Source organism: Epinephelus fuscoguttatus, linkage group LG19 (genome assembly GCF_011397635.1).
Source record: "Epinephelus fuscoguttatus linkage group LG19, E.fuscoguttatus.final_Chr_v1".
Classification (NCBI taxonomy): domain Eukaryota; kingdom Metazoa; phylum Chordata; class Actinopteri; order Perciformes; family Serranidae; genus Epinephelus; species Epinephelus fuscoguttatus.
In genome coordinates this window covers 6,912,174-6,973,121 of record NC_064770.1, presented here as the reverse complement: position 1 = coordinate 6,973,121, position 60,948 = coordinate 6,912,174, and the positions used below count along the sequence as shown (strand labels likewise).

General features: G+C 39.1%; 1 protein-coding gene across 1 annotated transcript; it reads left to right on the top strand.

The window, feature by feature from the left end:
- The first annotated feature begins 906 nt into the window (after window positions 1-906).
- On the top strand, window positions 907-30,430 carry LOC125879396 (NACHT, LRR and PYD domains-containing protein 12-like). Its single transcript, XM_049561250.1, has 11 exons — window positions 907-2,429; window positions 6,951-7,241; window positions 7,410-7,514; window positions 8,129-9,980; window positions 12,917-13,090; window positions 15,475-15,654; window positions 16,064-16,216; window positions 19,311-19,484; window positions 19,594-19,767; window positions 21,349-21,395; window positions 26,888-30,430. Exons 2-11 carry the CDS (start codon window positions 6,962-6,964, stop codon window positions 27,415-27,417), a joined length of 3,669 nt encoding a protein of 1,222 aa, XP_049417207.1. The 5' UTR covers window positions 907-2,429; window positions 6,951-6,961; the 3' UTR covers window positions 27,418-30,430.
- The last annotated feature ends 30,518 nt before the right edge of the window (window positions 30,431-60,948 follow it).

Below are 60,948 nucleotides of genomic sequence, written 5' to 3'. Positions count from 1 at the left end.
GTTTCAAATCTGTTTTTTGAGTTTCAGACTTTTGACCCTGATGTGGCGTGGGGGGCGTGGCATCAACTGAGAGGGGTGTGGAATCATGAGTGACAGTGCCTTCAGGGAACGTAGGAACTAAAAAAAATTCTGACTCAGCACTTATATACACCATATTCATGTGACTGGCAGTGTAAAAATTGATGCCAGTGACAAACTTCCATTTAGAAATCTGTTTTAGACAGTACTGAGCACCAACTGCGGTATAAGAGCGATAAATTATGCCAGATTTTGCAGATCAACAGCCACATTTTTAGTGCTGATATGTCCGATTTCCACATAGCACTGTGAACGCAGCATAGTGTCCACTTTGCGATGATGGTGTCCAGTCGGTCGGGTCAATCTGCTGGAGCCCAAACATCCAGCACACAGGTGAGAAATGAACTGAAAAAAATAAGACCTCAAATGTTAAAATATATATGGAAGTGAAAAGTGAAAATAAATTATTCATTCAAAAGAATTACCGAAGTGAATCAAAATTATATTTAACCTGAAAAAACGTTTCATATACTTATTTTTTATTTTGAATACATTGTTGTATTTTTCAAAATTCAAGATCAACACATGAATTTTCAGTTTCAAATTTTATTTTTTCAAGTACAAAACATCTGACCCTAATGTAGCTCCACATGATACGAGTTCGGCCATTTCCCACAGCCAAGAAGTGATGATGTTGAAAATATAGAGGGAAAACAGGCAACACTAGATCCACCCACTCACTTCCCCATTTAATACTTCCACTTTTAATGGTTAACACTTTGAATGTGTTATGTCTAATGATGTGACAGCGGATCATAAGGTCAGTGGCCATTTATTTCTATTAAAACATAGAAGCAGGTTCAGATGGACTCACTCAGGATGAACCCTCTAAATAACATCTGGCTTATGTGTTTTGATTTAGGTACATTCTTAAATATTATTTCTACTCATTTCCTTTTTGGTTGAGTGATGAAAGAAAAGATCTGGATGACTTTGACTGACTTATCTATATATGTTACTTTATGCACAGGGTTAAAATCTTCTTCCTAAAAAGACATAGTGGTAGGGATCTTTTTACAGTGCAGTTTTTCTTTGAGAGTTTTTTTTTTATATGTTATAGTAAATCACATTACCTACAGCAAGACAACATCAGTTTTTTTTCAAGAAAGTTTCTGGAAAGTTGATTTTCAACATTAATTTGTCAAAAGTTCAATTGGAGATTGTTGTACTCTAATGCCTGTGTGATCCGATAAGTGCTGAAAAGGATGGCTCAAGTCCAAAGGAGACAAAGCCTGTTGACAAACTGGGCAACTTCTTGTGTGTTTCACCATCTTGTGGTGCTGCCATTACTGCTGTGGGAAGTCCCAGTGTCTACTGCTGCCTGCTGACAGTGACAGCAGCAAAGGTTGCAGGGATCATCTAAGCTAACTGATGACAAACTTTGGCATAAAATGTAGATATCATTGACTGTCTGCCAAATGATCTTTCCACGGTTAAAAAAAAAATCACTCCTACAAGCTGCTGCTGGTCAGCTGCGTTGACTCTAAATACGCTAAATGTGTCCACAGTTGACCGTAGTACTTAGGGAAATGGTTGGCATAGATAACAAACATAAGTATGTATTTAAAACTGAAGTTAAACTAAAGGCTTTTAAGGGACACCTACATGTTCTGATCCATGTTTTTAATAGCTGTCGTCACTATGAGAGCAATTATAACGCATTTAACTAAAAGTCATAAGTTAACACCCATTGTTAGTCCTGAATACCAGACAACATTGCACATGCTCTGTTTGTGATGCAGACCGAATGATGTTTACTTTGTGGTCATTAGAGCAACTAACATTGTATTTCACAGTAACACCACAGCTGGTTGATGGAGTTAATTTATTCTGTGGGACCCATAGATGTGTAATAATACCTGGATACTGGATCCTAAGATGGTGCCTATTCATTCCAAAGGAGTTGCTCTCTTGTCGCTTACACCAAACACGGCTATTTCATGAAGGCTGGGACATGCTGTTTGACCTCATGGGAGCAATGGGGTCTGAGACATTGTCAGTTTGAGTATCATTCAAAAAAACATTCCACCTTTAAAGTTGCCAGTAGCTGCAAACGGTAGCCTTTGAACAGCAAAGTGATTAATTATTTTTTCTCAGAATATAGATAGCTGCCTGTTCACTAGACAGACAAAAGGCAGGAAGATTCTCTTTATTTGAAATGATGTTGCAAATGTGTGGAGGGGAAGAGAGCAGAGTCAGCATCAGCCTAGCATTAGGACCCAGGTAAGGAGGTCCCCAGGTATAAACATTCACTTGGGTCTTCTTCCTGCATTGCAACACACCTGAGAGAGTGCAGCTGAAGCCAGTCCTTGTTGCCTTGGTTGTGACTTCATATAGATTCTTCATGTGAGGTGAGGGACTGAAACTTTAGTCATTGTTTAGACACAAGAAACATGGTGTGCTTAAGTAGGGTATTGATTCTGTGTACGCCATCTTGGGCACACAGTTAAACTGTGTTTTTTCCAGTCACCTGCGTGTCTCTAGTTCAGGGAACCATGTCGTAGTTCATCAAGGTAGATATCCATCTGATTATTTAATACTTTGTGTAATGTTTGTTGTCTCCTCCTGTATTTTGGTGTACTTTTGCTTTGTGTTTCAAAAAGCCAAAGACCAGACTGTTAGTCAAGCCAACACAGTTTTTTCGTTTTAAGCCCATATCAAACTAGAGGTACAGCTCTAAAGATGGCAACGTTGGGTGGGTGTTGTCACACACTGCTCCGTCCAGCACTCACTGTATTTCCTCATTATCGTTGACACAGAGGGAAGTCTGCACTTCGTTTATTGTCCACAGAAGGAAGTTACAAGCTGACATTTTCAGAACAAAATGGAACAGGCTGGAGTGAGAGTCTTCCTTGATGGGATATTTAAAAAAGTGAGTTTGTGCATTCAGTCCGTCTAAGCCAAACTCAGGGGTTTAGTGTTGCTGTAGCCTGATGCTACGCGACCTTTTTCTTTTCTCCGAGTGAGTATTAAAATATATGCAGTTCGCATAATCTGGCTGAAATTAATCTCTCTCTCTCTCTCTCTCTAAATATATATATATATATATTTATTACACGGCGCTATTAAATGCTGTATTCTGATTGGTCAGTAGCGGCATTCTGCGGTCTGATATTACTGTGTAATGACCGCTGCTAGTAGCATCGGTCAGTTGCTATGTAGCCCAGCGTTGCTAGGGATGCTGCCCTGCAACACTGCAGCTGTCAAACAACTTCCGAGGGACAACTTCTGATTTTCACGGATGCCGCTGAAGAAAAAGAATACCTACGGACTTTCTCTGCCAAAAACAAAAGAAGACGGATTTGAATACACACTCGGCAGTCATGCTTAATGACATTTTGCGCGAGTTTTATGCCTCGGTTCAGTCCACTAAGCCTGGGTGAGTACAAAACTTTCACCAAAAGTTGTCGAATCCGGTCGGTTTTAATGCACTTCGCAGAGGCAGACAACATTATTTATTTAACTGATAATTAGCCGTGTAATAAGCGGGATAATGTATAATGAGCCGGTGAATACTGGGAAAATAACTCCCTTCAGGGGAATGAATGATCTGTGTGCTAGGTACCCCAACAGAGTGGTGACCACAAAATGCCAACAGTACGAAACCGTTCCATTGGTATCATCCACAACTTTTCACAATGGAAACGCAAAAAAAGCGTACCGAACTGAACTGAACTGTACTGTACTGCTCAGTTGAAACATGGCTTGAAATGTTACAGGATACTTCAAATGTACTTGATGATATATGCCAACTCCATCACGCTGCTGGTCTTTTACTGATGGCAAAACAGGTTTGTCCATGTTGTCAGTAGAGCAACACAGAGCACCATGACATTTATATTCTTCAGTATGTGTGGTCTCGTTGATATATCAATATTACTACAGTCAATTGACTGAATGGAAACTGTCAGATGAGGCAAATGCTCATGTAAACTTTGCACATTCAGTGAGAATACTGTGAATGACTGAATGCTCATTTGGAGTCCTTTGGTATGGGGTACAAAGGCTGCCTACAGAGCTTTTGTGTTGTGTTTTATAACACAACACAAAAGTAACTCATAACTCCTCATAATATGCACAATGTGATTGGTTGATGCCTTTATCTGCAAAGTGAAAGCTTGTTGTGCAACATTACTGTATGAAACAACTTAATATAACAATACATACAAAAACAACAGTTCAAAATAATACATTGATGTGTGAATTAATTGCAATAAAAAATGTGCCATGGCCTTAAGTCCAGCAAGTTATATTCTACTGTGGAAATCTTATCAATCTTTTCAAATCTTATCTGTTACTTACTGAGTAGCAAATGAGGTATTGACCTTTACCCCCTGATACTGTAGGTGTGTCTGGAAGTTCCATATATTTTCCTGTAGAGTTTGTGTTATGTATTGTGCTAGCCCCTAAACTGAATGGAGGAGCATTAATGACACAGAAACTTGGTCTAGTGCACTGGCAACTTGTGACAACAACCTAGGTTCTTGTTCTTGTTCTTCTACAGGACTTGTCATCCACAAGTCTTTTTTATCGAAACAGTGTATTTCCTTTTTGTTTAGGTATCTTTCATGGCAAGCTTAAACATGTAGAATTTCCTCTGTGGGAATGAATTCAACTGAATGGGAACATCTTTCAAACACAAATGTGTCAACTACACTGCTTTTTGTGCACACACAGCAATTTGTGTCAATACTAGAGGTGTACAGAGATGCCATTTCTGTATCTATTCAGCCATAAAAATGATCTGTCTCTGTCTCTGTCTCTGTATCTGTATCTCTATCTGTGTTTGGACAGGAGAACAGAAGTGGGCATGATTTATACCAGAAGTCACAATATACCTAATATTCATTGACAACAAAATTGTTGTGCCTTCAAAGCATCAAATTTATTTAATCATGGCATATAATTAATTATGAAATATATTTTCCAACTGCATACTGTACTCTTCATCTCATCAAGTTATATGATTTATGAAAATATTGAATAAATAAATAAATGCATAAATAACTAAATATGCCAGTGAAATTAATAAATATGGTAACAAAATAAATTGTGAAATAAATAAATTAGAAAATAAATATCTATATACAAAATATAAATATGAATATACAAATGAATCAATGCAGTATGTTACATGTTAATTTTTTTTGTCTTTAAGCTTAACCTTTTGTTTCAGTCAATATTTAGAGAGAGTGCGGTTGTTTAAATTGAGAAAATGAACACATACAGCTGGACAACAACAGGTCCTAAGCTTCATTTTGGCTAATAATTTGATTAAGTTTAAAGGAAATCTAGCTGCCACACCAGGCTTTTGTCTCGCTACTCCTCCTCATCCTCCTTGACGTGAGAGTGATAACCAGGAGTGGTCAGCTATCAGCCCGCTGCCTGCTGCCTGCTCCCCAATGACTTGCGGGAGATGAGTGTAGAATGTAGCAATCACTTTTCAGTACTGTGTGGTAAATGAAACAACTAGTGAGTGAAGTCCTACATTTAGAATAAATTACTGGCTACATTACTTTCACAGTAAATTACTGTCATTTTTACAGTAAACTGTTGGGAAATTGCAATTGTATACTGTGATTTTACAGTAGCTATGCCTGCATATTATTGTGATTTAGCAGTGTGTTCCTGTAACATTACCATATTTAACCGTAACCTCACAGTTAAAGCCCATTACATTATTGTCATAATAACAGTATGTTCCTGTGAATTACTGAATTTAACTGTAACTTCACAGTTTATGTACATTTTATTACTGTAATTAAGCAATATGCTCCCATAGAATTTTTGTATTTCACATATGTTATTTTGATTTAGCAGTATGCTCCTGTAAAATTGCTATATTTACCTGCATGAATTTCATGATAAAATTCTAAATTTGGTTAAATATCACAGTAAAAGCTGGGGAGATGATAATAATGTAATTTACTATGTTACATATTGTAACTTCCTGGAAATAATTTGCAGTGTAAAGAAAAACATTTTTAGAGAAACATACTGCTGAGCAAATTACATTTTCTACAAACATAATCAGGACATTTTGCTAATTTAGGTGTCTAGCAAGTCACAAAAATATTGATACTAAAACAGTTAGCAAAATTGTTCACTGACATATTCCAGTTATCAGCAAAATGTTCAATGACAACATATTGGACAACATATTGGTTGGACAACATATTGGTTGTCCAGACATGAACCTGCAGTTATGGTGTCAAGGTCCTGCACTTTTTTATGCCCATCGTCCCTCCCTAAACCACTTCCATCTGAAGCCTCCGCAGTACATGAGTGTAATGTTCCCTTACTTGAAGGAAGCATCATCTCTGAACATAATCCGGGCAACGATTACATTGCCACAACGCTGCAATTAAGAAAGCAGTTTGGTCACATACAAATGTAATTTCTAGGAGACAGGGTTGGCGAGAGAGATGAGGAAAGAAATACAGCCCAGAAATGAGGATTGTTTCTTCGAAGAGCCAGCATCATGAATCCAAAATTCACGAGGAGAATCTTCACTACATTTGGAAAAGAAACAGCTGAGAGGTGAAAATGTGTACAGATGATAGCAAATTCAATCAAAAACCAACTTACAGGTCTGTTGGGGTGATGACACATCCATCCACATCCATTTAGTAAGGACAAAATGTTCACTGTGATGCAAATGATGTGTTTGAGCTCACTTACCGCGACGCTAAAATTAGATGAATTGATATGGAGGTAAATAAAATGATATGGAGGGATTGGATTTTAAAAACACCCAGGTTCCAGTTTTTACCAGAGCTATCAAGTTAGCTTAAGAAATCTGCTGCATGAAACTCTGGATATTCAAATAACTGAGGTCAGGTGACTAATTACCAAACTGTTCTTTCGTGAAGAGGAAGCACTGATGGCGTCACATGTGGAGCTCCTCTTTGGAGTTCTGGAGGACTTGGGGAATGAGGAGCTCAAGCATTTCCAGTGGTTCCTGAAGCAGGCTGGCATCATAGAAGGCTTCCCAGCTATTCCAAAGAGCCGGCTGGAGAAAGCCGACAGGCAGGACACGGTGGATCAGATGGTGCAGACCTACGGCCTTTGTGAAGCTCTGCAGATCACAGTGGAAGTTCTGAAAAAGATCAGCAGGAATGATTTGGTGGAGCATTTTCATGAAAGTGGTTCTGAAGCTAACCGTGAGTACTAGACAGATTTCAAGTCTTTTATACCTTTGATTGGCTGGCACTAAACCAAAATTATATATGAAATTCAGTTCCTGGATTTCCATCATTTTGAGCAAAAAGGAGGGCCTCTCTAAAGGTCCCCTCTCTCTCTTTCTTTTTATCTCTGTCTGTCTCTCTCAGAGGTTGCCACAGATGTTGGAGAGACTTCAAAGATTAAAGGAGCTTCTTCCATTCAACAGGCACACAAAGTTCCTCGACCTCCCACCCCTGGTGCTCAAGCTGAAGGTGAAGCTATTTCAGTTTACAACTAATCATTCTTTTGGTCACTACCTAAAGCTCATGACCATAGCTAAGGGTTGAGACATATCAGAGACAATCAAAAGCTTTTCCTTCTTGCTCAGCTCCCTCTCCAGTGCAGTGCCCACATCTCTGCTCATGCCACAATCCAGACTGCCGATCCATCTCATGCTCCATTTCACCCTCACTTACATACAAACCACTGTGTGCTTTTTCATAGAATATCATATGAACTATCGTATGAGGAGACAGTTCTGTCTGATATCAGCCACTGCTTGGCAACATTTTTAATTTGTTTTCCTATAATATCCACCACTGGCTGCTAAAATATGATAAATCTTATTATGGTTGTGTTTGGGAAACAAAACATTTGGTAAGGGTTAAGGGAAACTGTAGTTTTGGTTAAAGAGTTATGATTTCAACTGACTTAAACCACAAAAAAATACTAATCAAATTTTTATTATGTAGTCAAATAACAATCAGTCGCTAACCATAACGAAGGAGTTTAGTGACCAAAACATAAAAACACATTGGACGCAGGGCATTGTAAGATCCAGGAGATTTATACCCTACACTGAAGAATGTGACTTTACTCCATACAGATTTGTTGGTACCAGTACTAAAGCCTCCACGGTCCATCATATCATACCAATGCATGCTCCAGTCGAACCTCCAGAACAAGTACATGTGTATACCAGAAGGTTTGTCAAAGACTAAGGATAAGAAACTTCTCGATGACATTTACACAGAGCTCTACATCATAGATGGGAATTATGAAGATGTCAACAGCCAGCATGAGTTCAGCCACATTGAAGTGACATCAAGAAAACGTGAGGGAACCGAGAGATTAATTCAACACAACGACATCTTCAAACACCCGTCTGGGAAAAACACACCTGTAAGAACAGTGCTGACCAGTGGGATCGCAGGAATTGGCAAAACATTCCTTATTTCAAAATTCATCCTGGACTGGGCTGAAGGAAGAGCCAATCAAGATGTGCATCTCACATTCCCCTTCACTTTCCGCCAGCTGAATTTACTCAAGGGCAGAAGGTTTCGTTTTGCTGAGCTCATTCACAAATGTATCAGAGAAACCAAAGACATCAGTGAGGAGGCTCTTAATTACATCTTCACAAAACTACAGGCTTCAGGAAACACCAACTATGACAAGAGTAAATTCAAACTTCTTTTTGTGCTTGACGGGCTGGATGAAAGCCGCCTACAACTTAACTTCAGTTACAAAGAAGAATGTTCTATTGATGAGCCACTGATGGTTAATGATCTGCTGGCATGCCTCATTCAAGGGAAACTTCTCCCTTCTGCTCGCCTCTGGATAACCACGCGACCGGCAGCGGCCAGTCAGATCCCTTTTGATTTTGTTGACATCATGACAGAGGTGAGAGGGTTCACTGATCCACAGAAGGAGGAGTACTTCAAAAAGAGATTCAGAGATGTGCAGACAGTCAGCAGAATCATGTCCCACATCAAGACATCACAAAGTCTCCACATCATGTGCCACATTCCAGTTTTCTGCTGGATCACAGCTAAAGTTCTGAAGCAAATGTTGAGAGAAGATGAGAGAAAAGAAATCCCTCAAACTCTGACTGAGATGTACACAAAATTCCTTGTGTTTCAGATCAAGCAGACAGCACTGAAGTATGACACAGATAAAAACATCAAGATCATCGAGTCACTTGCAAAGCTGGCTTTTTACCAGTTGGAGAGTGGTAATCTGATCTTCTATGAAGCAGACTTGAACAACAGTGGCATTCATCTTAGTGAAGCGTCAGTATACTCAGGGGTGTTCACACAGATCTTCAAGGAAGAAGATGGGCTGAACGAAGATCAGATGTTTTGTTTTGTCCATCTGAGCATTCATGAGTTTTTGGCAGCTGTTTTTGTGGTCCTGTCACTTTGTAATAACAGAAAGGATGTGATGGCTAAACCGCAAACACCTCTCCAACATCTACAGGTGCTTTTCAGAAAAGCATCTACCACTGAGATCTGTATGAGAGCTGTGGACAAGGCCTTGCAGAGTCCAAATGGACATCTCGACTTGTTCCTCCGCTTCCTTCTGGGTCTGTCATTGAAGTCAAATCAGGATCTATTACAAGGCCTGCTGAAAAAGACAGGAAGCAGTACAGAGACCAACAAGAAGCTAGTGAAGTACATTAAAAAGAAGATCAGGGAGAATCCCTCACCAGAGAGATGCATCAACCTCTTCCACTGTCTGAGTGAACTGAAGGATTGTTCCCTGGTGGAGGAGATCCAGCATTACCTAAGAACAGGAAGCCTCTCCACAGCCAACCTCTCTCCTGCTCAGTGGTCAGCCCTGGTCTATGTGTTACTGTCATCTGAAAAAGACTTGGATGTGTTTGACCTCAGCAAATACTACAAATCAGATGAGGTTCTTATAAGAATGCTGCCATTGGTCAAAGCCTCAAGAACTGCACTGTAAGTACTAGTTTAAGTTATTCAAACACTTGCATATACTATACTATATACTATATACACCTTTTGGTGCCTTTATGAGATGCATTGGGCTTTCAACTAACTCCAAAGTAAACCCATCCATGGAAATATATGGCGCTTCAAGCAACTGATTTAGTATAAAGAGCGAAAGTCTGTGAAGGGCAGAAGGGAGGTGAGGTGTATGAGTCAAACAAAACTGGACTTTTACGCAGCAGACTGCTGTTTATATCCCATGTAAATCCAAAAGTCATATTGTTTTAATGTAACATTACATAACTTTATGTATGGTTGTCAGACACTTGTCTGGCTCACCGGATGTAGACTGTGGCTTTAAGCCTGCCATTGGGCGCTGCATTCTCCCTTCCTTCCATTACCAGTGTGTTACTGTTTTTTTAAATTCCCTTGTGGGAAACAACAACATCCTCAGAGCTAAAAAACGTACTGAAAATGGCAAATTTTGACAAAGATTCAGATCAGGCAATAAGACATGCCTGCTTTGTATTTTCTGAGAATTGTTGTAAAGATTCACAACGAATAAAACAACATGTTAACGCACCTCAGAAAAGCCCAGACGCTGTCTCACAGGACTCTCGTACCCCCGATGTTGATCCATTTTCAGGCATGGCCAGTCTGAATTGATTTGCCACATCTTTTAATTCTCAGGCAGCCGCATGCACCAGAGACATTGACTTCACCAATGTACCAATCTATTCCACATATCTCATGCTGCTGTGATACTGTTGTGATAATGTTCTGCTAGAGCCACAAACAGTCAACAAATCATCTCTGATTTCAAGGGTCCACTAAGCTCCTCCAGAGCTAAAGTATAGTCAGGCTTGACCTTTAGGGTACCGATTATCAAATCTTGTTTGTCTTTTTATCATTAAAAGTTGAATCCCACAGTGACTTACACATGTTAATGTTTTCTCAGGCTTTTTTTTTGTGGCGCCATTTTAATGACAGTGCTCGCCTCCTCATGGGCAAATGTTTCACCAAAACAAGTTCACCACTGCATCCTGGACTTAGTGCTGCCCAAAATGACTGGGATTGGTTTAAAGAAATGAAAACAAACCAGAGCATTTTCCCCTATAGCAGAAATATAGTTGGTGATTCAAGACCTTTTTCTTGTGCTGACAAAGCACTGGGAGACAGGTCTGACTACATGAGACTTGTCATACACTGTTGTCATTCACCTGAAGTTAGACATCAGTTATGTTATGCAGGACACTTATTTTAACCCCAAATATGATCTTTTTTTCTAAACCTCAACAAGTAGTTTTGTTAAAAGGTACCCTGTGCATGGCTATCAGATGCTGAGGGGCGTGAAACAGTGTCAGTAACAACCTGGGAATAAGAGTTGGTACAGGTTGTTACAATGCAACCACACTAAATTACTATCATAACAAGGGTTTTTCACCATTTATATGAAAAAAAAACCTTGAAATGGTAACAACACAGAGAGGTGCTGCTGAAATTTTGTAACGTCATTGAATGTAATGATTGGGTCTTTGGTCTTCTGTGTTGGTAGAATATTTTTGTTCCAACACAGTGCAGCACTCTGCAGAGTTAGTTTTGAAATTGAATTATCTCAGTGTATGCCCACATTAAGTAGCTAGCTGACTCTATGTTTTTCCTGAAGTGAAGTTATTATTGTCAGTCTTTACTCCATGATGTGCTGAGATGTGCTGCATCATGTTTCCACCCCAGGTAATACAGGTGTTGTCATCAATGTCATCAAATACAAACATGTTCCCATACTATCAGCTTGTGATACATATGCGTGGGTGAAAAACAGTGTAACACATGGTTGAAACTGTGAAATGATCGTAGTTGGGTTTAGGCAACAAAACTACTTGGTTACTTTAAGAAAAAAAATATTTTGGGTTAATACAGCACTGACTTTTGATGTTACACGAAAATTGGTCTTCTGGATGAGCGCTCTGTGTTTGTTTGACCCATCCCGCCCACCTTACAACGACTTTCTTGTTCTTTATGCTATGTAAGCAGTCTCAATACATTCTCATCCCAACTTGTCAAATACTGTTACTTTGTCAGTGGACATACACGTCAAAATATGACGTTACCTTCCTGCATCTGTTTTCGACATTCATAGACGCTGTGTCAATTTACGCTTGTAAGATGCATTGTGTTTTGTCAAAATACACTTACGTTTTCACAGCAAATGTACACTTTCTGCTCATTACATGCATACTGTCTTTTCAAAATAAACTTACAGCATGGGTAAAACACTTCATTTAGAAAAAAACATAGTTTGGCTTAAAATTCACACAGGACAGGAACAGCACGCTCCTGGGTAAAAGTCCAGAGTTTGTTTGACCCACCCACCTCACCTCCTGCCTGCCCTGTGCAGACTTTCTTGCTCTTTATATTACTGTAGTTGGCGGCAGAGTTATAATCTGCCACCAACCGAAGCGTACCATTCCGCTGTGAAGGGTATCTCTCTGTGTTTGTGTCTGATGTTAATGTCTACTGACAAAGTGGTGGTATTTGATGACTTGGGTTGTTGCTCACTGCCTGTAAAACTGATGTGCCTAGTGCGTATTATACCGCTGCAAAAGATGTCTCTCTGCGTTGGTGTCTGACACCAAAATCACTGACAAAGCGACAGTATTTGACGGGTTGGGAATGAGTTGGTTGGCAGCTCTGGGCAACAAATATTGCCACAGATGGGTTTAGTTTGAAATAATCTCATGCTTAAGGCCATAACAAAGCATTGATATTTGAAGACCTGGGAATGACAACCAGCTGTGTCATGATATGCCTGGCTGTCTGAAATTAACATTTTGTGCAAATCTGAATTAAGCTACCTTCTAGGTGAAATAACACCTTCCTTGATATAATATGTGCTGTTAAAACAAAATAACTTTCCTATCCCACTCTGTCTCATTCTAAATCAGACTGAACCAATGTGAGCTCTCACACCTTTCTTGTGAAGCTCTGGCCTCAGTTCTCAGCTCGCAGTCCTCAAATCTGAGAGAGATGGACCTGAGTAACAACAACCTGCAGGATGCAGGAGTGAAGCTGCTCTCTATTGGACTGCAGAGCCCACACTGTAGACTGGAAAAGCTAAGGTCAGTATAGGAGAACATTTTGCAAAATGTAATAATTATAGCAAAGCTTAATCTACACAGTACTTCTTGAGTTTTTTAAGATTTTAAGAATATTTAATTGGCTAATTGACCCCATACTGTTTGATGTAAAATTGAATCTTTAACAATGCATATCAAAGCAAAAGAGATTGATTGCAATAAAGACTAAAAGAAAATAAGGTTCAAAGTTAAGAAGAAAATATCACCCCATTTCCAAAAAAGTTGGAACACTGTGTAAAACGTAAACAAAAACAGAATGCAATGAGTTGCTAATCCTTTCTGACCAATATTCAATTGAATCCAGTACGAAGATGTAATATGTAATGTTAAAACTGATGAACTTGAATGTTTTTTGTAAATATACACTCGTTCTGAATTTAATACCTGCAGCATGTTCCAAAAAAAGTTGGGACAGGAGCATGTTTCCCACTGTGTTACATAAAATTTTCTTTTAACAACACTGTATTTCAGTGCCGTCAGTTCCTGAACAAATTGTTGGAGTTTTGAAAGTGAAATTCTTTCCCATTGTATCTTGATATACGACTACAATTGCTCACCAATACAGGGTCTCTGTTGCTGTTACACGTTTTCAATGGGAGACAGCTCTGGACTGCAGACAGGCCAGTCTTGACATTGTGGCCGGCTTTTTAAATTTGTGCTGGTAACAATTTGGATGGTCCTTTTCAATCTCAGCCCAGAGGACACACTGTCTATGATTTCCAAAAGCAATTTGAAATGTGGACTCGTCAGGCTACAGCACACTTTTCTAATCGGATGTGCTCAGGGCCAGAAGTCATATGTGTTTCTGGATGTTACTATAAAATGGCTTTGCATGGTAGAGCCTTAACTCCTATTTGCAGATGCAGCAAAGAACTGTCTTTAACAGCCATGGTTTTCAAAAGTGTTCCTGAGCCCATGCAGTAATATCCTTTATGCAGTCATGTTGGTGTTTAATTCAATGCTGTCTGATAGGGCTGCACGATATATTGTTTGAACATCGCCATCGTGGTGTGCGCATGTGCGATAGTCACATTGCAGGATGTGCAATGTTTTCTCTTTTTGCTTCAGAAAAGCAGCTCTGAAGAGAGCACTGAAAATGAGCGACATGCAAGAGGGAGAAACAGTAAAGGTGGATTTATGCCTGGTACACACTACACGACTTTTCTGCCCGTTCTAAAAGTCACTATGTCACATTACACGATTGTGGAGTCATAAAATCCTCACTACTACTACACACTACACAGTGGTACACACCAATTATCCCTGGTCGTCTTTCACGGTGTGTGTGATGTCATTGGGTTATTCTTGTCCTATTTTTATTACTTTTACTATTATTTCAGTCACCATGTCTGTTCATGTGCCAGCCGAAATGTTGTAGTCACCTAATAAGCGCCAGCAGATGGCAGGAGCTACATTTGAAGTACCGTATGCAAATATACAAGCCACTGAATCCTCCACAACTAGTTCCTACAATGTTTCACAATAAAAGCCTATTTAGAAAATGGAGGGATTCTCTCAGCTGAGGTTATAAGGGGCTTTTAATTTGAAAAAAATTCATGGAAGTGTTGAGTTTGAAATGACGGTTTGATGCATTAACTTCATCAAGGCAATGGGAGCAGATAAAAAGTAAAAATATAAAGATACGGAGGGATTAATACATAATGTCCCGTCTATAATGTAGTCTGTTTCAAATGAAGCAGGTAGCCTCTGCAGCTGTGGTGAGTAAAAGCCCCGCTGCTATTTTTTAATTTTCTTACTTTAAGTCATCTGGTGAAAATTCTTGTATTTTTTAATATCGCAATATATATATATTTTTTCCAATATTGTGCAGCCCTACTGTCTGAGGGGTCAAACGTCACAGGGATTTAATGCTGGTTTTCAGCCTTGCCCAGAGATTTCTTTGCATTCTCTGAATCTTTTGGTGATATTATTGATTGTAGATGTTGAAATCCCTAAATTCCTTGTAGTTGTGCTTTGAGAAATGTTGTCTTTAACTGTTAGACTATTTCATGAGTGGTGACTCTCATACCATCCTTGCCTGTGTAGGACAGCTTTTTGAGGATGCCCCTTTCACACCCAGTCATGATACTATCACCTGTTACCAAAGCTGTTTACCTGTAGAGTATTCCAGGTGCTCCAAACAGTTTCGGAGCATGTTGCAGGCATTAAATTCAGAATGATTGTAAGTTTATCAGTTTGAACATTTAATATCTTGTCTCTGTACCATATTCAATTGAGTATAGGTCAAAAAGGTCAAATTATTGCATTCTGTTTCTATTTACGTCTTACACAACATGCCAGTTTTGGGGGGGGATTGGGATTGTAGACAAGTACAGTACAAATGAATGATAGACTGCCACATGCAGGTTGTCAAGATGTGAGGCCATAGAGGAAGGCTACGTGTCTTTGGCCTTATCCTTGAGCTGCAACTGCTCCCATCTGAAAAAGCTGGATCCGAGCTACGATGAAGAAAGACCAAGAAAACTAAGAAAGAATCCACTGTCTCTGAAAAAGGGCATGGGGCTACGTCGACTATCATATCCATCGTACAGTATCTTTTTATTTATTTATCATTGATTGCTCAAATTTTAACTTTAGTGTCTTTGAATATTTGTGATTCATTGGTATTTGACAAAAACTATTACAATATAGAGTGATTATAAAATGATGAACACTTTACACCAGGGATGACAGTCGGTACAGCACTGTGAGTTTCATTATGTCGTTTTTAATTTATTTAATTGCAAAGGATGTACTTTCTTTAGGCCTATATATTTATTAACCCACATACTATGATCTTACCATTACAGTGTGATAATAAAACTATTGTACAACAGTTGACAGCAACTCACAAATTACATGTTACATATTTATTGCTGTAGGTTACATACTATTAAATTATTATTTATAATACATATTGACTATCTTTTAATTTCTATTTTTTCTTTGACCAAGATACCCTGAGCTAACAGGGCCATGCTGTCACAATGTGGGACAGTACTGCAGCCTGAGAGAGCTGGACCTGAGTAACAACAACATGAACTTTAAAGGACTAAAGCTGCTTTCTCCAGGACTGGAGAATCCACACTGTAGACTGCAAACTCTCAGGTCTGTTCACGGTTCTTTCACTTGAGCCAGTCATATGGTTCTTTATTTCTTTTTTTGTTACAGACAGGCATGTGATTAGCAAAGGACAAAAACGCAGAAAAATATGACAGGCCTAAGATAGATTGGGGTCGCGCCAAGGTTCAACTAATGGTGTTTGTAAATAACTTGTGCTCTGCCCATATGATGCTCACGTAACTTAGAACTCATATAGATATTTACACACCTTGGGCCAGATCCACAAAGAATGGATTGCTCCTGCTAATAGCGCCATTATTTGCGCAGAATTAGCTCACGCAATCTGCCCTGTTTTAGCGCCTTATCCTCAAAAGAATTTGCTCTAATCATATGCCGGCGCTAACACGCCCACAAAGTTTGGCAGCTGAGCGCAATTTGCGGCACATGGCCCTGTTGATGGATGACTGTGAGAGCCCTGAGACGCCTGCAATGGGGTTCTGGAAAGAGCCAGATGCAAGAACCTGTAGTGTAGACACTAGAGATGGGCGGATGGCAGTTATAACCGCCAGGTCGATCGGGTGATAAAAATGAACAATCTGATTAATGGCGGATGGGTTATGGGCGGGTGAAAATAATAGCCTAATAATAACTTTTATTTAAATCGCACCCTTTAAAAACAAAGTTTACAAATTGCTTTGACAAACATTAATGAGGGGAAAATGTATTGCATGCTCTAAAATGTGAAATGAGCCTACTTGTGTCGTGTGCAATACAATAGGCCCTCTATATCATCATGCTTATATCCCGCTGATAAATAATGTATGATTGGGTGGGCAAGCATACTCTTTAAATGTGTCATGTGGAAGGGTTTATTTAACACAGTGATCCCCGCAGCAGCAGAAATGAGTGTCTCCTAATTAAGAGTGCCAATGTGCGCCTTTACGCACGGAGTAACGGCGCCATTTTATTGATTATTTTAATGTCAGTCAGCTGACAGGATCGGCCAGGATCTAATCTTTCCTGATAATATAAACATGCGGGTGCGGGTGGATGCGGGTCTGTAATTACAGAAAATTAATTTGCTCGGATGGGTGGTGGATGGATGACTGTTGGATAGATGCGGATTCAGGAGCCATCAGAGCCCATCCGCGCATCACTAGTAGACACTAATTTGACAATGCCAGTAAAGCATGGGATCTCTGGGTGGCAGGCTCATTGTCATCCTTGATGTCATCTAGTAGCGCAAGGATCGTGCGGCCTGGCAACCGGTATCTGCAAATGATTTCATTGTCACTTAAATCAAAAAGTGATACTCTCTTCCGATAAATCCTTTCTGGTGCGCGCCTGCCATTACGGTGCCTTCGCCTGGCTACAATCACTGCTGCCATGATTACCGGAGTCCTGGCATGACAGCCCTTATATAGGCTATGCTCCACAGTTACCACCAACTGAGTGAAATTTGCAATCATTTTGCGTGAGAGAGAGGGTGAGAGAGGGAGAAAGAGAAATTGCGCGGATTTAATACACGGGTCTCACTGGTGTTAAATAGCACCGCTTTACTGCCTGTGGCAATTTGCGCTGGTCTTTGTGGATTAGGTGGTATTTGCAATGAGGCTTATTTGCATAAGAAGGGGGCAATTTTGCGCAGGATTTATGAATATTCCCTAATTTACATGCATGCAAATTGGACTGGCGCAGCTAGGAGTGGCAGTGCAGTTTGTGTTCGGTTTGCGTGCATTTCACCCTTTGCGTGTGCTTTTTGGATTGCACGCTATTTTTTTTCTCTCATTTGCACAGGTTTAGCGGTCGCAAAAGCAGTGCAATCCTTTTGAGGATCTGGCCCCTTGTTTTTTCTGTTTAAACCAGAGAGCATGTTGTGCCACTGCTTCCCTTTTTTTGACAAAATCTTGGTATATCCACGACTAACTTTTGGACTTTGTGATTGACTTCCACGAATTTCCCTCTCTGATTGGTCTTGTGTTGTCTGTCTGCTGAGATAAGATACAAAATTATAACACTTCCTTTTTTTTAAGTGACCCTACTCAAAATTTTTATTTTTACTTAGGGCTAAAGAAAAATATCCCAAATTCCCAGGTCTGGCCTGGCACTATAAGCAACCACCCCCACCCCCTCACCCTCCAAAAAATATAATTTTCTTTTACAGATTTACATGATCCATGTAGGTCACATTTTCAGGTAGAAAAATCTGGAATTCTAGTTTAAGGCCCTGATCACACAGAAAGTGTTTTGCAGGTTGCCCAAACGCAAGGCGCACCGCACTGCCTTTTTAGAATTTAAAAAAAAAATTAAATACCACTAGGAAAAATTCACTTGTGGTGCTTTTTTGTTGGCACATCACCTCCGTACCCTAACCTTTCACTGTCATCAATCTACCATTTATTTTTTCAATGTTATTTATTTTACAGTACTAGCTAGTCACTAAAATGGACAGGTGGAGAGTACTTGCTGTAGCTCTGGTTGAGGGTGGGAGGCTGTTCGTAAATAGTTTGTTGGGCACAGGGAAACCGGGATCTGTGTGGAAACATGAGACCCTAGAAAAGAGGGTGGATCATGGGGAGTGCCATCAGTTGGTCCAGGAGCTTCACCTCAAGATGGCTGTTTCAAGTACTGCACTTCTATGCTTCCACACCTGCTGTTTTGTTTTTATCCAGCAACTGCTACCACCAGTTTCTCCTCCATTGTTTGCGAACTGTAAACTTTTTTGTTGTGACCCACACAGATGGCCTGCCCCTCAAATCATGTGATTGGACAATGGGAAAAAAGCAGAGATGATGTTGGGTGCTTTTCTGCTCTGAGTTGAAGTTTTTTCGACTGAAGTCCAGAGCGCCAAAATGCCAGGCACCTAGAGTGCAGAAATGTGAGGCACTTAGCAATGCAAAAACAGCGAGCAAAAAGTTTAATTCTCATTAAAAAAAAAAAAAATACAAAAATCCGCCTCCAGCTGCTAAAATGCTTTCTATGTGATCAGGGCCTAAACTGGGAAAATCACATCCCTGTATATAACATCTGTCATGGTGTATAAGAACATTGCTAAAATGTCTGTACCTATCCCAAATATTATTATGTTAAAGCTCATCAATCTGAAACAAAAGAATTGTCTCCACTAAATCTTTTTCAGTCTCAGTGGGTGTAACCTGTCGATGTACAACTGTGTACATCTGGCCTCAGCTCTAAGCTCCCAGTTCTCCAGTCTGAGAAAACTGGATCTGAGTAACAACGACCTGCAGGATTCAGGAGTGAACTGGCTCTCTGGTGGGCTGGAAAGTCCACATTGTAAACTGGAAACACTTAGGTCAGTAACCCTGAACTTTTGCTTTTACATGCTTTTACATTTACCTTATTTCCAGCTTGCCAGCATAAACGTGGTCAGTGGAGGACTGAGCATGTACTCTGACTCTTAGGTTGTCAGGTTGCATGGTCACAGCGGATGGATGTGTTTCTTTGGCCTCAGCTCTGAGCTCCAACCCGTCCCATCTGAGAGAGCTGGACCTGAGCTACAATCATCCAGGAGAGTCAGGAGTGAAGCTGCTCTCTGCTGGACTTGAGGATCCACAGTGGAGACTGGAGACTCTCAGGTATGAACAGTTTATTAGCTGATTGCCTCTTATGCAGAGCTGCCACTTACATATGCAGATCACTGACTCAACAACTACCGGAGCTCCACAGGGACATTTTAGACCCTGCTAATTTAATGTTAGTTAGATATTTGTCAAAATATAAAGCGGTATTTGCTAGATTGAAGGCAAATTACTTTCTGAAAAGAACTGCAGGTGGCAGTGAGCGACCAAGATTAGCCACGAACCATAAAGCAGTGGTTCCCAACTGATCCAGCCATGGGGGACAAGTTCTCTCCTTAGTCATTAGTGCAAGGTCCACGTAGTTTAATAATCAGCTTGTTACTTGCAACCCCCTTTTGAACCTTGACCCACCAGTTGGGAACCACTGCCATAACAGTCTATGGGAGTCTAACTAAGCTTACTTCTACTTTGTTAACATTTGTCCACTTGAATTATCCCGATCCTAATGAGTTCGCAGAAGCTCAGATCCAGGCTCCATTAAGAGGACACAGCAGCTCATCTCTGTATCTGGTCTGGAAACACTTTATACAACTGGAGTCTTTCATAGTGTTACATTACTTACTGAATTTATGAATTTTCATGGTTAAAATGTCCTAATACCTGTTGCATTTTTTTAGAAGGCTGCTGAGCAGTTTGACACATTTTTTATTTTGAACATAAAAACAAAAACAAAGTGCAAAGTGGTCCTACTTAAGAAAACTCTGTGAGAAAGACAATTGTATCTGTTAGGTCTTCACCATAGGTTTGGGCTATTGAACAGTCTGCATGATGTAAATTTCGTCATTTACCCTTGACCAGTGGCGTTTTTAGGTGGAAAAAAAATAGTGGGGCATCAACTACTTTGGACAGATGTAAAACCAGAAAATTACAATGTGCTATACAATGCACTATTTCCCACACTGTTTTACACAGATAATCCCACCAAGAAAATACCTGTTGGCCACAAGTGGTCATACTTCTCAGTGCCCCTGTATGTGCTGTCAGTTTGCTATCTTTCAAAACAAGTTGCAGCAGGACAACGGGCAATCACATAGCAACCATTTTGTTCAATCTGCTTTCTTCTTCTTGTGTATGTATATTGTTGTTTTCCCTCACTCTGAGCACTTGACATTGTCATAATGGGTCTATTCCCACATTGCGGCCTCTTAAGCCCAGCGTATTAAGAAGCCAATTTTAAAACTATTTTATTTGTGATTGACCATAAATTGTAGAATGATGTTAAATAATAGCAGCAACTGGAAATGTTTTATGTCATGCATTGACCCAGAATTATTTTGATTTTTATTTTAATTATTTTATTTTTCTTACTCAGTACTTAAACAACACTTTTTTGTGCTGCCAGCTCCAAATGAGCTATTGCTTCTGTCTATGTGGACTGTCTATGGACTGTACACATGGAAGAATGTGTGAACATGTCTGTGACAGTCAATTTTGTTCTAACAGAACTGCATATGGTTCCACTTTCTGTCAGTGTCAGTTTTGTAGTACATCTGGTCCAAAAGGATAATCATGCAAGCAAGTCTTCTGCCAAGCACAGGCACAAATTGATCATGATATTCCTCTTTTTTCCTGCTTTAGTGTTGATCATTGTGGAGAGTTGAGGATCTTGCCTGGGCCAAGGAAATGTAAGTACTACTACTCTCACTCTACCCTTCTCTGATTAAGGCGAGTAAAAGTCAGTGTCAGCTGTTTCTGATCATATGTTCAAAGCTCCTTTGATGAATGATCCATGATCACTTGTATAGGGTCACAGGAATATTTACTCCATCTGTTTATGTGTGGTGCCATCTCACCCTGATGTCCTCGTTACAAGTTAAATACTGTTGTCCGAACAATCTAGAACTTGAGTGGGTCTTTATCTACATAAGTAGATCTGTTTTTTGCCTTAGGCTTGTTATTTGCCCTTCACATCAACAGACACCAGTTTTTCCACCTGTTTTTTCAGGGCAATTTGAAAGAATCAGAATCTGGTTTATTGCCAAATAGGTTTTCACACACAAGAAATTTGCTTTGGTGGAGCAAATGATATAGCCTGGCATTGCCAGACCCAATTCGCAAAAAGCGAATGGGTCTGGACACGGAGTGTACATTTCCTCTATTCCCGAGGGGCGGTATCAATGGCTGTCACTCAAAGTGCCCCTACATGCAATTGGAAAGACGGAAAACCAATCAGAGTAAACGAAACGTGTGACGTAGGCTTGCACAATGCCACTGTAAACAGACCAGCAAGCTGCAGTGGAGATGAGCTGTGATGATGTTTGGGAAAGATTGTTGCCGCTTTTGCGGATTTCCTCCTCACTGTGGACTCCCAGTTGCATGGCTGTGATTCCCAGCTTGGTCGCTTCTCTGACCTGCTCCTCCATGAAAGCAACTAGCGGAGAAACAACAATAGCCATTGGGTTTTCACTGGGTCCCATCTTTTTCCCAATCAACGGAGCCAGCTGGTAAATTAAACGTTTACCAAACCCTGTAGGACGGACAAAAAACACATCTTTTTTTTTCAATAAAAGCTTTCAATGCAGCCGTTTGTTCTGAAAGAAAATGTACATTCCAGTTCGTTCAACACATTTACCGTTGCAGTTTCAAAATCAGTAGCCATGTTGGTTGTTCACGAAATGCATTCACTCTGCTCCTTGTCCCTCCTATTCTGACGCGCCTGCCCCAAAGTAATAAATGGTTGTGATTGGCCCGGTAAGCTTTAACTGATGCCAGAATGCACCTTAATGATCGCATGGCCAGACTGATCTGCGGAACGAAATAGAATATGAGCTCGATTAGGATTAGGAGATTAGGATGCTTTCACAAGGCTATTTCTTTGATGCTTTTATAACAATACAATAACCTGTGTACCATGTCAAACAATGTTTGTTTTTTTCCCTCTGGAGCTTCTCACTCTCCATCTGTACTCTGTCTCTCTTTCTCTACCCTTTCATTTTTTCAATAAGTGCATGGACCACACTTTGCTGACACTAAGAAACAGGACTGTTATTGGCTCTTTAATTTATGGGCATAAATCATCATTTTGACTGATATATTTTTACCATGTTTTCAAATATTTTCATATGTTTCTTTGTGGTGAAACTTTAATTTGCAGCTGTTTTTGAAAGGTTCTGTGACAAAGAATAATCCTGCCTTTCATTAAGCTCTTTAGCCACTTTAGTCATCACTGTTTTTCTTTGGATGACCAACGTGTAACCTTAGACAAAATAACAATATTTGGACCAACATATACCAGGCACACTTATATTTTCAGGCTATAGAACTCCTTAGTGCCTGTCCCTTGATTCATTTATCTTACAAAGCATCTAATATTTAAACATGACTGTAATGTTTCAACAACAGACAAACAAATATGATGTTATTATTATTAGTATTATTTTTTAAAGAATGTGTAGAGAGTGTAAAGATAACTTTACACTTTTACACTCCTAACTCCCAAGAGATCACTTCCTGGGGTTAGGATTGTAAAGTGTAAAATTCAGTTCAATTCAATTCAATTCAGTTCAATTCAGTTCAATTCATAAAGCCAGTTATCACAAATTACTATGTGCCTCAGATGGTTTTAAAGCACACGACATCCCTCTGTGCTTTGGACCCTCACATCGGATGAGGAAAAACTCCCTCAAAAAAAACCTTTAATGAGGTTAAAAAGGTGGTATAAACCTCAGGAAGAGCAACTGAGGAGGGATCCCTCTTCCAGGATGGACAGACGTGCAATAGATGTCGTGCAGAACAGATGGACATAATACATTCAAGTCCTAACTCCCTAAAGTTCATCTTCTGGGGTTAAGACTGATTAATGAGCTCCCATGAGATTTAAGAGGTGTTAATGTGTGCCTGTGGGACAGAGCCAGAAGTGGTACAAGCTCTGAAGAGCCTGTACCACTTCTTGCTCTTCTTTTTGGCAGTTTTTTCCTCTAGCTCTTCAATGCGCGACCTCATGGTGGATTCTGTCTGCTCCATTGCCTGCAGAGTCTCATTCAGGTTCTCTCTGGCCTGAAGGAGAGATGCCCTCTCTTCCTGGCAGATGTTGCACTGACTCTGTAACTGTCCCTCGACCTTTTTCAGAGCCTCAACAAGGGTGCTGTTTTCCTGTTTCTCCTTGTTGAGCTGAGACACATACTTACCTCTGAGATTTTCTGCCTCCGCCAGCAGGAACATTTTCTCCTGCTGCCATTGGAGACAGTCCCTCTCCAACTGTTCCCCGGCCTTGTTTAGAGCATCAATAAGGGTGCTGTTCTCCTGCTTCTCCTTGTTGAGCTCAGACACATAGGTAGCTCTATCTTTTTCTGCCTCTGCCAGCAGGGAGGTTTTGTCCTGCTGCCATTGGAGACAGTCACTGTGCAGCTTCAGGTTGTATCTTAACTTTAGAGCAGCCATGTAGTTCTTGTGTTTCCTCTCAGTTGACTCCAGCTGCACAGAATGGTGGCTTTGCAATTCCTCCAGCTTTGCAGTGAGGACAGACTTTTCTTCCTGCCACTGGCAATGTCTCATGTCCATTTCCTGGTCCGCTTTCTTTAGAGAGAAGGTGAGCTTGTTATTGTCTTCTCTCTGTTTGGCCATCTCAGCCACATGAGAGGCTCTAGATCTCTCCTCTTCAAGCTTGAAGCTGACGCGTTCACTTTCGAGCAGCTCCTCTGCATTTTTCAAGGCTGCAGTGATCCTCTTGTTCTCTGTTCTCTGTTTCTCCAGTTGTAATTGAAGGGAGGCATGGGATCCCTCCAGAGTCTTTTTGGCCTCTTCCTTATGCTTTTGCAGAGCTTCCCCCTTCAGAGTCAGTCTCTGCTTAAGCTTTTTGTTATGAGCCCTCTCAGATGCGAGATCGCGCTCTAGCACTTCTGCTCTGCTCTTGGTCGTCTCAGCGTTGTTCTCAGCTGCTGCTTGCAACTGCTTCGCAAGACTTACCTCCGACCGCATGCACTCCACTTCAGTTTCAAGGGCAGCTTTTGCTCCCTTTACCTCTTCCAATTCAGCCTGCATGTCCGTAATAATGGAAGGCTGCTGCTCCAGATTTTTCTGGGCTTGCTCCCACTCGACTTTTAGTCGGCTTTCTGATTCCAACTCAATGTTGGTTTGAGCCAGTGCAATAAATTGAATATGGTGATGCACCTCCAACTTCTTTGCCTCCAGTTCTCTATCAAGGGCCAATTCTCACCCTTCATCTGCTCCAGTACGACGTGCAGATGGCGAATTGAGGAGGTTAGCATCTGCTGTTCTCTCTGAGCTTGTTGCTCTTCAAATGTCTTCTGGCACTCAGCTCCAACTGCTGTGCCTCGAATTGTTTGTGATGGGCTTCCTTGGCTCTCCTTACCTGTTCCAGTTGAGCATGCAGGTCTTTGTTGGTGGTGGTCTGCTGCTCCAGATCTTTCTTGGTTTGTCTCAGCTTTGAGCTGATCCTCGCCAACTGCGTTCTGAGGTATTTCATGTCGCTGGTTGGACGATGGCCTTGTTTGGCCTGAGCCAAATCCAGCTGGGCTTTTAGGTCACTGATCTGCCTCTGCAAAAGCCCTGTCTCCTGTTTCCACTCGACATTCTCCTGCTGTTCCTGGAGTCTGTCGAGGAAACTGGCCAGCATGTCCTCTCTGACGTTCAGGAGGAGTCTACCCTCAACCACAGTTTGGCTTACCTCGGCCTTATCATCACTCAGTTCACTTTGGAGTTGTTCTTCAAGTAAACTGAGATAACAATCTACCTGAGGTTCCATGTCTGTAGAATCTGATTCCCTGACTTCAAGGTTGGTATTCAGTAGTTTTCTGAGACTGAGCTCGATTTGGATCGACTGCGATCACAGTGAAACTCTCTGAACCAAACTTGGGTCTGAGCGAATCATGTCTGGACCAAGATTCAGCCCCTATATACAAATTTTCAGCATCAAAGAAAAAAAGACTTTATGACATCACAAGACACAATGACATCATCAAAGACATGATGACATCATCAAAGACATGATGACATCATGAAATTCACTTTATGCCTGGTTCACACCAGGTTGTTTTGTGCAAAGGCAATGTTTCTGAAGGCGCCCTAAGGTCACCAGATGGCCATTCTCTCACCCGTTGGCACACTCCTTGAAATTAACTGCCATATTGAACATCCAAAATGGTTATTGCTTTTCTGAATGGCTAACTTCAAAACTGGAAAAGAAACTTTCCATCAGTATCCATAAATATTTCCTGGTAAACAACAACAATGTCGTCATTGTAAGCATGTGCCCAAGTACAGCTTTACAGTGCTGCTAGCATGGCTGACTGCAAGAAGCATGATGATTTTGACAGCCTGAAAAAGCAATAATACCCAGGGATGTTCTCTCGGTAGTCCTCCACCTGTCTCTTCACAGAAATCAGGGGCAGTATTCACAAAGCTCCCTAGTGCTAAGAGTTGAAATTGTCAGGAGTAGGAAGGTTTTTTTAAGAGTTTCTTAAGCAGAGGAGATTATGGTGGAAACACAAAGAGAATAGAAAAATATTCTGCAAACACTGGATGACAATGAGTAAATGAAAGGCTACAGATTAGATCGTGCAGGGATAATACTTGTGGTCAATCTCATTAGGGGCACACACACATTTTCCACCCAACGCACTTATTCTGTAATGACAGAAATAAACTGATCACAACACTGAGATATTTGAAAGACTGTAAAAATGTAACAGTGCAGCAGTGATGACTTAGGTCTGTCTCAACCTTCGATCAATAGAGTGATCACACTAACAATGACAACACTTTCACTTGGCAGTTCATTTCATTTCCACTGAGTGTCCACAACTTGCAGGCTAACAAAAGGGCATGTCTGTGACAACGAATCACATTTATTAAAAGAATGCATCACACCTAGCAACAGGGTCAACCACACCCTCTCACTAAGATAAAAGTTTCTGTCCCTTCCTTGCTCAAAGTTGCTCTGAGAACTTTCCTAAATCACTCCTAAGCTAAGACTAAAAAGATTTAGGCTAAATTAGGAGCTCTGTGAGAGTATTCACAGAATGTTGGTGAATACGGCCCCAGATGTTCAAGATTAAAGGGAAAATGTAATCCTGATCCCCCCACAACTGAAATAACTATTCTCTGTGAATTATGTTGCACTTCAATAAAAACTGTCCGTCTCCTTTCCTCCTGGCAGATGCCTGTGATCTCACACTAGACCCAAACACAGCTAACAAGAAGTTCCTCCTGTCTCAAGGTGACAAACAGGTCACAAACGTAAGAAAGGAGCAGCCATATCCCGATCACCCGGAGAGGTTTCAATACAGGTACCAGGTTCTGTGTACAAATGGTCTAACTGGATGCTGTTACTGGGAGGTGGAGTGGAGAGGACAAGCGTCTGTAGGAGTGACATACAGAGGAATCCAAAGGAAGGGGCGCGAGGATGACTCTCTGCTTGGGTGGAATGACAAGTCCTGGTGCTTCAACTGCAGCAAGAACACTGTTTTGCACAACGGAAAAGGCACAGACACACTTAAAAATTCCTACCATGGTTCCAACAGAGTAGCAGTGTATCTGGACTGGTCTGCTGGCATTTTGTCCTTCTATAGAGTCGTCTCTGACACACTCATCCACCTCCACACCTTCCACTGCACATTCACTGAACCCCTCTATCCTGCATTGAGGGTTCTTGGCACTTATTCATTTGCATTACTGTGCACCTCTTAGTGACTACATTGAAAATGTTACTAAAGTAAAAGTATGCAAAAAGAAGTAGAAAAACGAAAGTCTAGTCTGCAGGATTTTGTGGATTTCATGAGATTGCAGATTGCAACCAACTAAAACTTCTCCCCTGGGCCAAGTGTGTAGAGAACTATGGTCGCAAACATATCTAGAGCCAGTGTTTGGTTTATCTGTTAACAAGGTGACCAACTCCATGCAAGACACGGAGTCGGCCATCTTGTTTCTATAGCCTCACCCTAGGTAGATATAAACGGCTCATTCTAAGGTAAAGAAAACAAAAAGATTCTTAGTTTAATGTGATAACAAGCTAATAAAAACAAATATTATATACCAATTTCTGCCAACTGATGTCCCTAAATCCTACACACTGAACCTTTAATTGTAACATTTTCGTTGTGTAAAAAGTCTTGTTCAGTGTTTTTTGTACCAAAAGACCATCTAAGGAGTAGGATATTTAGTTCTTCCAGTAAGTCAATTTTGTCTCAGTGGTTTTAAGCCTATTTTTTGCTAGCTAAATTAGCATAAGTATCAGCATTATTGCAGGGAACCATAATGCACTATGCTGACAAAGCTAGCAGAATTAGGGTTATGTCCACCCTTGTGCAACCACCTAAAACCTCTCCTAAGTAACAGAACTATGATGGCTGACGCGAATAAGTGAATGGTTCTATCTAGAGCCAGTGTTTCGTTTGTGCGTTCTCAGCAACTGTAGAACAACATGTTGAACTCTGTGGAAAAGGACCCGCTCTGTATATAGATATAAACTGCTTATTCTAAGGTACTGAAGACCAGGTTGTTCTCATAAACAGTTTGTATGTTTTCCTATGAAAAGTAATGCACCCAAATTTGTACATATCACACTTATTTTGAAGGCTGAAATCACGTGACCAATGCGCTAATGGGAGTAAACAAGGAAGCAGTCCCTAGCTGTCTTGTAAGGAGCCCATCCACTGTATATAAAATTGGACGCCATGACAGATCCCCAAAGGCAAAGCTTAAAATCTTGATCACCCCTGGTGGCTGGCTGCAGTACAGGTCATAAAGCCCACCCTCTCCATGTTAGTGGATGGGACATGGGTCAAACTAAAAACTCAAAGTACACATCAAGCAGGCTACATTTTTCCCAAAAATGGTTTCTGTCATTAAAGGTAGTTTTTATCATGCTGCTGTATGTTCAAGTGTTTGTTTTTCTTATAAGTTTGGTTTTAATTAGTTATTTATTGGTATAAAACAGGGATTTTACAACATGAATGACAACTGTGTGAGCCAGTTGGTGGGCTCGTATTCAGTGGCGCTGCTTGTGATCGGTCGGATGGGTGCATGGATGGGAAGTTTAATACTGCGGAGATCACTACTGTGCAGACTCTGGCTCCAAATGATTCCACCAGAGCAAGATGGCAGCTGCCACATCTGAGTCATTTTAGCTTCGCCTCTGTATAATGGGGGGTAAGCAGAGACACATCGTCCATCTTTATGCAGTCTATGAAGGAGGCAGGTTGGGTTGGTTGATGGTTCACACAGAGCCAGACTTATTACTTACTTACTTATTATATTACATTTCTACCAATATATCACCCTAAATCCCACACACTGGACCTCTAAATTATGAAAAGTAAAAGTACTAAGCACGTAAAAATAATCCCTGTTATGTATTATATCATTAGATCATCCTAATGCAATAATTTGAAAGCAGCATTTTACTGATGTAGCTGGTCGAGTTTAAGCTATTTTTAAATGTTTGTATATAGGATAGCGACAATTGACTATCTGTAATACTGATTGATCTATTAATTATTTTCTTGATTCAGTGTTTGGTCTGTAAATTGTTAATACATAGTGAGAAATGGCATTCCAGTTCACCAGAGCTCAAAGTGACATCTTCAAATTTCTTCTGTCCAACCAAACAGTCCAAATTATTCAGCTTACTGTAATTTTAGAAGGAGAATTTTAGAAGAAAATTCAGTTTTCATTTTTTTTTTTTACATTCAGGGAGCTAGAACCATTAGATAATTGTAATGTTTGCATGAACTAAATGCAACCCAATCACCAGAAATAATGTTGCCTTTGTATGTTTTTGCAAACCACAGATATGTTACATTTGCACATTATTGTTTAGCAATTAGGTTGAAACTTGACATTTCAAGAATGTTGTGGTTAACACGTGGTTAGGTTTAGGCACAAAAACCACTAATTACGAAAAGATCACATCTGGGGGTCACAATCCGGGCAGGGAAAATAGCAATGTCTCAGGAAAAAACAGCCACTTTTTTGGCCTAAAGAGCTACTGAAAACACAGCAATGACTTACTAAATCCAACTTTTTTTGTTTGTTGGTCTCAAACAGTGATCTGCAGTGGTATGCAGCGTGGCTCATTTTTGCTACTTCCCAACGACAAAGTCAGCTCCAATACTATCTCACTTTAAAAACATTGAAATGTGTAAGTGTAACATTAGTGGTTTGCAGAAACGTACAATGCTAGCATTGTCTTCTGGTGAAGGAACTGGGGATAGAATGTCTGTAAAATCTGATTCAATTAAATGCTGATTAAACAGAGGTTTTCATCATCGGCCCACATACACAGATTAAGCGCCATAATGTGGATCCATTGTTAACAACAGCTGTGGTGAAAAACTTGGGAGTATTTAAATTATGTCCAAGATTTACAGTTATAAGTTTTACATACATAGTCCCTACATACTTTTGTTGCATGCATTTAATGCCTGACATCTTATTATGTTTTACATGCTGCACAGATTTTTATTCTATATCTGATTTATTGTTCTCTACCATGTTGATTTTATTGATTGATTTTGTTTGTTAATATTGTTTAAGGACATTTTTAAGTGTTTATCAGTGTAAAAGATTTACTTCACCAACTTTTGATATTCATTATCTGTTTATACAGCAGCCTCTGGGTGTACACAGGAGAAGCTAAAACCATATATTTCACGTTTTTATATTGTTTATAAATACTCAAATAAATGCCTACATTTTCTAAAATGGAGCAAGTTTGTTCATCCTTTTACCACCACTGCTTTTCTACTGATGATAATAATAATAATAATAATAATAATAATAATAATAATAATAATGATGATGATGATGATGAGGATTAGTTGCCAAAAAAGAAGTACAGACAGTTGAGCCTTTGGCTGAATGAAATTTACACAATCTCTCCATCTAGTGGCCAAACAAAATAGGTGCAAGTTTAAGGTTAAGTCTGCACCTTAGCAAAATATCGCCTTAGAAAAAGCTGCAAAATTTTACCTAACCTTTAACTTATGAGTCGGGGAAAAAAAAAGGAAAATAACACAAAATAAAATTATGCAAAGAGATTTAGGTGTGACTCTTCAGGGGTGCAGTGACTCCTCAGTGTTGTTAAGGACTACAAACGTATAGTCGCATGCCCTGCCTCAAGCACTGCCAATAGAAGGCCTCCAAAGATGCTTTTTATGACCTCAAAGAGACACTAAAAGACCAGAAAAAGATGCAAATGAACTGTAATTGAAACACATAATGATACAAATGATAAAAAAAAGTTACAAAAATTACTTCAAAGAGTCACAAACCTTAAAAGAGAAACAAAACAATTATGGGACATGAAACAACTCTAAAGGAACACAAAATAATCAAAAAAGAAACAAAAGTTACTTCAAAGAGAAACAAAATCATTTCAGAAGAGAAACAAAATGATCGAAAAAGAAACAAAAGTTATTTGAAAGACACAATTACCTCAAAGTGAAACAAAATGGCTACAAGGAGACACAAAACAACCACAATAATACACACAAAATTACCACACAGGGACACCATACCACAGAAAGATGAACAGTAACTACAAAGAGATGCAAAACATTAAAAAGAGGCTCAACAACTAGTCTTTGTGTCTTGCTCTTATGTAAGATAGTAGGCGGGGTATTTTGCATATCTGTGCCCAGGGGCCCATTGTCTCATAATCCACCAATGGCTCCTTCATATCAGTGATCACAGCTTTACACACACCTTGTCATGATCAGTTTCATGCTTTAGTATATTGAAGAAAAAAAATCCTTGTGACAATAGTTATGAAGATGGTAATAGACATACTATCCTCAATCATAAAAATCTGTGATTATAAAGGATATAGTCACTTTTAGTGAGGATGTCAGATTAACATTTGATTGTGTTCATGCTGTACCCATCATGTCATGAACTGGATCATTTTTGTCATGTTAATGTTGATAGAAGATTTAGCATGTTAACTGACAGTGGATGTCTCCTGTTTCTGTTCATGTAACACTGCCATCTGCTGGCGACTTCTAACTGGTTTAGAAAACCTCTAGAACATTAAAAATTACAGTCAAGTTCAGACACGTAGGAACATCTATGCAATGCCACTAAACCATTCATTAATAAAAAAATCCTGCCATTCATAAACATTACTGAGTGTTCAGACTGGGTCTCAGCTGACAGATGATTTCAGAGCAGGTCAGTTAATGTGTGCTGCAAGACCAGTTATAGTAATGATAGATTATGAAGCACTAATAGTAGTCATTGGTGAAAGTAGAAATGTAAAAGACGTGAGTATCCAAACATATTCTGCATGTGTGTCCCCTGGACTTGTACTGACAGGGTTAGAGGCCTTAGAAATATTTGTAAGTGTGAATCAGTGCAAAAAAGTACCATAAGATATTGTCTGGGTTTCCATCAATCTGTACCAAAATTTTGCCGTAAGGGTAGACATGGGATGGGAATCACGTGAGGCCCATTGGAAGATATATACAGATCAGTTATGGAATCAGTTACTTGATATGTAAGAAAGTAGTTTGATGAGGCAAATGTTTATCTAGGATAAACAAATTGTTGGTTCTTGGTCTGGGTTCCATGAGGCTTTTTTGTTTAAAAAAAAAAGAAAGAAAATCTCAATAATGGTTCTTTTAGGAAGTTTGTGTTTGCCAAGGACATGGGCAGTGGGCTGAATGCATATACCAAAACTGGGTACTTTTATGATGATACAAACTGAATATGGTACAGAGAACTATGTTGCATAGAATTTGTCTAACAAGCAAATAGGTCTTTGTTTTCTGCAGAGGTCTGGCATTTTATCTTTGGCTGTTAAAACTGGACGATATGTTGATATGGAAGAGGAAAAACAGATCTGTGCTGTCCAAACAATATAGAAAATGAGTTCCACTTTGTTTTCTGCTGTCCTTTTCACTTTCAAACTGCACAATGCTTTGTTTAGTAAGATAAAACCAGATATCAATTTTGTATGTATGTAAGATATAAAGAGTATATTGACACCTGTCCACATTTGAACCTTAAAAAATAGCCAGTTACTAGAAGGAAGCCTGATAGAAAAAAGAGGGCTCTTTATTGAGATAATCTGTAAATCTGTTTGGTGGTTTCTTGTGTTAGCAGGTCATTTGTGATGCTGCTTTTTCTTTTGTTTCTTTCTTTTTCTTCTTCCAATTTTATTTCTGTACATGCAAGAGTGGATGGCTGTGAAATAACATTGTCTTGTAATCCCATGTAAGACTGGCCAAAAAAGGCTTGCCACTACATAGAAATAAATGAATGAATGAATAAATGAATGAATGAGTACAAGTGGTTGTATCAGCAGCATAGTAGACATAGTAGCGTTAATAGCAGTAGCACTAGGGTTAGGGTTACATGAGCTGTCCTACTGTATAATGTCCTCTGTGGCCCTGGAGGAGCTTTCTGAAAGAACAACTCTAATGATGTCATCAGGGTTTTCTCGGCTTGGGTTTCTGATTTAAAGTTTTCAACGGGAGACACCCCAGAGGCAAACTTTTTAATTAATAGATTCAAACATGATACTTCCCCAGTTGATTACTTACACTAAGACAATTATTTTTGTATTGCAAGTTTTCGAAATTATTGTGCTTCACTATGCAATGAGGCATTATCATATCAACTATGCACTGATTTCTGCATTTCCAGAACAAAAATCTGAACATTGGATAAAGCCAGATTCATTTTTTCTTCCCACAGAGAGTATTTTCAATATCTCAGTATCTATCAATATTTTATCATTCATATAAATCAGCCATAAAAACAAACATTTTCAATATGTTTTTGAGAATAAAATGTTACATAAATCAGGCTATGAATGATTTATGATTAAAGACCTTTGTAAAACCCTTGAAAATATAGTCAGAAATTAAACAGTATTAAAGTGGTGTATGTAAGTGCTGTTGAAGTTGAGATTTTTGGCTCACAGTATGACACAAAAACAGCCTTTGAAGATATGTATTATTACGTAGAATGTCTTCCGTTTATGTTTATTTCTTTGAGTTATAAAAAGCTTGAACAAAGTTTCAGGAAGGGAACCTTTTTTGTTGCAGATTTTGTTTGCAAGGCCTGGGAAAGAAGACCGAATATTTTGTTCAAGAATGAGTCTTTTTAAAAAATAAAGTAACAGATAACTAACATAAGTAAACCTAAATGTGTATTTTCACCATTTTCTTTCCACTACTCTGATGGAGGACATGTTATGGAAGCTAAATAACCCAAAATCTCAAAATCAAAGTTGACCAGTGCATGAAAACAACTGCAACTATGTTTTCATCTGGGGGGTCTCGCCCAGATAACTTCTTCCTCTTATCACTATTATTATTATTATTATTATTATTATTATTATTATTATTGTTATTATTAGGTGATGTTCACATGGTGTCTTGTGGCTGCAGTGCTGCTATTAACCATCAGATGGAGCTTGGGAGCCATTTCACGGTGATTCAACCCTGTTACATCACAAGTATAATTTACATGTAAAGTGAATCACCACTACTGCCACCATTAGCAACTGCAGCACTTTTACCACTATCACCACTCCTCTTTAATGTCTCTTCATGCCTGCCCACCATGTCTTTAGTGAGTATTTTTGTCTGACTGCTGAACACTACAGTAAGTAACATGTATTAAAGCATACCAATGAGCAGAGGTGAATGTGTGTGGGAAGCTCTGCTTTGAGATAATAAAATCAGTGAGAATGCAGAACACTAAATAACTGCTGGAAGTGTTCACAGCAGGGGATTTTACCACCATAAAGCAACCTGAATCAAGTATAAACACTGTAATAGAATGCCTCTTTAAATGGTGTGGAAATGCATGAATTTCATTTGGTTTAGGTAACACAATATGATCAGTTTGAAAAACATGACGTGTATTTGCCTCCAGAGGGAAGTATATGGATTTATTTCCATCCTGCTCCTTAGAGGAAGATGAAATGAGTCTTATCTGACATAAAAGACAGTAAAAGCTCAGTCTGCAGGTGACATGATGTACTGTGTGTGGCACCTGCTGAACACTGACAGCAGAGGGTGCAGTGGTGCAGAGCATCAGTCTGTCCTCTGAGATTGAGGTTTGGACAAGGTGGGAAAATAAACTTCAGAAGGGTTTCCATAAGATCCTTTTTCATGTAAAATTAGAATTACCACAATGAAAAAATACTAATACACTCAAAGAAACAATTTGGTCTATTGTCAGGTTTACATGTTTTAATTACATAAACATTTCAAACCAATTCAATCAAATAATTCTAACATAAACCAAAAATGTACAATTTATGTAATTAAACTAGAGTGATTTAAGCAGACTATGAAAATGTCTGTAATTATAGCTCATAGAATTTATTTAATTCAATGTGATTACTGTAATATCTGTGACCCCCCCCCCAAATTTTTCCCAAAATTTTTTAATATCGTTCTTTTGTTGTTAATTTCTTTCTTTTTTTTTTTTGCCATTTTCTGTGTATGATGTTTGTGTATGATTTTAATATTTTGTTTTTCTTATGTTGTATGATGGTGTATTGTGAAGCAATTTCCGGTTTGAAAAAGTGCTATAGAAATTATTATTATTATAATAACTATTATTATTGTTATTATTATCATTATTATTATTATCATTTAATTACAACTGTTACTAATTGCATTTCAGTTATGTTGATGAACATCAATATATTTCAGATACATTGAATTCTCAATTCTCAATATCAGCAAAATGTAATTTAACATTACATATATATATATTCTACTGTCTTAAAAACTGAGTAAATGCATAATAACTCTAGAAGTAGAATTTTAAGAAGCAAAAATTTTTGAGGAAAATCTGCATGCTTGTGCTAAAGTTTTCAGATGTAAACACTGTAAAAATGTCAAAATGTCTTGACAGACAAAAAGGACATTTCTAAATTGGGGTATTTCATTTCATTTATTAGGATCCCCATTAGCTGCAGCTGAAACAACAGCTATTCTTCCTGGGGTCCACACCAAAAACAATACCATATACATGATAGTACATAATCACTAAAAACATCCCGCCACCACTACAACAACAACAACAACAAACAAAACACAATACAACACAAGACAGGACCTCGCTCTAGTCATAGAAAAATCAAAAACAAAACACTTCTACGGAGGTATAAAGTACAAATGACTCATATTTAGATTATTGCACAAGGCATTATAAATGAAAACCAAAACCAAAATGGGCTTACAGAAAAGCCTCCAAGCACTTCAGAAATCTCAAAAAGGTTTCATAGTGCTAACATCATTCTCACCATCCATCATTTCATTATAGTGACCCACACCAATATTACATAATAATCTAACTATCAACGCTCTTGTAGTATATGATAAGATGGAGGTATGGAGCAAGGAAAATCTAAAATGAGGAAATCACTTGTAGATATGTGCATTGTTGGAAATGTTGTATTTGCATGACAATGTTCAGTAGTTGAAATACAAGGTTTTATGCTTTATTACACGCTGGTGACTTTTAAAACTGAACCGTTGTCTCCATATGAGGACATAATGTCTTTGAAAAAAATATCAAAAAACCCCAAACAGAACTACTTATTATTCAAAGACAATGCTTAGTTTTTTATACTTATCAGGTTCTACTCATCCCAAATAGCTAGAAATTAAAAATGCATACAAACAGAAGCTTGGGTCTCAGGGGATGAAGCAGCATATTATGAAAATAATCAAGTACCTCAATAATTAATAATAATAATAATTAATACTTAAAAACTGCACTTGAGTATTCAAACCAAACACACATGCATACGTGTGCACACGCACACACACACACACACACACACACACACACACACACACACACACACACACACACACACACACACACACATTCTTGACTTGAACCTTGACACCCTGCAGCTGGAAGAGCAGAGAATTATGTGGGATTTGCAGTGAGAAGGGAACTCCTCTCCTCTTTGGTCACTCCTTCATCAGTCCTTCGTCTCTTTCCTCGTGTAAATAAGAATAATAATCAGTTTTCAGGGGTGAATGTGTATAGGTCCTGTTTGTGCATGTGTGTGTATTTCGGACCTGTGTGTTAATGACAACGGAGTGAAAAAATTGAATTTCCCCTCAGGGGGATTAATAAAGTATATAAAATCTATCTATCTATCTATCTATCTATCTATCTATCTATCTATCTATCTATATTACATTTACTCTTGTTACTCCAACAGAGTTGTTTACTTGTGAGTTTGTACTTTTTTGAGTATTCTTAAAAATCAGTCATTTCTCTCTTACTCTAGTAATTTTCATTTCAAGTATCGCACTTTGGCATATTTCAGTTCCCATCCATTACAGAGAGAGAGAGAGAGAGGAGCGATCAGCAGCTGCAGCAGACATGAAGGTGCTGCAGGACTGAGCTCCAGAGAGAAGAGAGACACACATCTAGAAACATATTCTACATGTGTAAATTCACTGATGAATTCTAAGTGTTACTCTATCCTTTGCATCTTACAGTTTATATAAGATGTAATTAGTGTTACATAACTGTTTCTTTTGTTATTAACTGACAGTAGTTGGCTTCAAGTTTAAATAGTTTTATTATCACTTTTTATGTTCAGTTGACTAAATGGCCAATGGATTTCTTACATGTCAAATTAAGTTATTTTGGAAACACAGTTAGCTTATCTGCATACAGTTCCCAGCATGTACTACATTGTACAAAGGTTGCTGCAAATTGTACAGTAACTTACTGGAAACTATATGCCACTGTAAAAAAAAAAAAAAGAAAAAAGAAAAAAAGAAAAAAATCACAGTATTATTGCTCTATTTTAATTCACAGTGTCATTACAGTATGTTTAGTGTTTTTTAACAACAGTACTTTTGCTGTGTTTTTTTTTGTCAGTTCAAAATTAGTTCGTCCATAACAGAAATCACATTTTTTACTGAGAAATTGCTAGCAACATGTTTCTGTTAAAAAAAAATCAATTGCACTACAGTACAGCGGCTTATTTATTTATTTATTTATTTTTACCCACCCCCTTTTCTCTTATTGCTGTTACCGCTGCTTCTCCACCAAAATGGTTACAAACAAGTTGAAATCAAATCTCCCTTGCCATGGAGCTTTTTCACAGCAGACTTGTCTTATCACAGGGGAAACTGATAACATTAACAGTGGCTCAAATTTCCCAGGAAGCTATTCCAGTGAGCCAGCATGGATAATACCAGGGCCTCCTCTATGTGGAATGCAGTTACCATTAATGTTATTGAATACACCTGTGCTTTTCCTACTATACATGCCAAAATGTCTGCTGTGTAAAAGGTCCGTTTCTTGTGGGCAGGTAATTACTGTAACCTGACTTACAGCAGAGAAGAATTAGAGTAGTGACCTGGTATTTTCCCACAGTGCTTTGCTATTTACAGTTACATTCTATATGCACAATTCACAGTATCGACATATTACAGTACAATACTGTTTAGATTACAAAAAGTGGTTACAGTGTACGTCAGGGTTAGAATTACCTTCTTTTCAAGCTCATTTGGAGGCCTAGAATTTCTCTGAATATAGCACACACATATCAGGGTAACTTTAACTGAAAGTAAAACTCTAATTTTGTAAGATAATATTTTATGAATGTTACTGTAACATGGACTAAGTTAACAGACATTAAAACATGTTAGATGAATTAACTTAATGACTACATTAACTAAATGAAGCTCAACCAATTAAAGATCCAGTGTGTAGGATTTAGTAGCATCTAGAAGTAAGGCTGCAGATGGAATCAACTGAAACTTCTCCTGTGTGCTACAATGAGAATCATGGTGGCTGATGTGATTTTTTTTTTTTTTAAAAAAAAAAAGAGCAAATGGTCCTATCTAGAGCCAGTGTGTGGTTTGTCTGTTCTTGGCTACTGTTGAAACAATATGGCGGACTCTGTGGCAGAGGACCCACTGCGTAAGTAGGCTACATATAAGCAGCTCACTCTAAGGTAACAAAACAATGATTCTTATTTTCAGGTGATTGTTAACTAATGAAAACATATTTAGGAATATTATCTACCATTTCTGCCAGTATACCCCCCTAAATCTTATCCTACACAGTGGACCTTTAACACAAATTTTTTTCAAGATTGTTGCCTTAAGTTTTACTTTTTTCCACAGAGGGGATGCAGTTGCATCTTGGCCCCAGCAGTTTGTGAAGAGTATAACAATGCTGGTTATGGTTATGGATTGAGTAAGCAATATTGTAAGTCGACATAGGTACATCAAAAAAAGTTGCTACCACCTTAATTGATCACCAGCAGGTGCAGTCTGGGTCTGGCAATAATACTCAAGGTGGGTGATGTTGATAGATTTCAGTACACTGAGTCCCCAGGGCCTAAAGGTGGTCATTAAAGTGGGTCCCACTGAAATTTAGTGGGTCCCCAATAAAAGTAGTGGGTTTTTTTTGACAAATTATAGTGTTAAACTTGTGTTTGATATTATATGGCTCTAATTTAGGTTATATTCATGTATGCTGAAAATATATCTGCAAATTGCAGAACTAAAATCCCAAATCTGAAAATGTTACTGTGTATGTGTCTGCATATACAGCCTTTGTACAAAACATTTTACAGTGTCCCATCTTGAGCTGAGTTTAGGGAGCACCAGAGCCATGTACTCAGTACAAGGCCAATCATATGTGGTATATTTGATTTGGTATTCTCCATAGAAATAGACTTTCTGTGGAGAATACATAGAATTTTAAACAAATTAAAATTAGTAATTTTTTGAGAACTGTGCTCATTCTCATTCTTTCTGTCAAGAATTTTTATTTTTTCCTTTCAGTTATTGAGACTATGACACAGCCAGTATAGTATCGATCAGTAGCACAATGTAGCATTATCAGAAAAAGTTCAAGGTGCATCCCTCGGATGGTCAAACATCATAATCATTTACATTGATGGATCCTCCTGGAGTGACCTCTGTGTTCACTGAGGAACCTATATCGTCACTGTGTGATCACCAATTACTACTACGACTACTACCTGCATAGCAACGGGTGTAAAAATTGTTCAGGCTCTCTCTGAGTGTGTGTGGGCTGCAGCCACTGTTCAGAGGTGAGTGCGTAACTTTAGGTTGAGTGTGTAACATCATTTGTGGGCTGCTAATTTGTTAGATACTATACAAACCGTTGTATTAGGATACACTGAAACGTTGAATGCAAATATTCACATCAGACATTTTCATTTTTAAATCATCTTGGATATCTCTCCAAGAAAATATGCAACACATGTATGTTTGAAGCAAATTTGTGTATCATAAAAATGTCATGTTGAGAGGGAGAGCTACAAGAATGAGAAACATAGGAAGATGAGATCAGAGAGGTGAGGAGGGAAGAAACATGGGAGATACATAGGACATGAGAACACACACACACACACACACACACACACACACACACACACAGAGTGATAGAGGGATGAGAGAGTTAGAGAGAGAGAGAGAGAGAAAGATAGAGAGAGATTATCATCAGTGGCAGAGAGGCGCCTCATTTTTCCTCCTGACCTCACTATGACCCGACAATGGAGAGAAAGAGAGATAAGGGAGGAGGACAAATAGGGAGAGATCTCACACACACACACACACACACACACACACACACACACATACACACACAGGTAGTTATTGTTTGTCATTTTTTCTCTAATGAAGACACTCATTGGCTCGAGACTGTCGAAGAAAGAGAGAGAGTGAGAGAGAGGGAGGGGGCGTGTCAGTCTTTCACAAGTTACCATGACTACACACGTGACGTCATGTGTTTGGCCTCGGGGAGAGGGTAACTGTGTGTTTGTTTGTGTCAATGTGTGTGAGTTTATATTGCGCATGTCTGAACTTTTATGACATGCAGATGTGTGTGTGATTCTCTCTCCATATTCCCTGTTACACTGTATTGTTGTTGTGTTGTAAATGTATTGTTGCAAACTGAGATTTAGATGGAGAGTAAAAAAACATGGGTAACCATTTGTCTTTTTCTAGCTCTTGTGTCTTCTCTCCTCCTCTTTCAGTCTCATTCTATTCTCCAAATCTCTTCTTCTTTCTTCTTACTTTTAGCCTTGTTTTCTCCTCTTCCTCTTGTTTTGCTTGTTTTGCTTTTCTATAAAAAGGATGACAGGAAAATGGGACACTACTGTAAAAATTCTCAGTGTGTTTGTCTTGACTTTAAAAAGACTATTTTGTCACTATTCGTAAGAATACAAGATTTCTTCAGAGAAATCAGACCTCACACCCTGCTCTGAGTGGGAAATATTACACCAAACTTATTTTAAGAAATATGACATTTTCCTTTTACAAACCCTCTTTTTTCATCCCACCTGTTCCATTTTCTTATGTTATTGCATATTTTCCTTTTCTTTTCTTTTCTTTTCTTTTCTTTTCTTTTCTTTTCTTTTCTTTTCTCCAAGAACTACAAAACTAAACTGAGCATTGGTGAGCCAACCTAGTCTCATTCAGAGGTCGTTGATTGCTGGTGCTTGGTCAGTGACTTCTGGCATCAGATGCCAACAAAAATGGTGTCCTTTCACGTCAGCATGATATGAGGCCGGTCACAGTTATTCTGTAAAGGTGTCCCACAGTGTAAGGGGGAAATGCGGCTGGGCAACAACGTAGGTTCAGGGGGCAGAAGTCCAAGTAGGGCAGGTGGGAGGGGTAGTGGATGGGTCCAACAACCACTGACTACCACCAGAAGGGCCGGTGTTTGCTTTCCGTATGACTGTTAAGCCAAACCCTGTTATTTATTTTGTTATTGTGTCACAACCAACACACCCAGGCTACCTTGCATGTTGTCCCTGAACGTGGACAGTCCATGGCCAAATGACGCTATGTGATGAGGTCGGAATGTGAAAGTGTTGGATGAACACATCCACTGTGTATTATTTCCCCACTCTGTTGTGCTTGTAAGTGTTTAGTGTAACTTTAGCAGCTCTTTCTTGCTCTTTTTTTAGATTTGGGAAACTTTAGCAACCCTCGCTACAGTTACTTAAGATATCTTACATTTGACAGACACATCAGTGTCTGTCCTTATTCTAAAAACCTTTGCTCTTACTATGGTAAAAATGAACAAGAATGATAGCTAAGCAGCCAAACAGGATTATCTTACAGTTAGAACAAAATGACACACTGATATGACATCTGCCTTATCATGCCTCTTACCAGGCCTCAAGTCACATGACTTGGACTTGAGTCAGACTCAAGTCACACATTTGACTTTAGACTCAACAAAAAATAAAAAGACAACAAAACATGCAACTTGACATGGACTTTAACACCAATGGATCGTGACTTCACTTGGACTTGACCCTTTTGGCTCAAAAATAATTGTTTCCTTCCTCCAAGCCCAGATGAAAAGTATATTACTTAAAAACTGTAACATGAATCAGTTCCTTTCCTTTCATTTTACTGAATCAACAAAACTTAACGCTATCAATTCCAAGCAAGCTGACATCAAGTTGCAGGAAGCCACTATGTTACTGAGCACCAGTTGGAAAAAATTATAGCAAAGGTAGTGTTGGCAGTCAACAAAAAAAAAAAGAAAAAAAACAAACAATTGCAGTTTGCAAAACATGTGGATCGAAAATTTCAAAAATAGAAACAAAAACTTTGTTTAGCATTGGAAGTTGTACAAAGATTAGTAAATTGAATCTAATTTTAACATAGTTAACGAGCTAATACTCAGCTAACATTAGCTTAACAGCTTAAAGAGATAGTGCACCCAAAAATGAAAATTCAGCCATTATCTACTTACCCATATGCCGAGGGAGGCTCAGGTGAAGTTTTAGAGTCCTCACATCACTTCCGGAGATCCAAGGGGAGAGGGGGTAGCAACACAACTCCACCTAATGGAGGCTTATGGAGCCCCAGATTAAAACGTCCAAAAACACATAATTTAAACCACAAAATATCTCCATACTGCTCGTGTGTAGTGATCCAAGTGTCCAACTGGGTGTGGCCAGGCGGATTTTGCAAGTTTGGCACATCATGCGCGCTGGGGCAGCTACTCCTCTTTCCCACCTCCGTCCCTCCTACCTGCGCAAGTCGGAAAGAGGGAGGAGAGAAGGCGTGGAGTGGGTTTTACACACATTGCACCAATCAAATGAGCCCCTCTCCTCGCCCTTAAATGTGCCGTGCGATGGCGTAATGAGAGTTTACTCAATTCACCATGGCAGAAGAGAGCAGCAGCGTCAGACGGCCAAACTTCTCCCAGGAGGAAACTGATGTTTTGGTCTGGGAGGTCTGCTCGCAGTGTCCGAATATACGGAACTGCGAGCAGACCTCCACGGGCTGATGATGCAAAGGTAGCCTGGGAGGAGGTCACCACAATTGTAAATCAATGTTGCGTTTCTCTCGTGCATGCGCACTGTCCGGCGGTCAGCCAAACTTCGGGTTACACCGGCTGTGCTCCGCCTGTGCTGACAGTAGACCTGGTTTCAGCTGGCGAGCTTTTAGTGCACCTTTGGTGAAGCCTTTTGGCACAAAACTGTCACTGCGCCAAGCTGCATCTGTCGACACCTCCCCCTGCTGCGCTGCCACACCCATCTCAGCGCACCTCGGTCTGCCAAACTACCAAACTGAGCGCGCCTCGGGTTGTGCTGCTCGAAACTAGCTCTGCGCGGGGTTCACCACCCTGCGCCGTGCCGGGAAACTAGAGGCCATAATGTGATGAATAGGAATCGACAGAGTCTTTGGTGCTTGGACTATCAAGATTTGCCATTGAGCAGCATTTAAGCAGCAACAAGATAAATGCCCCATGGAGTCCAGATACTGGTGGTAGTGGTGGCTGATGACTCTGAGACTGAAGGCTGATGAGGCTGATAAATCTGTGAAGACTCGGCAGTGATGGGGAGGTGGGGTGTGTGTACAATTGCAGCATGAAAGAACTACGAATAGAAGCCATATCTAAAACAAGAAGCAGTGAGATGATAGGCTAACCGAGAGTATATCACTTTATTATTGGTTATCTGTGATCAGCTGACAAAACAGTTGATGTCTCAATTGACAGCTCCCGACAACAACAGAATGAACTTATGGGTGAACATGTGGTCAAAGAGTGAATGGCAGATGTTAAGAGAAATATTTTAAAGACCTAAGCATATAAATGTATGGTCCTCCTGACTGAACTTTTGCTAGAGCTTTATTAGGGCAAATTTTAAAAAGCATAGGTTTTATAAACTTAATATCGGCATTTTATTTGTTGAGGAGAGTATTATGACTTGTTTAGGATTCTAAAGTCAAAGTTTAAGACTTGGGATTTGACTTGGGACTTGAGTGCAAGGGCTTAAGACTTCCTTATGACTTGCAAGACAATGACTTTATCCCCCCTTTGCCTGTTATTCTAGTAAGTTCTACAGTGCAATTGCTCAGGACATGTAGCCTCAAATGGATGGAAGCCCTTTCAGTCCAATTTATGACTTGGCACTTGTAAAAACCAAACTCACTCATATACTATACTGAAAATACAAGAAAAATGCTTTTACATACACAACTGAAACACCTTTTCAAATCAAATCTTATGAGAAATGTGATATTAAATGTGCACAATTATTACACAAGTGCAATAATTTATAATTACCTATAGGTCTCTCTTTTTACCCCTGCAGCAAAGAGCTGCCTTGTGCACACCTGAACTTAAGGTATAACTCACCCAGCCTGTTGTCATTCCAAAATCTTCATATACCACTGCTTTGTTAGAAATTTGGGAGTTAGATACCCACACAAAAAAGCATCTGTCATGGTAGTATAATACGCACCAGGCAGCGGCAGTTTGTGACGCCGCCGGTAACACTGTAATATAAGGAGCTGGAGAGGCCCTATAGGGCGGGTGGTAGGGGAGGTGGATGGGTCCAAAAAACTCTGGACTTTCACCTAACCACGTACCTTTGTTGCACACGCATATAAATGAAAATATGAAGTTTTACCATTGTTATGAGTTTTTTTTTTTTTTTTTTTTAAAGAATGTATGCATCTAATGAGCAGAAACTGTACATTTCCTGTGTAAATGGAAGTGTATTTTGAAAAGACACAGTGCATGTAACAAGCATAAATTGACACAGTGTTCTGGAACATCTGAAACAGATGAAGGAGGGTACCTATCACATCATATAGACTTAAAAGTCCACATACAAAGCAGCCATATTTGACAGGTTGAGATGAGAAGCCACACCCTCTCTCAATCAAGCAGTTAGATCACCTGATAATGAAATTTTGAGAGTTTAAAAAAATATGTTCTTGGGAATATTTTTTGTTTTTAAGATGGATTTGCCCAATAATTACAGACATGCTGTATGTATCTATGCATTTTTCTGGCTTTATCCAGGTCCTTTGTTTCCCTTGTGCCCCATGTCTTTCAACCTCCTCACTTCTCCTCCTATATCTCCTCCTCTTCCTCTTTTCTCTGTGCTGAATAGTAGACCTACATTGCTTTAAAGGAACTGAATATATTCTAACACTGTGTATTGTGCAGTTTTCTAGTTTTTTCTCCTTCTTGGCTCTCATCTTTTTTCTCTTGTTTGCATCTATCCCTCAACATTCACTGTTCTCTTTGAGCCATACCGAGCAGAAGGTGCTCATTTGGTATGTCTGCACACAAACACACACACACACCTTAATGCATGGCGGCACGCTGTGCTGCGTGCCCCCAGGGTGTGTATGTATGTGTGTGTCTGTGTATGTGTGTGATGGAGAATGGGAAGAGAGTCGTTGCCCTGCTGTTGAACCCACTACATTTCTGTCTTCCTCTTCCATCTCTCTCTCATGCCTGATGTATGCTGCTCAGTGATCGCAGCCCTGAAACCTTCTCTGCATGTCTTCATTTCCAAAACAACCAAATAAACTAAAGGAATTTATGGATTAAAGGTGAAGATAAGTCCCGTGGGTGTGTGTGTGTGTTTGGCTCTACTTTTCTCTCTTCCTCTTGAAAACAATGTGAAGGTGTCTACATTCATTTGAAAATGTTAATTTTCAGTGAGGTTGTAGTTAGGAGATCATAGAAGGATCATCCTCTTGGCACAATGAAAGCATGGATAAAAAGTAACAGTAGACATAATATAGACAATAATATAGACTTAAGAAGTTTTGGCTTCAGTTACTGTATACTGTTGTAAATAAGGTCCTTATCCCATGTTTATATTGCCTGGGTCCAGATCTTTGAATCCATCCACACCACAGAGTTTGATTTGACTAATTCATCTGGCATTGTGACATGAAACAGCAGTTTCTTGGTTTAAAAAACAAAACAAAAACAACAGTCACTGAGCACTATGGTAGGACTCAATTAGCCAGTCAGTACCATGGGCAGGACTAATACTGTTGTCAAGCATGTGAAGCGGAGTGCAGCAACCAATGAGGAGTAATAACAACAATAGTTGGTCCCATAGAAAAGACAGACGCTGCTATCAAGGCTGTTTTAAATCGACGTGTCTTCTCAGTATCGCCCCACATCACAGTTTGCTTTTTCTTCACTCTGCTCCACTCTTAAAAGCCTGGGAAAACCGGTATATTGGCATGGATACGCATCGGTGTGGACTTAAAATGACGTGAGATTCAGGTGGATATGTTGTTCTTTAATGATTGGTAAGGGAAAATAAAAATCCCCCTTCCCCTACAGAAATTGGTTAGAGTGCAATGTCAGACCAAAGATGGAAACAGAGTGTAAAGAGTTGACAGTTGTCAAGTTGCTGTCTGATATCAGGCACGTAGTTTATGCTTCATAAACTGATTATTTTTGGTCATTTTGGGACAATAAAACAAGCTGTACACACAACATTAATTATTGACATTATCACATTTTAAGTTAATATGGCTAGGACTGTCACAATAACTACTTTTGGGGAATGATTTATTGTCCCAGAAATAATTACAATAAACAACATTAAGACCATTTTATGTCACTGACATAATGATAATATGATAGCATAATAATGCAAGTACACCTTTTCAAAGAGCAAAGAACATTTAATTTTTAAGAATATTTAGACATTGGAATTGGAAAGAAAAAAAAATTTGAATAAATATCATAGATAAATGAAGTGTACAGACATAAACCCACCAACCATAAGCACGAATAAAATTGACTTTCAGGCTCTGTTAACCAGAAGTGCTCTAAAATAAATATTAAACATTTAGCACAGGGGTATAGAAAGTTAATGCTTCACAGGCAATGGTGAGGACCTTTGTTAAAAAAGTGCAAAGTAACATATTAGCCATATGAAACCATCATTATTCTTCCAAAATTTCTGTCCGGTCAGTAGACATCAGTCAAAACACCAATTAGCCTCAACAGATGAGAGGACAGAATTTGCGCGACCGGTATGGAAAGACAAATGTGTCTCACCATAGTTTTTTTAGTTTTTGTCTGTTAATTCAGCTGAGGTACCACACCCAAGGCTTATAACGGTTGGGAAAAATCTGCTGTATAATCTTACGCCATGTTGGCTAAAAAGTTGGCGGCATTCTTACTTAAACATAACAGGGCAATGTCGTACGACATGGACATGACCTCGATCATTTTTGCTGAAGATAAGTCAGTTGCGTAATTATCATGTGCGCAAACAGTGGCCTATTGACACAGACACAGGACAACATCGGCATTTATTTGGAGTCATGTTTCTCCCATATTCACCATCGTTTTAGTTATGTTTTGACAACCAACAGCTGAGAAAAAAAATCTGTCTCTTTAACTTCTAAATCCTCAACTATGTTGACTTGCTAGTCTCTAAGTGTGTCGGCTGTTTGGTGCAGTGCAGGTTGTGTACAGTGGCTTTATCAGAGCTTCTCCACTGAAAACTGACACCAAAAAACAACAACATTAACAACACCAAAGAAAACGAATGTATCCATAGGAGCTGATACTGCAACTGGGTCAGTTCAGAAGGGGCCCCTGGAGTTTTGGCTAAAGACTAATAGCTTTCTTTTATTAAATAAATGTGCAGTGAGCATTTCAGGTATATCTGTCCTCAAGTTTTGTCTCATAATTGATTTGAAAAAAAAAAACAAAAACCGAAGGAAACTCTGAAATCTACTCTATTACTTGTAAGAGCAAAATGGTTAAAAGCCAGTGAGTGATCACAGCCAGCTGTAATTTGTTGGTACTCTGAGTCTTTGACTAACCAGACTGCCTGGCAGAAAACAGCCATTGTGTGAAACCAATTCAACTTGAATTGTAGTGGCACTGTCAGTCAGATATAAGACAATATGAACTCTGGCTCTCTCTGTGCTCTGACCTGGATTTGAACACGGACTGAACCTTTGTTGACCCTCCAAACAGGACACAATGAAAGGCAGTTAGTCAGCATATATTTTGGAGTAGAAACATGGCTGTCCCAGTTGCTGCTTGCAGCATTTCATTGGGCTGAGCCTTCAAGTTGTTGAGGTGTGACAGTCGTGAACAACCCTTTCTCGGTGGCCAATGCAAAACCTGAAAATGCGCATGGCCCTGTGTTTGGTTTGTTCGTTCTGGGCTACTGTAGAAACGTGGCAGTGCAACTTGCTGTTGTCTGTGGAAGAGGACCTGCTCCCCATGTAGATAACAGCTCATTCTAAGGTGATGAAAACACAATGATTCCTTTTTTGAGGTGATTAAACAATAAAGTAAACATACTTATTATATTATATTCCATTTCTGCCCATAAATCACTTTTTAATAATTACCCAAGGCATGCATCTTTCCAAACCTTAAGCGAGTGCTTTGAGTTGGCTGAGCAGACCCATAAAGGTTTAGTTGCTCTTAACTTGTTAGAATTGTCTATCAAAAGCACCTCCCATGATTCCAGAGGGAACAGAGAAATTGTCACTTTTAGCTATTTAGAATTTTTATAGTGATTGTCCTGTAATGATTGGAATGGATTTATATACACACCACAAATACACAATATCTTTGCATAAATACCACATATTGATTTTGAATTAGTAGAGGAAACCATAAGGATGAACTCCATCTGACCCCACACTGACCCCACACTGACCCTCCCAAGCAGGAACTGTGTCCAGTGTTCCTCTTTGATATGAAATCATTTTTAAATATTAATAATAATTTCATTTTTTAAAGAAATAGGCTTTTTTTTGGACATTTTAAAGTGTCCACTTGCCAAAAACAAAACAAAACAAGGAAATGTTTGCGCACGTTTTTCCTACTGATGTAAACACTTATGAAGGCAAAGTTCTTTGCCAACATTTTATTCTTTTTTTCGAAAAACCTTATTAGGCTGTGAGACTTTGATATAGCAGCGGGGATTATTTGTTTGCACAGATTCCATACCTCTTGTGGATGTAACAAGCCTTTTATCAAACAGAAGCATGATGTCATATGAGCATTAGCAAACAATGACTATAAATGAATATAAATGACCATTTAACCAGTTCTGTACAACAGAAGACGAGGGGACCTTTGACCTCATGTTGCAGTGACCTGCGTTCGAACCCGACTAACCCTGCCTTGACCCTGTGGAGCAGGAAGTGATGACGGTGTTTGCATAGAAGGAGATGAATTTCTTTATAAGAAGCGCTTTTGAAGAGTTCATCAATAAATAACAGAACTGCGATCAGAGAAAACCAAACGGCTGGGGGTGGCATCTACTCACCGAACCTGTGCCTCGCCTCAGCTCGCCTCGCCTTGCCCTAAAATGGCTGCCAGTCAAAGCTTTTGTTTCGCCAACTCTAAGATGTCTGCCGGTTAATGAACCTGTACGTTCCCTACCATCACAAGTCAAAAATGTTCACTGTAAAAGCTCCAATGTGCATGGGGCAAAATATTTTTATTGCTTAAAACTTGTATCAGCCAACTTTGCCATTCTGGATCATTTTAGCATCTTTTGGCTCATTGTTTTTGGTTTTCTGGCCTCTATCTTTCCTGTTTTGGTTTCATCTCACCATAGCGGCCGGGAGCTGCTCTGATCTGATCTAATCCAATCTAATCTAATCTAATCTAATCTAATCTAATCTAATCTAATGCTTTCTACAGTATAAAGTTGATCATGAACCAATAAAACCATGTTGTAGTCAAGGTAATGTTGATTTGAAGTTGTCACATCAATGTGTCAGCTTCATTGTGTTTGATTAAGTGTATTAAGTAGAAGCTGCTGTTGATCAGAGCAGCAGCTGAATCATTGTAGCAACTCCCAGCAGTACCTGCCCACTGACCCCTCTCTGAACCTGTGTGTATGTGTGTGTGTGTGTGAGAGCCAACCCCAGGCTGAACCCGCCCGAGGTCAAAGGTCAGGGTTGAAGGCCGGGTCGCTGTGCCTAAGCAGAGGTGCTGAGTTGAAGGCCAGGTCACTGTCCTGTGGAGGATGCACTCTCTGTTAGCACTTTGCCTCCTGCTGGACAAACTCAGTTATTGCCAACAGACTACACACAGCACACTGAATACATATTTTTTATTACCTTCCCTTGTGTTAATAAACACAATAATGCGACCATGGACACATAACACATTGTACCCTACATTTTCTATCTGGTCAGCATTGAGAAGCAAACCAGAGCCTGAAACTTTATTCAGCACATTGATGTATAGAAATTATTTTAGGTGCAGGTGCAAAAATGAAAAAAAAAAAAAAGAGTATGGAAGAATTAAAAAATGTAATAAACAATGATATATATAAATGTTATGTATTTATATGCCATTACACAAAAGCAAATATTTGCATGTGGGATCTCAAGCATGAAAATAAAAGCCCATTAGACCTTTCATCCGCTATACTGTGTTTTGTTCACCCATTTTTTAGGTCCTTTTCCTTCATCAGGGTGGCATCTGATGTTGTTTCTAGTTTCTTTAAATACAATCTATTGATTAATCATATGAGTAATAGAAATGAGAAGTTGTTGTTGTTGTTGTTTGTAGGGAAGATTGACAAAAGTTTCTCATAAGTGAGAAGAATTCTGGATTTTTAAGGGTTAAATGGAAATAAGAGTTGAAGCCAGACTCTAATGGATATCTTTGTTCACACAAAAAATCACTGGAAAGCACCAACATGTTGATGGGTTACCCAGTACCCGATGGTGAAAAGTCTTCCAACCCATAAGACCAGGTGGGTCGTATCTTCCTACCCTTAAATAGCGCCCTAACCATGGGACAACAGAATAGCTCATATATGACTGTGACTATTTTTAACACCTTGCAGCTGCACCAAAATTACATGGTTAGGTTTAGAAAAAAGAACATGGTAAAGGCTCATAGAAGCATGAGGTCAGTGGTCTTAACATTTAAAATGGACACATCTATTTTCATATGTAAAGGGAGCATATATGAGCCCTCATACGTCATACAATACATGTCACATACATCATGTGACAACATACTGTATTATGTAGTCAAAATAACTCAATGTTTAACTTTTTTCTTTACATGGGACACAAACACCTGTGTCCTGGGTTAAAGTCCTGTATTTGTTTGACCTATCCACCTTCCCTCACTACATCCATCCCATGCTAAGCGGATTTTGTCGCTCTCCTATACTACATCACCTGACTTCCTCATTTGCTTCTACCATAATTACTATGCCCATTAGGTCACCGCCTAACAATACATGTAAATATGGGGTGTGATTGCTACAAACAACCTATGTGGTCGTATTTTGGAGGAAGACGGTCTCTGTAGAAAATCACCCAAGACAGTAACAGTCACATAAAAATAACATCAACACTGGGTCAAGTTAACCCAGTGTTGCATTGCTTGAGTGGGTCAATTTTTAATCCTCTGGCTTTAGTGTGTTGTCAGGATTCTTTCAGAGAGCATAAATACATTTAGCTCAGGGATGAAGGTGTTAAGGTTTGTTTTTAAATAAGTTCAGATTATTCAAGAATATTAAGAGATGGACAGGATTTAAGTATACTTTGAAAAACAAGATTGACAGAAAACAATTTACAGCCTTGTTTTGAAAAACTGAGAATCAAACTTTATTCCCTTTTGATAGGTCAACACAAGAGATTGTATTTGGTAAAAGATATTATGAGAAGTTGGTCATAATGGTTGGTCGTGTGTCTCTGTCTTACTTTGTATAATCTATTTTGTCTGTTTAAATGTCCTTGCACTTCACTTGTTGGATTATCACCGTATTACACAACTTAAAAAAAGAAAAGAAAAAGGAAGAAAAAAGGTGAAGGTTGTTATTTTGGTACTTTGGTAATTTATGTATTTTTTTTAAATTCTGTATTGACTGGGAAGAATATTGTATTTTGTATTATGACAAATACAATTCATTTAAACACTATGTCATGGACTCAGCATTTGTAATTTTCTTGAAGTTATATACTTTTATTTTAGCCCATCTTTTTTTCTTATTTTGTCATTTATTTATTCAGTGTTTTATCAGTATTTTTTATTTTACCTCAGTATTTGTGATATCCTGGCCACCACCCTGAATGAATATAGTTCACAAAGAAACCAGAAGTGTTAATACATTAGTGCAGAGAAATCATGGTTCCCATAAAATGTATGTAGACTGCAAACATGCTTATTGTGCATAAGTCGTGGATACAGTGTACATAATGTACAAAATACAGTAAAATGGAGGAGATAAAGGCAACATAAAGGATGACACACACAGTCTGTAGGGTGCAACTGGCAGATAGGAAGGAGGAATATAGAAGGAGGTAAATTAAACTGATGTTTTGCGCCTTCAAAGAGCAAATTACAAACCACAGTCACAAACAAAAACCTCATATCCTCAAATTATCAAGATAAATCCATTCTTAATTAGCTGGATGAAAATACTTTCTTGGCCTGATTATCCAAAAGGTTTTAAGAAACAGTGAGACTAACAGACACTGTCATTTGGAGAGGAAGCCATTCTCAATGTCACTTTAGAGGAATATGAAAACAACTGGCAATCTAAACAACTAATCTTGACATACACAACTAAACAGGTAAAAACAGATTTGACAGATCCAGAGAATTCTATAATCATACAAACATAATTTTGAGGAGGAAACTATGAAGTGATACAATAAGGTCGGGTGAGTGTTTGAGTGGTCTTAGGTTGTGTCGTTGTATGGATGTAATTGAAACACTTCTATAAACAAACATCTAATTTCTTCATAATTTCCTGCCAATGTCCTACCTTTGATGTTTTTTGTAAAATTACTGTTTTTGCACTTTATTTTAATTTTTGTTTAACTTTTCATGCCACCACTTTACTGAAGGTGTTTGATAACAATAATTTACGGGAAAAAAATAAAATAACAGTACTTGTTAACAAAACCTTTAATGAAATATTTTGTAAATCTATTAAAATTAAAAAAAATGACTTTCATTATACATTTTTATTTTGTTGTTATTAATTTATTTTTACAGTGTATGTGTCCAGTCAAAAAAATAAATAAATAAAAAAATAAAAAAAAAAGGTCTAAAAGAAAACAGAGGCACTGTTCATTTGGACCACTTCCAATTATTAATTTCAAATTTGTAATGTAGATAGATTTATTCAGTTAACAGCAAGTCTAATCAACATGCAAATAATTAAATTTGTCTACTGACAAGCGGATTTCAGCATTGCTATAAGGAGTTAAGTATCAAATAATTGAGTAATTAATTAATAATCGTTTAAACTGAGCAGTTCATTCAAGGATAATTATCCTGAGAATCTCAACACAGCTACCTCTAAACTATTTTTATCTTTCAATAATGAATATGTCAGCTCTTCCCTCTTGTTTTTGATTACATCATTTTAGGAAAGCCAGTCAGTTGCATTTGGGCAGCTAGTATTAGCTGAGAGAAGAGCGCCCTCACTAGGGAAAATATAATAACAACAAAAATAATGCACAATTTCCTCATTAATGCCTTAGTGGATGGGAAAACAACCTAAAAGCAAGTGTCTTACAAAATAAATGAATAAAATAAAATTATAATAAAACTGTAATTATATGGAATATAACTACAGTGAGGATTTACACACCTTTAATTTAAATGTCACGGTGAAAATTACACTCACACAAACACACAACACCATGACCACAGCTACCATGTGTCATCATAATTAAATTTCAACCAAATGAAAACCTAAGAGTCAGTGAGGAAATGTGTGTTTGTGCAAATATGAATATTTTATGCATGCATTATACGGAAGTGTGTGTGAGAAGTAAATTAAATGTGTAAATATGTTGATATTTCGTGTATGTGTGTGTGTGTGTGTGTGTGTGTGGACAGTCCAGTCTCTGCATTTGACCCGTCACTGACCCACATTGAGGTTTGACCGCTGAGTGACTCTTGCCTCTGTTGTTGTGGTAACGTAATGACCCCAGACTGACCCTTGCACTGGTCACCGTGGCCACCGGCTGATCCCTCCTCAGGGCTGATGGCTCAACGTGTGTGTGTGTGTGTGTGCATGTCAGATGACCACTGAGTGACCATCACTTGGCTGGTCAAAGGGAGTGTGTGTGTGTGTGTGTGTGTGTGTGAGAGTGTGTGTGTGTAGACGAGTGAACCTAGCAGCTGGTCAAGAGTTCAAAAGGAAACTGAATAACAGGGAGACACTGAGATAGAGAAAAGACAGATAAAGATGGACATGAAAAGCTTTAACACATGGAGATTACATATTGCTACATCAAATATCAACCGTTTATTATTTCCCAGATGTCTTGTCTGTGGAGCAGAATAGCGTAAAGGTTTCACTGTATGCCTACTGTTTCTGTTTAAGAGACTTGCACCGCCTATGCTGTGCTTGTGTTTTAGCCATGTTTTAGCCAAACCGCAATCTCTGGGCTGAAAAATGAAGCCGATGTGGAAGTGCAGTTTCTCTAATGGCCACTTGAGGCTGGCTCCAAGAGCGAGTCAATCCCTTGTAGAAGCCCATGTTAAAATGCCCAAATTTCATGCAGAAAGAAACATGTTTACAACCTGATACAAAAACAGCTTAGGTCTCTATAGCCAATTTCCCATTCATGACAACTGTACGGGTTGAATCTTTATATAACTCACCCATTTTAAGGTAATTAGGGCTTGAATTTATGCAGGGTGTAGCTGCTTTCAGTGACAAGTGGGTGCCATCCATTGATAGGTGGCTTCCATGACAGTGGTGAGATAACGTAACCATGGAGTAACCCCAGATTCACAGAGTAGCCATAGCTATTTCAGTGTGCTTCCAGTTCATGAAAGCACACTGTAACGTTTTGGTTTCCTACAAAAAAAAAGTCTTTTTCAGCATTTGGTTGCACTAAAGACACTCTTAAGCCCTGTAAGTGCTAGGGCTGTCAAGCAGTTAAAAAAATCAAATTAATTACATGCTCTGTGATTACTTAATCTAATCTGAGATAACGTAACCATGGAGTAACCCCAGATTCACAGAGTAGCCATAGCTATTTCAGTGTGCTTCCAGTTCATGAAAGTTAACTGTAACGTTTTGGTTTTGAGCTACTGGTTTTAACTGCTGTCAAGCAGTTAAAAAAATCGAATTAATTACATGCTCTGTGATTACTTAATCTAAATTAATCGAATACATCAATTTTTGTTGTGAAAGTATTTAAAAAATGCCAGTTTAAATGAATTTTGGCAGACATGTTGTAGTAAAGCTGCTGGATTTTGGACACAATCGTCCCCTATCCTCTACCACTGAAACTGGACTGCAGTCCCTTGCAATCCATTTTGCAAGGGACTGCCCTAGTGATTACATTTTATTTTAATGGTTTTAACCCTTTTTTTGCTGGCGAAAATTAGCATCAGCATTATCACAGCTAACCATAGCTGTAAATGCACTGTGCTAACCACGGCAGCAGCTAATATTAGAGTTATCTCCACCCTCTCATCCAAATATAGTTCTGGCTCCAAATAACCATGATGACGATGGCCAAAATGTCATAAAGTCAAGGCTTCAAAAGGAGAGGTCACAAACCAGTGTGTGACGTCATGGTGGGTATATTTATTATTTTATGCAGTCTATTGTTTTATCATGTTAGTTTATTCTGTACAAAAACTGAGGGCAACTGATCCCAGCAACTGCTGTTTTAAAGATGTTTGCAGGTGGATTCTGTTTCCTTTGGACAGGGCCAGGCTAACTCTTTACCCCTGCAACCAGCTGTGCCAAAGTAAGCTAACAGGCTGCTAGATTTGACTTCTTGACTAAGACTTGAAAAAAAAAAAATTCATTCACATGGTTGGAGTAAGGACATGGTTAGCCTAGCATACAGACTACTAGCAGGAGAAATAGCTAGCCTGAATCTGAACCAACAAACCAACCAACCAACTGGTTCATGCTAAAGATGTAAGTCTTAAAAACACCTCACAAATATAGAGTTCCATTAAAAAAAAGTAGGTTGACTTATCTCTTAAAACGGCTGGTCAGTGTAGTTTTTATCAAAAGTTATTCAGTGAAGGAACATGTCACCCAGTGCAAAAATGTGACTCATTGATATGTTTTCATAGTTTTTCACAAAAATGGAGCTCCATTAGTCTGAGATAAATCAAGCTATAGATACAAACAGGAGGATACATTCATTGTTGGTTTTGGTGTTTTGGGGATTTAAAAAAAGAAAAGATTATGACCAGACATGATCGTAACACACAGACATGAGACTGAAATAAATCTTCTCATCTTGTCCTGAGAAGGAAAGTGTATAAGCATATTTCCCACAATGTTGAATTATTCTTATGAGAAGAAGAAAAGAGTAATTATCTGTGTGAATGCATGGCCTGACAGAAAAACACAAAAGTCAAAGGAAGAGCAAAGTGTGGAGAGTGAAAGAGAAGAGAGGGTCAGACAGAGAAAGTGAGACAAACGAGGAGTCAGCAGGTCAGAGGTCAGAGAAGAGCCTCTTTATGTGTGTGTGTGTGTGTGTTGAGGAGGGGTGCACTCTGAGACCTTTGGCCTCTGGACTTCCCTCCCTAATGGAGAGAGTGACTAAATACACATTAAGACAATATGGACTCAGTGACTGACTAGCTTTGGTGTGTGTGTGTGTGTGTGTGTGTGTGTGTGTGTGTGTGTGTGTGTGTGCGCGCGTCTATCTTTCCGAAGGGCATAGAATTGGATAGGGACTGTAGGGACTTAGTGGCACTTGGTCAGTGCCCCCCCCATGTCGAACTATGATGCCCTATAGTTAACCCTACAGTGTTAGCTTAAGATCCTCTGGAAAAAAGTGACAATTTACACTTGTTACATGCATTGTGTCTTTCTAAATAAACTAGGAAACCAGGCAACAAAAGTGCAAGGTTAGGTTTAGAAAAGAACATCATGGTTTCATCATTTTTTACTATTGTAATGTAGCAATGTAGTCTCACTCCGCCAGTATTCAAAATCCTCAAATACCGGTGCTTGGTCAGTTACTTCTGGTGTTGAAAGCCATCCTCTCATGTCAGCGTGATATGCGGCCGGACCGGTGGTGTCAGGCTTTTGTACCGACGTGGTGTATTCATTTTGGAAAGAGACTATATGCAAACTGTATACAGAAGTGTATTTTGAAATGATACAATGCATGCAAAAGGCTGAAGTTGATGCAGTGTCCCATTACATCAACAACCAACACTCCCAGGGTACCTGGCACGTCATATCTCAACGTGGAAAGTCCATGACCAAACATCAATATATGACAAGGTCAGAATGAGAATGTGTTGAATGTAGTGACACATGACGTCACGTATGTCACATCATATACAGTACAGGCCAAAAGTTTGGACACACCTTCTCATTCAATGCGTTTTCTTTATTTTCATGACTATTTACATTGTAGATTCTCACTGAAGGCATCAAAACTATGAATGAACACATGTGGAGTTATGTACTTAACAAAAAAAGGTGAAATAACTGAAAACATGTTTTATATTCTAGTTTCTTCAAAATAGCCACCCTTTGCTCTGATTACTGCTTTGCACACTCTTGGCATTCTCTCCATGAGCTTCAAGAGGTAGTCACCTGAAATGGTTTCCACTTCACAGGTGTGCCTTATCAGGGTTAATTAGTGGAATTTCTTGCTTTATCAATGGGGTTGGGACCATCAGTTGTGTTGTGCAGAAGTCAGGTTAATACACAGCCGACAGCCCTATTGGACAACTGTTAAAATTCATATTATGGCAAGAACCAATCAGCTAACTAAAGAAAAACGAGTGGCCATCATTACTTTAAGAAATGAAGGTCAGTCAGTCCGGAAAATTGCAAAAACTTTAAATGTGTCCCCAAGTGGAGTCGCAAAAACCATCAAGCGCTACAACGAAACTGGTACACATGAGGACCGACCCAGGAAAGGAAGACCAAGAGTCACCTCTGCTTCTGAGGATAAGTTCATCCGAGTCACCAGCCTCAGAAATCGCAAGTTAACAGCAGCTCAGATCAGAGACCAGATGAATGCCACACAGAGTTCTAGCAGCAGACCCATCTCTAGAACAACTGTTAAGAGGAGACTGGTGGAATCAGGCCTTCATGGTCAAATAGCTGCTAGGAAACCACTGCTAAGGAGAGGCAACAAGCAGAAGAGATTTGTTTGGGCCAAGAAACACAAGGAATGGACATTAGACCAGTGGAAATCTGTGCTTTGGTCTGATGAGTCCAAATTTGAGATCTTTGGTTCCAACCCGTGTCTTTGTGAGACGAGAAAAGGTGAACGGATGGATTCCACATGCCTGGTTCCCACTGTGAAGCATGGAGGAGGAGGTGTGATGGTGTGTTTTGCTGGTGACACTGTTGGGGATTTATTCAAAATTGAAGGCACACTGAACCAGCATGGCTACCACAGCATCCTGCAGCGACATGCCATCCCATCCGGTTTGCGCTTAGTTGGACGATCATTTATTTTTCAACAGGACAATGACCCCAAACACACCTCCAGGCTGTGTAAGGGCTATTTGACCAAGAAGGAGAGTGATGGAGTGCTGCCAGATGACCTGGCCTCCACAGTCACCGGACCTGAACCCAATGGAGATGGTTTGGGGTGAGCTGGACCGCAGAGTGAAGGCAAAGGGGCCAACAAGTGCTAAACACCTCTGGGAACTCCTTCAAGACTGTTGGAAAACCATTTCAGGTGACTACCTCTTGAAGCTCATGGAGAGAATGCCAAGAGTGTGCAAAGCAGTAATCAGAGCAAAGGATGGCTATTTTGAAGAAACTAGAATATAAAACATGTTTTCAGTTATTTCACCTTTTTTTGTTAAGTACATAACTCCACATGTGTTCATTCATAGTTTTGACGCCTTCAGTGAGAATCTACAATGTAAATAGTCATGAAAATAAAGAAAACGCATTGAATGAGAAGGTGTGTCCAAACTTTTGGCCTGTACTGTATGTCACAGCATGGTATGTTACACATATTAGTTCAGTACAGTGTTATTGAAATAAGTTGGTACACTTTCAGTTTCACTGTTGACACAAATAGCAGTCTCCCAGGTGAAGGTCCAGAGTTTGTTTGACCCATCCATCTCCCCTGCTGCCTCCCTTTTGCGGACTTGTTCCCTCTTTATACTATGGCACTTACTCAAAGTGTTAACAAATGCTGCCATCCAATATGTCTTATACCACTACTAAACGATGCCTCAGTGTGTTGGTATCTGACGCCGCTGTTGACCAAACATCAGAATTTGACAACATGGGAGTGAAAATGGGGTTTATTTGGTTCATAAACAGTTAACAAATGTCATTGTCTACTACAAGTCCTGCTTTCCTGACCCAATATCTCTTTGCTGTTTCTTGCTAATGTGTGAAAGGCTGTAGCTACATCTGGCTTTGTTAACAGGACACTGTATGCATTCTTTGACCACCTGCTCTGTGTCAGTGCATGTGCTCCCCACTGGAAAGTTGGGGGAAGAGGCTGTGAACTGCACTTTATGGAAGTGGTTAACATTTGTGTGTGTGAAATTTATACCTGATTCAAAGTGTTGTTAATCTGGTTTTCCACCTTTGATGAGGAGCAGCACACAGCCACTTCACTGAACTTTCTCAACCAGAGAGAGTCTGTGTCTGTCTGAATATCATAATGCAGAGCAGACTATAGGGCACCAAGGAAATATGACTTAATTCTCATTAAATTATTATCCCAATATTACCAATATTAGAACTTCTTTTTTCTTTTAATGTTACAACTTAATTCTCGAAACAGATATACTGTATGAGAGATGTTTTGAATATGCAGAAAGTTTAGCATGAGCAGAAATCTTGCTGGAACAGATATGACCTATTAAAGTTTACAGGTTTTTATGAACCAAGTAGACTTGCTAGACTGATATGTAGCCATGACAGTAGACAAAGCTTCAAATATGGATGTTGCTGCAAAGAAGCTACAGATTCTAAAACATAGATGCTTCACACACAGTTCCCTCAAGGTGTTCTTAAGATATTGCGTTTTAGAAAATGGGATGGAGGGACAATGCAAAAACATGTCAGTCATTGCTATTGCTAGTGCAGAGGTGTACTTAAAATAAATGTATCACTGATATGAATAGTTGCCACACGCACATTTTAAGAGGTTACTTTCCCAGTCTACAGAGGACTACTACTACAGGTGTTTTGACTCATCAGAGATAGCATTAAATGAGAAAAGCTGATCTACAGGAGGATAAATATTTGAAAGCAATACAGAATGTCTGACAGCCTTACTGCATCATTTTTCATTATGTTTGCATATTCTTCATCTGCCACTTAAATTTCCTTTACACAAAGAAAATTACTTCCAACTATAAAGTGGTTTATAAAAATTCTTCAGAATGCAGGAAATGAAGTGTTTAACCCTCAGAATTTTGCCCTTGATGTTTCCTTTGCTGTGTGTGATGCACACTGATATATTTTGAATCAAACAGAAGAATCTTAAATTCCTGCATCCTCTGTCCAGAGATGGACAGAGGTCAAAGGTCACAACAGGATCCTAAGTGATGATGAGTCAGTGCATGTTTTCTGCCACCAGGTGGCATCTGGGAGCATCATGAGGTGGACTGATTTTTCTTTATGAGGGTTTGTATGATATGACACATGAAACTGCTGTTGGTCAGCAGTGGCATTCAAGCCTCAGGAATCTCATCCATCCATGATGAACAATTAATAATTTTGTTTTGTTGCTGTTTTTCTGCAATGCGATGATTAGACTTTTTAAAATAGTGGTGCTGGATAGCTTTTGTCAGTGAGGACGCATTTACATGTCACAGGAGAACAAAACGAACAAAAAAACCCCCATAAACCAATATTTAGGCTTGACTGAAGTGGAAAACTTTGTGTATCGATGAAAGTGATTTGCATGCAGTGTAAACAATAAATCATGATGTACATGAAGCATGTGACTTAAACATCCATCAAGCTTCCACTCCACTGTG

Excerpts from the sequence above, each read along its gene's own strand:
- LOC125879396 (XM_049561250.1), top strand. The coding sequence starts at position 6,962 with ATGGCGTCACATGTGGAGCTCCTCTTTGGAGTTCTGGAGGACTTGGGG. Across the intron at positions 15,655-16,063 it reads CGTCGACTATCATATCCATC|ATACCCTGAGCTAACAGGGC; the intron begins GTACAGTATCTT and ends TCTTTGACCAAG. Across the intron at positions 19,768-21,348 it reads TGGAGACTGGAGACTCTCAG|TGTTGATCATTGTGGAGAGT; the intron begins GTATGAACAGTT and ends TTCCTGCTTTAG.